Raw genomic sequence first — 72089 nt, 5'->3', positions numbered from 1 at the left:
ATTTACATTACTTAAATAGTTGTAAACACCACTATTATATTTGGAGTCCCAAATGTAGAGCATGTTATAATAACTACGAAGTTGGTGGCTCAAATAGCTGATAATTACGACATTAAAATAGTAAAATGGTAAGAAAATAATCAATCTTGCTCTTTTTCTTTTTACTCCGAATATTAATTAATGTTGTTGAGATAAGATCAAATGATGCTGAATTTAGCATTGGGACTTCCAAAATTTATTAAGATAATTTACTAGATCAGTGACTTATCCATTCCAATTTCTTATGTAAATTTCGCTATTTCTAGACAAGTACAATACAATTAGTACATTATTATATAATAGTTTCTTAGTCTCACTTTGTTAAAGAAAAATAAGTCAAATTTGTTTAAGATATCTTCAAATTTGTTTAAGATATCTTTTCCTTTTAGTTGTCAGAGAAGTAGTGTAATAATTCAAATTTTATTTCAATACAGTTATATATTGATACAAATATTGTATATTTAAATATTCTCTTGCAAAGAGAAGTCATCATCCACCCATTGGAATAAGGTCGGGCATAATCAATTAATTAACTCTCTTTCTTAGAATATCGAGTGAATGATTTTGCTAAACGTTTAGCAATGTTATGGAATGGTCACACAATTTTTGAATAAAATATTAGAGAGGGTGAGATTAGGGACCCGAGATATCTTAACTAAGTTGACGTATCTTTCGCACACTCATCATATCCCAAGTCCAAGTAGTACATTCAATCAAAAGGAGAACAAAAAGGAGAGCAAAGAAAAGATTAAAGAAAAGTCTTCTAGTCCGGAGCAATAGTAGATACATCATACTTACGAAAAAGAAATCGGATTAGTACTCCACGGCGCAACCAGAGATATTATGTTATCCCATAGATGGCTACCGGTTTTGTTGATTCCTTGAAACGTTATTCTATTTTTTTTCTAACCAAATGCACTATTGAATGGTCTCACAATATCTTTCTTTATTCAGTAAGACATATGGTTAGAGGATTCAAACCTCTAACCTTTCAGTTAAAATATATATATGCTTTAATCAATTAACTATATTCAAATTGACAACACAACTCTATTCGATCATGCCTAATTGTAAGAATTCATCAGACACAACTCATCATCTTATTATTTTTTTTTTTTGATCAAGATACTAAAAATAAGTGGAATCAAGAGGTGTACCAGGACATCTAAACTAGATTGGCACATCTGTAATACCTACATCATATTCCAGATCCAATAGCGATGCACATTCTTTTCATAAAAAATTCAAGCAACTAAACATTATCTACATAGCAAATTAGAGAAGAGCTCATAAAAAACAAATAAAAAAGGAGGCTTGATAAAAGCCTTCAAATTGAAAGCAATAAAAAATTGCATCGTAACTAGAAATAGAGCATTTTTTTGTACAACAGAAAGCAACAAGAGTGATGATCTCATCCCACATCAGTGAATAATTTTTCCATGGATTGAAAGACTGTAGTGTTTCGTTCCAGCCACAAGCACCACAGAACAACTCCGATCAGTTTGTACTAGAGAACCTTCCTTTTAGTGCTTTGTGAAAGATGCATCGTGTAATGCACAAGACCATCTAAAGAGTTAGGTTAGGTATAGTATAATTGGGAATACCTCTGAGATGAGACCAAACTGAGGAGGGGAATGAGCAGTACAAAAAGATACCGTTGAAATGCTTTGAATCTGTTTGTTGGTGCTTCGAACAACTAAGTACGGGGTCTCATTTGTATTCGGCATATTTATTTATTTGCAGTTATTTATGATTATGACCCTAGGGTTTAGAGTAGTGTGCTATATAAACTCTCTAACCCTAGAGGCGCCGTTTTGATGTAATTTCTGAAAACATTCTCTCTAATAATATTGTTCTCCATCTGCCCGTGGACGTAGCTAACACACTGTTAGTGAACCACGTATATCTGTGTGTCGATCTTCTCTATCCCTACGTTCCTTTTTGTGTTCTTTAATTGTCGATTTCGTAACAGATACCAATTTAGACTTATGTGCATCGAGGGATATAGAGATTTGACATTTATTCACCATGTTAAAACTCTTGTGCAACACAGTCCATACAAAGAACTTATATATTTTAGAATGAGATGTGGACCAAAGACCACCTACAACATTGTGAGGGAGGAAGTCTCACAATATTAGCTTTTAAGTTCCCCAACAATATAGCTAACCCAAGATTCTTAATCAATAAGTTAAAAGGTTTACATTTTTCCATCCACATGTTAATTAAAAAAAGTTGCAACAATTTTAAGAATAATCTGTCATAAGACAGAAACTTGTAAGGGAAAATTTCAAATTTCTTATCCAATATCTCAATATATTTTGCAATACTATACTTATGAAATATTAACCTCCCATTATCATTTTAGGTATTCTTAACATGCATGATAATGTGATATCGGGTGTACCTAATGTGATATCGGGTGTACCTATTGATTCCAAACACTTATTTCTTGTTAAAATTAAAAACATGTATGGTAATATGTGAAACTCTACAAAATACTATCACGTACATAATTTATGACTATGCACTTAGTTTTAAAGTTTTGGTAATTATATTAAGTAAACTTCTACGAAAGTGACAAGGACAACAGATCCTCAATATATCTCCACAAGAGTATATTTATGTTGTCTACTTTAGACATAAACTATCAAACTTTACTTTTGGACGAACCACCTAAAGTGACATCACTTATATATCATGGATCTCTTCCTTTATTAATTACCGTAGAATTTTATAATTTATCCCTTATAGGAAGAGAGATATGAATTTATAGGCCATTAGCACAGAGCTACCCCCTTTGTTGAGTAAGGTAAAGCCAAGCCAAAGTTGGCAAGGAGAAAAAGATTGCTTTTCAAGTGTGTACTCTAAGCAACTATACAAAAGGTTGAACTATGAGAGGAAGATATGTGTTACATTGACACACAAATGACAAATGATGCTCCAAATTGGAGTGATTTTTATGCTATTCTAATATCATTCCCTCAAATCTTATATAAAACACTTGTATTGATTTTAAATGCTTAAAAAATTATTTTAAAGTGATTTTTTTAAGTATTTAGAAAATCAATTCAAACATGTACTTACGCTTCATTTGAATACAATTTCATTTTTCAATCCTTAAAAAATAAGATTATTTTAAATCCTTTAATATTTGACTAAAATTAAAATTAGTAGGCAATATCAAGAACAATAAGCAAGGAGAACTTATCTATACAAAGTAATGAAGACCTTGGAATATTTGGAGTTACTTTTCTATTTCATCCCAAAAATTTTCAAAACTAATAATAATTCAAGTTTTGGATATTTAAAATTTATTTTCTATTTGATCTTTAAAACTTTAAAGTGTTGTCTGTTAGTCTCCCAAAGTTCGAAATTCATTTATAACTAGTTTTTTGAAATTTATGAAATTAATTTGTAATCCCTTAATAGAATTGGCAATAGTTTATTTTTTTAAGTATAAGATAATTAAAAGACCAAAAAAAAAAAGGAAGAAGAAAACTTAAATAGTTACAAGTGGACAGTAATTTCAATGAGATATCTTTCTACATCCACTAATCTCTCAACCATATATATATGTATATAATCAATTTCAAGTTTTAGAGACCAAAATGTCATGTTTTAAATTTGAAGTACCAAATAGAAAATTACTAAGGATCATAACCATTTGGTTTTTTTGTTTTTGAAAATGATGCTCGTTTGTTTTTACAACTTCTTTACTATGGTTTCATCTTTCCTGACTAAACACTAGAATTCTAGTCAAATTCTAAAAACAAATACAAGTTTTAAAAACTAATTGTTTTTTTTGAATGAGATACTAAGGTAGAGGGATTAGTAGGTGTACGGAGATATCTCAATTAGGTTAACACATCCTTAGCACCCTCATCACACCCCAACATCAAAAGCGCGTTTATTATCATAAAAAGGGAGTATAAAGGAGATCTAAAGGGAAGCTTATAATTGATAATACAAGAGATGATAGGTTAGAGAAAAGTCATCCAATCAAGAGAGTTTATAGGTACGTTGTAATTCTAGAAAAAGGAGATTTAGTACATCACAAAGTAGCTAAATATATAATATCTTCCCAAATGTTGTGGAATAGGCACCGGAGGACAGTACAAATTAAATTGGTCCAGAGAACATTTTTGGCCGAGCCTTGCGGAATGTTAATGAGATGTTCAAGAACATCATCCAATCTTTTGGGATTTAAGTTTTTAAAAAATCGAACTTTTTTAATTTTCTAACAATTTTTTAATCATGTTTTGATGATATTTTTCAAATAAATACTTGAATTCTCAGTTATATTTTAAAAATTAATACAAGTTATTAGGAATTCCTATTTTTAATTCTCGATTTCATTTAAAACATTCTCAAAATATAGATAAAAAATCAACAAATGGATATAATATTTGCAGATTTAGTTTTCAAAAATGAAAAAACTGAAAATTGATCAAATGGTTACGAACAGTTTTTTAATAGTTTATTAATCATTTTATTTTTAATTTTCTAAAACACAACTAAAAATTACATAACAAAAACAAAGAAATCAAAGTAATATTTATAAATTTAATTTTTAAAAACTAAAAGCTAAAAATAATATAATTTTCCAATAAACATAAATGAAAAAAATTTAGACTAATAAAACTAAAATCATACTCTATCCTAAAATCGAACTTGTATTTAGAGTTGGGAAAACTGTCTAAAAAAACAAAAGCACAATGGTTACTACTTGTCCTTATCTGATTTCTCAAAACTGATAAAGAAAAAAAAAATAAATAAAATTAAAAGGAAAAAAGAACAGAGAGCCAAAACAAAAAATGTAGACAGAGGATCTTTAGAGAGTCTCCAAATGGAGGATTTCAGAAATTAAAAAATACAATTTTGATTTTCCTCAAACAGTAAAACCAGATTGGAGGCCACAAAACTCAGTAACAAATAACAAATTAACATTTTTCCTTTTCCTTTTATTTTCCTTTAATACAAAAATAAATAAATAAAAGATCCTGAAGAGCACCGTTAATAAGCACCATTCAGATGTAAAGTCTTATGAAAAAGTCTGAAACGCACCGTTATTAGCCTCCATTCACATTCAAACGTATGGGATACTGAAATTTGCACAAAATCCGGAACCTTAAATAAATAAATAAATAAAAAGAAAGAAAGAAAGAAAACAACTGCCTTTTATTAAAAAATTATTTTTTTATAAAAAAAATTGAACTTATCTGTAGAAAAAAATTGAAACTTATAGTGGAACAAACCAGAACTTGCACATGGGGCTTAGGTTTTTCATTCAGCACCATGTGAGTATCTCTCTATTGTTCTTGTTCTTGTGGTTTTTTTTTTTTATTTATTTAATAAATTTTGTGTTTTAAGAAAAGAATCTTAAGATGGGTTGATTTGATTTTAATTTTTGCTTTTTTTAGTGGATTAGATTTTCCAGATGATTTTCTGTTGCTTTCTTTTTGCTTCCTTAATCACTTACAAAATCCTTTTTTTTTTAAAGGAAAAAAAATTAAAGTATCTTCTTTCTCTTTCCTTATCCGTACTGATCACTTCTCTGCCAAAAATAATAATAATAAAAACCATATCTTCATTAATATCTGAAACCAACAGAGGAAGTTTGTTTTTTAAAAACCAGCCCACAGAAATGGAAAACAGGGTTTTGTACTAAAAGTTTTTATTTTTTTTCCCTTTCCAATTTGGGTTTGCTTAGTTTTGATCATTTTGTGGTCAGTTGTAATTAGAAGAAAGTTTTGGTTTTTAGAGAAAAGAGAAAAAAAAAATGAATGATCTAGTGGAATTTCATTCTCAAGATTTGCATGCAGGGTTTGTAAATGAACAAGAAGAAGAAATTATGGATCATACACAGATCTGGCTTCATGATCAACAACAACAACAACATCAAAATCATCAAAATTTTCTGTCTGATAATGATGATGATACTTTGATGTTCTACTCTGATTTCCCTCCACTACCTGATTTTCCATGCATGTCGTCGTCTTCGTCCTCATCGTCAACTCCCGCCCCGGTTAAAGCTGCGGCTTCGTCCTCCTCGTCGTCCTCGTCATCCTCCGCTACTTCATGGGCAATTTTGAAATCAGATGGTGATGAAATTACCGAAGAAAACAACAAATTATCATCGCCTCCGGTAGCAGAGACCGGGTTCAACGGTGGCGATTGTACCGACGATATGATGATGGAGACGTTTGGTTACATGGATTTACTCGAAGACAGCAACGAGTTTTTCGATCCGTCGTGTATATTTCAGAATGAACCGCAAGAACAACAAGAAGAACAAAAACAAGTAGTAGTAAAAGAAGATCGAGAGGGTTTGGAGGATTTGCAATTGGAGAGATTTGAAGAAATGGAAATAGAGGATTTGATGATGATGCATGGCGGCGGTGAGAGTAAGGATAATAATTATGATAATGGAGAGAAATTACAAAACGACGTCGTTGAGGAAGAAGATATGGCGAAGGTGTTTTTGGAGTGGTTAAGGAGTAATAGAGAAACGGTTTCTGCTGATGATTTGAGAAATGTTAGAATTAAAAAAGCCACCATTGAGAGCGCCGCCCGGCGACTCGGCGGCGGCAAGGAGGGAATGAAACAGCTTTTGAAGCTTGTTCTTCAATGGGTTCAAACAAATCATCTTCACAAGAGGAAATTAAAAGATCTCACTATTGAAACTGATACCCATTTCTTAGGGTTTCAAAATAACCCTAATTCCACCTCCAACCTCCCTTGGATCCAAACCCCGCCTCCGTTACTGCCTCCGCCGTTGTATTCTCCACCTATGCTCGGGTATGTCCCGGCCACGAGTGGGGATGCGTATGGTGCTGGCCGGGGTTTTTCCGATCATTACGGCCAGTTACTCGACTCCTCATTGTCCTGGAGTAATAATAGTAATAATAATAATAATAATTTTTCAGGACAGTTTGGACTACCCCCATCGCATTTTAATTCATTTGTTGATAATTTTGCGGCGGGCCCTCCTTTGCCACCGCCGCAACCACCAGGTTTTGCGGCAGGGTATGGCGGAGGGCATCAGTTCCCATATGTGGGTCAATATTTTCAAGGGCAGGGTGGTGGTGGTGGGGGCGGCAGCGGCGGTGGTGATACTAGTTTGGTTAGGTTGGATTCATCGGCGACAAAGGAGGCTCGGAAGAAGAGAATGGCGAGGCAGAGGCGATTCTCGGCACACCATCGCCACCATCATGGCGGGCACCATGGCAACAGCCACCAAAATCAACATCCGACTCAGATGAATCCTAATGCTTCAGATCATTGCAACATGGCTACAACTGCTCAGCCCAATTCTGGAAACTGGGTCTACTGGCCCTCCCCCACTGCCGCGGGGGCCTCTTCCACCACATCGTCTGGATTTCCAGTGGACTCGCCGCCTGTGCATGCTGTCGATCGGTCGAATTCTTCCCAACAGAATCAGAACTATTCGCCGCGAATCCCATCGGACCGTCGACAGGTAATTGGATTTTCAGCCTGTTAAGTTAAATTAAACGTTTAGTTCTTGAACTTGTATCATTTATTTAGTTCTGTACTTATTAAACACAAAATCAAAATAGTCTGATTCATTAAATCTTCCATTCTTGAATTAATATATGGATGATTAGTTACATTTGATGTTGAATGTCATTCTTAGGGATGGAAACCAGAGAAAAATTTGAAATTTCTTTTACAGAAGGTTTTGAAGCAAAGTGATGTGGGCAATTTGGGGAGAATTGTATTACCAAAGGTATGAAAAAAAGAAAAAGAAAAAGAAAAACTGTCAAATTATTTCTCTGAAATTTGTCGTCAATCAAATCGAACTCAAATGTAGTATTTTATTTCAGAAAGAAGCAGAAACCCATCTCCCAGAATTGGAGGCAAGAGATGGGATTTCAATTGCCATGGAAGACATTGGAACTTCAAGAGTTTGGAATATGCGTTATAGGTAATGTAATTTTTATTTATTTTTTATATATATATAATATATTAAACCCTTTTCATATTTTTTAATTTTTTATATTATTGCTAATTATAGGTATTGGCCAAACAATAAAAGCAGAATGTATCTCCTTGAAAATACTGGTATTGTAAAATGTAACCTACATTTCAATGATGAGATCATATTTTTGAAAAATGAGAATAAATAATTTTCTTCCTTCATGAAGGGGCATTTATTTAGTTCTGTTTTTTATGCGAATTTCAGGGGACTTTGTAAGAGCCAATGGACTTCAAGAAGGAGACTTCATTGTCATTTACTCAGACATCAAGTGTGGGAAATATGTAAGTAATTTCCATGAAAATTATTTCAAATGGTAAAATTGCTGAAAATATTTACAAAATATAGCAAAATTTTAGAACTATCCATGATAGACTTTTGTTTATTAGCGTTGTGATAGTTTTTAAATTTTGTTATATCTTGTAATTATTTTGATTTATTTTTCTATATTTAAAAACAACCCTAATTTCATTTTTTTTAAATAATTAAAATTTTTCCTTTTGGTTTATGTAATTTCCACATTAATCTATGTACTTTCGAAAGAATCCCCAAGGAACAAACCTATTAGCTAAAGCTTACGGGTTTTCTTCGAGTGAGTTCAATATAGAAAAAAAAAATAGATTGCACCAATCTCAACATGGGTCCTCTTTTGTTGCATAGTAAAGAAAATAACAATTCAATTTTTTTTAAAAAAAAAAAAGTTTGCCATCTGCTAAATTTTAATTAGATAATTATCTAGACTGCATAAAGATGAGTGAAATAGTACTAAATATATGAACTCTTAATTGAAAGAACTCCATTTAAAGCGGGAAAAGTAGAATACCAAAATAAGATTTGAGACTTATATTTTCTTTTACATCCATAACGATGGAACAAATAATGTTCAACAGATGATTCGAGGAGTGAAAGTACGGCAACCGGGGTCGAAACCCGAGAGCAAAAGGTCAGGAAAATCGCAGCGAAGCCATACAACCGGGGCTGGTAATGGGTCGTCACCTTCGCAAACGACTGCCCCAACCCCGAAGAGACATTAAAGAAAGTAAGAGAGAGAAAACCCATTTCTCTCCTGTGTTTAAGGAAGTGAATTGCAACAAATGTAGGGATGGATTTGAAATGTTTCCATCAGCTTTTTCTGATTCTGTTAAAGATTTTTAAGACTTGAGAGCCATTGGCCACTGCATGAAGAACAGAGATAAAGGCAACCATACGTATATATATGAATATATAACTATATATATATGTGGGAAATGGTGAAAGAAGAGAGGATTTTGCGTTATTGAGAAGCTTTTTTACTCTCTTTTTATGGTCAACAAAATTACAGAGATAAATGTGATGTAATAATAATGAAATGGTGAGGGATAATTGGGATGTATTTTGATAGGTTTGTTGGTAATTAAGGTCCTTTCAGCTTTCAATTTGTACCATATACAATATTATTGTTAATTATTATGTGGCCTTGTAATGTATACTTTATGTGGCTTATAAGTATGAACAAAAAGAAAAAACACAATGCTATTACAACTGTCTGATAATTTTTGTTTGTGACAATATATATATTTATATGAAAATTTTACTAATTTATAGGATTATTTCTTAATTAATTGAAAATATCCCATTTCGTCAATTTCACTTTATATTGTAATGTATATCATGTCATATCAAAAGATTCATTCTGCATGAATGAAATAAGGAAAAGAACATGTAAAAATACAGAAGTTATAAGTAATTTGTTGGGCTTGTGTCATCTGGTGGGATGTAGAGTTGAGTTATGTGTGTAGAGTGGGGTCAGGTAAGAGGTACGTAGTAAGTTGTTTCGTGTCTTCTAGTGTGCTTTCATCTACTATATCTGGCAGGAGTATAATGGGTCAGTCAAGGACGTTCTCTGCTTTGTTTCATCTTATTGTCTATATGGTTTGTATTCGTGCTATTTCTTGGTGGCTTGACCTTCTTGGTCTTATTTAGTTTTCCTTGTGGGTTATGTTTTTCTTCATTTTATTTTTGTTGTTGGTCTTTGTTTTGTTGTTGGCTCCAGTTGTGGGGTTTTCTTTTTTTGCTCTTTGTTCTTTGTCTTATGCTTTGGTGGACTGTGATGTTTTGCATTTAGTTTGGTTTTGTTTATGTCTGAGTCCTGTCTTGGCTTTTGTTTGTTGCCTTAATCCTAGACCGTGGATCTTCCTTGTTGTTGTATAATTATATTACCTATTTAAAAAAATATATTTTTTTTCCTTTTTTTTTAGACGAAGCATTGTAATGGATTAATCTGCTTTTTGTGTTTGTACTACAATTTGCTAAAGCTAGTAAATGAATATATATACTTTTTAAAAAGAATAAAAATAAATTCAATACATAAAACAGCTTCAAGAAAGTGATGTGTAAAAATGAGGTGAGTGCTATTTTCTATCATTGTTACTAATTGAAGGAAGAAACAACCAAATTTTGATGGTTACATTGCATGTAGTCTAATAAATATACCCAAGATTAAATGCTTGATGGAATTATCCTTGCTATTCGGTAGGGTTTTATCCGCCCAAGCATTTTATTTGTTGAAGAGAAATTAATTCAATTTGGAGGTATTATGTGAAATGAGCGTAGTTTAGTTGACATAAAATCTATATTATCGATTTTAAGGTCAAAATTTGAATTCTTCCATGATCCCACGCCATATATTGGTAAAAAAAAACAAAAAACTGCAAACATCATGTATATGTTTGAAGAAAATATAAGAACGAGCAAAAGATTATAAAGTATTTAAATTATCAAATAACATTAAAATTTCTTATATTACTTCGCATTCTCTCGGCTGGGTTTCAAAAACATTATTTGGAAATATAACTTGCACAAATATTGAATGCGTAGTATAAAAACCTTATGGAAAAAAATATCTTTCTGTCCTTAAGTTTTGGGTTTAGCTTCCATTTAGTTTCTAATTTTCAAAAGGTTAGGTCATTCGATGATCATTTTGTTTTTACTTTTTGGTTTTTTAATTTTTGGTTTTAAACTTTTGAAAACCAAAATCATACATGTCTGATATTTTTTTCCAAAAAAATGAAAAACTTATTTTGGTAACTAGTATGGGACTTAGTGAACAATAGCTAACTGAAGTTCAGTTAGAACATAACACAGATCAAGATCTTTACAAACAACCCGCTCACGTACAAAGTACAAATCAATTTCGACATGTTTTATACAACCATGAAAAGCCGAATTTCTTGCTAATTGAATAGCAGAAACATTATCACAAAGTAATAAACGAGGTTTAGAGCTGTAGACATGAAGATCCTCTAAAAGTTGCCTTAACCAACTAAGTTCTACTGTCGCAGAAACTTATGCCTAATATTCATCTTCGGTAGAGTTCCTAGAAACAGTTGTTTGTTTTTTTGGCACCCCACGAAATGGGATTGGGACCAAGAAAATCACAAAGCCAGAAGTTGACTCTTTATCAATTGGATCTCTAGTCCAATCTGAATCAGAATAAGCACAAAGACCGAAGAAATCATCATGCCCTTTCTTAAAACATATACCAAAACCAACAGTTCCTTCGTAATGAACTTTCAACAAAAAGAGAAAAAATAGGGAGAGAGAGATTGGAGAGTGATTGTGAAATTTCCACATTCTTCTTCACAATCGAACAATAACAATAGCCTATTTATAGTAGTTGCACACAATTTACACAATGGCCCTCATATCAGAGAGTAAATAAAAGAAAGAGTAAAATAAAAAAACTACCCCTAATGTGCTCTCTTAACGCTCAAGCCAATGTATAATGAAGATAAAACATTGAGCTTGTGTCTTAAAAGAACTTAAAGAAGAAAATTTGGAAACAGAAAGAGGCTTAGTAAGAATATATGCAATTTGATCCTGAGCAGGCAAATGACAAATCCTGGCTTTTCTTTGCAATACTAAATCTCTAACAAAATATATATCGACTTCAACATGTTTTGTCCGAGAATGAAGCATTGGATTTGCACTTAAATGAACAACACTCAAGTTATCATACCAAAGAGTTGGAGATTGAGTTAATGTAATCTGCAAGTCATAAAACAAAGTACTCAACCAAATTAATTCATCTGAAACATGAGCCAAACTATGATATTCAGCCTCCGTACTTGATCTGGAAATAATAGTACTCTGTTTCTTGGATGCCCATTGAATCAAGTTGCCTCCAAAATAAACACAATTCAGAAGTCGACTTTCTGGATCAGATGCACAATCAGCATCAGCAAACCTGTGCAAAACAAGCTCTCTTGGTTTATGCAAATATAATCCATGATCAAGAGTGACAACTAAATATCGAAGAATTCGTTTGACAGCCTGCCAATGTATATGAGTTGGAGAATGCATGAATTGACATACTTTGTTTACACTATAAAAGATTTCTGGTCTATTAAGAGTAGCATATTGCAAAGCTCCAACAGTACTTCGGTATAATCGAACATCGGTAAACTTGTCTTCCTGAAAAGCAGAAACTATAGAACCACTGACCATGGGAGTTGATATACTTTTAGCTTCATGCATTTTAGTTTTCTTTAACAAATCAACAATATACTTTTGTTGAGATAAAAACAAGTCGCCATGAGAAGGATATGAAACCTCTGTAGGATCTAAAGCAACACTAGAGGGGGTGAATAGGGTTGACTATCAATTTTTTTAAAAAAAAATAATTTTATCTTCAAACAATGCTCAATAAAGTTAACCCACTAATTTGATTAAAGAAAATTTATGCAAGACAAAACTTAAATCATGCAAACTATGATAACTTCAAATTTAAAGAAAATTTAATCAAGGATAAATTTAAATAACACACTAAAAATTAAATCATGCAATTTGGAAAGATTAAAAAAATAACTAAGACAAGAAGCAAAAAATTTGAAAACACGAAATAAAAGAGAGAGAGGAAGAGAAAACATCGGGAATTATAGTAGTCAAGCAAATTGCCTACTCCACTCTCCAAGACTCCTTCTTGGGTATTTCACTAAGTGATCCTCTTGCAGATGAGGACCAAACTGACACACGATCCTCTTTTTTCTAGGCTAAAGAGAAACCCAAGATCCTTTTTACTAGTTTAAGATCAAACCAATTTCTTTTTCTCACAACCCAAGGTGTACTCACACCTTAATACAATTCCCAAAAATTAAAAGAAAACCTCACAATATTACCTCTTGAAGGCTAAATACACAAGTTGAGCACTCAGAAAAAAACTCACAAAAATAATTCTAGGCAAATTTAGGAGCAAAGAGAACAAGAACTTGAGACTAGAGAGAATTGAGAGCTTAAGACTTGATAGCTTTTGGTGTCCATGAAGAGTAAAATCAAGTCGAATTTATAGGTGAGAGGGATAAATTTTGGCCATTGGATATGATTGCAAATGAAGGGTGGAGATTGAATAAAAATAGAAAAGGAAAGGATTTGAAAAGGAATTTTGAAAGATTGGAATTATTGAGATTTGGAGAATAAAAAGGATTTGAAGGATGAAAATTTAGGAAGGAAATCAAATTTGAAAAGGCTGAAATTTGGAAAGAATTTGGAGAAAATTGGATAAGGAAATTAAAGGAAAATAAGAAAATTAAAATTAAAATAAAAAATAGCCGGATGATATGAGCACCACGCGCATAGGGGAGGAGATTGAGCATCACGCACCGCATTCTGTGAAGAAACCGCAGGCACGTGCGGCGCACGCGCGCATCCGCACATGAAGCTGGGTGACCGCCACTTGTCATTATCTCATTCGTCCATGGGTGCCACGTCAGCAAAAAGTGACCGGTTGGAATGTCACGTCAGCTGCCACGTCATCAATATTGACCGATTGTGTGCCACATCAGCAAGGTGCCACGTGTCATTGCCACATTGGATTTCCTCTCCAATCTTCTTTTGCTTATAACTTTCTCGTTTGAACTCCGATTTGAGCGATTCAAATTGCGTTGGAATCGTCTTTTCGAGCTCTACAAGATAGTGACTCTGAAACACTGAAAATGTTAGTACAAAAAAATCTGAGTTTGTTATCATCAAAATACTTGGTTTGATTGAAGCCCTAAAGCTAACAACCTCTACTCCCAAAAAATAACTCAAATCACCCAAATCCTTTAAGGAAAAACGTTGATGAAGAGATCGAATGAGCTGATCAATCACTTCAGAAGAACTTCCTATGATTACAATATCATCCACATACACCAAAACATAACAATGAATACCATTCTTATGACTAATCAATAAGGAAGAATCTACCTTTGAATGAACAAAACCAACAAAGCAGAGAAAAGAGCTCAACCGATCAAACCAAGCCCGAGGCACTTGTTTCAAACCATACAATGCTTTTGACAATTTGCAAACTAAACCAGAAGAAGAATTCTCACTCATTCCAAGTGGTTGCATCATATATACTTCTTCATTCAGTACACCATGTAAAAAGGCACTATTTATGTCAATTTGTCATAAAGACCATCCATGATATAAAGCAAGAGTAAACAAAACCAGAATGTTAGTAGGCTTGACAAGAGGATTAAAAGTCTCAGTATAATCAATATCAGCCTCTTGGTGAAATCCCTATGCCATATGTCTTGCTTTATACCTAGTAATCGACCCATTAAAATGCCTTTTTATTTAAACATCCATTTGCAACCTATAACCTTCTTGTTAGTTAGAGGAGAAACCAAAGGCCAAATTTTATTTGCTAACAAAGCTTGATATTCCTCATCCATGGCCTTAACCCAATGATTACACTTGAAAGTAGATTGAACATCAAGTGGTTCTTCTTCAACATATTTAGTCAATAAAAACTTGGGCTTAAAAATCCCACGTTTTCCTCTTGTTACCTTTAAATGATCATTTACTGTGACTGGAGAAATAGGAGCAGGAATAGGAGAAGAACTTGAACAATAAGAAGAAGATGATAATGATGAAGAAGGTGAAGAAGGTGAAGAAGAAGAAAAAGAAAAAGAAAAACCATAGTGTTACATAGTGTTAAAATAGAAACCTAACTAGTGAACGGAGATACACCCAGTGGTTACTATTTCGCGGTCTGATCTTGTGTAAACTCATTACTCAGGATACCCCCACTCGCGTGTCTCTTACACGAATGCGTTGGATCACTACGTTTATATCAAATACAAAATTGGCCATATCCATAGTGTTACCAGGTAAGACACCCAACCTTACCCCTATACTATAGACCCTTTAGGTTGTATCTTGAACATTGATCCCTATATGTCTCTATATACAGTTCAAGACTAATAAGACAACCTAGGATGTTATTTTATTGGATTTTAGGATTAATAAGATAAAATTAAATAAAACATCAATAACATTTATTGAGAAAAGTATTAGTAACTATTTATCAATGATGGTCATTTAATTACATTCACTATCTACAGTTTTAGGGCATAAAACCTAACAAACTCTCACTTAAACTGAAACTCTAGTTAGTGGAATGTACATTACATAGAACAACGGGGATGTTACAAATATAAAGCAAAATACAATAAACTAGGGCATCTCATACCCATTACACATCTCCCACTTGTCCTAGATTACACAATGTACATATCTCGTAGACCTAGATTCTCTATATGACTCTCGAACACTTTAGCTAAGAGAGCCTTCGTAAATGGATCAGCAATGTTGTGCTCCGAAGTGATCTTTGTGACGATCACATTTCCCCATTGCACAATCTCTCGTATCAGGTTATACTTGCTCTCAATGTGCTTTCCTCGTTTATGGTTATGAGGTACTTTCGAGTTGGCCACAGCTCTACTATTGTCATAGTATAAGGTGATCGGCAAGTTCATGTTTGGAATAATTTCCAAATCACTTAGGAACTTCCTTAGCCAAATTACCTCCTTTACTGCTTCACAAGCAGCTATATACTCAGCCTCCATGGTTGAGTCTGCAATGCATCCTTCTTGATGTTATGCCATACTACAGCTCTCCCATTTAGGGTGAACACAGATCCTAACATGTACTTCCTAGAATCCTTGTTAGTTTGGAAATAAAAGCCCGTGTATCCCGTAAGGATCAAATCCTTAGCTTCATACACTAGTATATAGTCCTTCGTTCTCCTAATTAGGATATTCTTAACCGCAGTCCAGTGGTCTAACCTTGGATTGGACTGGTACCTACTGACTATTCCCACTGCATAACAAATGTCAGACCTAGTGTAGAGCATAACATACATCAAGCTACCCGCAATTGAGGCATAAGGAATACGTCTCATGTCCTTAACTTCTTGAGGTATCTTAAGACACTGCTCTTTTGACAAATGAACTTCATTCCTAAAAGGAAATAAACCCTTCTTAGAGTTCTGCATCGAATATCGAATCAACATCTTGTCTATATAAGTTGCTTGAGACATAGCTAGCATTTTGTTCTTACGATCCCTAATTATTTGGATCCCAAGAACATACTCTGCCTCTTCCAAATCTTTCATTTGGAATTGGGTTGCTAGTCACTTTTTAACATCAGTAAGGTATCCTACATCATTCCCAATGAGTAGGATATAGTCCACATAAAATACTAAGAAAGCTACTTTATCGTTAATGATCTTCTTGTAAACATAAGGCTTATCAACACTTTGGTCAAAGCCAAAAGATTTGATCGCAGTATCAAACCTAATATTCCAAGATCCGGATGCCTGTTTCAACCTATAAATGAATCGATTCAGTTTGAAAACTTTTTGCTCCTAACCTTAGGCTATGAATCTCTCGGCCTGAGACGTAAAGATATTCTCTTCAAGATTACCATTCAAAAAGGTTGTCTTGACACCTATTTTCCATATTTCATAGACGTAATATGTGGCTATGGACAAGAGAATTTATATAGATTTAAGCATAGCAATAGAGGAAAAAGTTTCCTCATAATCAACCCCTACCTTTTGGGTGTAACCCTTTCCTATGGGTCTAGCTTTGAAGGTTTGTACCTTCCCAGCTACATCTCTCTTTCTCTTGTAGATCCATTTAAACGTTATGGGTTTAACCCCTTCGAGTGGATCTATAAGATCTCATACCTAATTGAAATACATTAACTCTATTTCAGGGTATATGGCTTTGACCAATTGGTCCCTGTCTACGTCATTCATTGTCTGCTCATAAGACAATGTATCCTCTGAAGGAACTCTTGAACAAGAGAGTCAGTGAGTGGAAACAAGATCATTCCAAAAACCATTGTGAAAAACACAATGCATTTATAAACAAACAAGAACAGTTATGCATCATCGAGTAAGTTACAACATGCTTTCTTCTTAAAACCAACTAGAATCGAGTGATATACCTTTGAAGAACTCTTCTTCGTGTATTCCCTTGATCAACATTAGTCCAGCGTCCAAGAAAACTCGATCACGAGCACGAACACAACGAAATACCAGTGCAACTCACGAATTGTCAGATCCTCGAACCCAATTGAGTAAGAATCAATTCGACCCTCGAACAGAAACATCGACACTAACACTCAGTTGCCTTGGTATTCTCGATGTGAGAATCTAGGAGGTGTGGGCTCTGTGTGGATTTGGTAGAGGGAAGGGGGAACTCAACGATCGAGTAAACGATCGAATAAGTGGGAGAATGTTTAAGTCTATCGTATATACTGGGTACTCGATCGTCTAGTAAACGAGAAGCTGTTGTCTAGTAAACTCGATGTTTTGTCGTTCACTCTGTCAAAGGCTATCATATAGCTTTTTCTTTCATTCAATCGTTATCTGATGCCATTATGAAAAAAAAAATGAAACCTTTTCACTTTTATTCGTCAATTATTAAAACTGATAGTAATTTCCCACTCAAACACGGTTAAAGGAGAAAATAATAACCAATCAAACAATTATCTTATAATTTTTTTATTATAAATAAATATAATAATTAATTTATCATATTATATTTATAACCTATAGTTTTAATATCACATCATATGTAATATTTAAACCATAGTTATTTTCTCCTTTATGACATTTAATATAAATCTTATTTATATTAATTCTTCCATTTAATGTATCTAATACATCAAATTAATTATATCATATATAATTGAATTAATTTAATTATATCATATATAATCAACTTCTCTCTTTTTAATTTGACCACTTTAAACTAACCAAAAAACTTATTCTCAACTTGGATCCATTGAGCTACCAAGGGGATCGTATGTACCTGTAGCTTGAAGCTCCAACGGTATGTGAATAGCTGACTAAACTCTTTAATCACGATATCCATCATCTGTTAACTATCGGGCATTCCACTAAAGACCGACAGCTACACTCTTCGCACTACAGATATATTCTTGTGTTTATTGGATATAACCAATCAACAGTACGATGACCCTTCACAAATCACTCGTAAGTACAGCTGAGCCAATTTACCGTTTTGTCCCTATAGTTACATCTAACTCCTTCAGTACTACTGAATCCTCTAATGAACAATACATCATAGTTCAACTATGAGTGAGCACTTCTCAAACTATGAGAAGGTGTGGCACCACATTGTTCAAGCCCCGGATTCAGCCCTTAAAGGAGCAATTTATCTACTTACTCCTGCTTCGAGGAAGGAGTGAATTCCATCTTGTGTAACTAAGTTCCCAACTCCCAATCAGACGAATCCCCAAAGTGGTAAGTTTGAGTAGGTAATTTGGCCACTTGTACCCATGCAAATCAAAGGACCGCTCCCATAGGTAGGAGTTCCCAACTCACTCAGGATTAAAGTCATGTTACCTATGATATGAAAGAAATCACAAACATAGATCTCCATGAGCAGTGGAAGTGGATCGTTCCAAATTTCATTCAGAATGAACACAACAATTACAGTCTTAAAAGCGAATAGATTATGCATAATCAGAAATTATAACATGATATAAGATGATACAAGGGATAGAGGATGCATACCTTTGAAGAACCATTCAAGTATCCCTTGATCAGTTTCCAATGCATCCAACGCATCGCTCGAACAACACGAACATCTTGATGCTCCTCGAACCCAATCGAGTCCCACTTGATTCACGAACAAATGTAGAACACCACCACAAGTGTTACCATGGTATTCTCGGTGTGAGAATCCAAGAGTTGTGGGCTTTGTATGATCTTGGATTGAGGAAGATAGAAGGTATGTGATCGAGTAACTGAGAGATATGAACATTGTCTATCGCATAGACGATGTACTCGATTGTTTGGTAAACTGAAGCCTATCACATAGACTTTGATACTCGATCGTGTAGTAACGATTGTATAGTCAACTATCGTATAGTCAACTCTAAACCATCGTTTATGCTCTCAATGGCTATCGCTTAGTAAAAACCCTTTTTTACTTGATAGCCTTCTCAGTGAGAATTTCCCGAATGGAACAACTCTAATTTAGGAAAAAAAATTGCTTTTATCTCACGATTATCATAAAAATTCCAATAACCTCCCACTCAAATGGTTATTAGAGAAAAAGAAATAATTATCATATAATTAATTTGTTATAAATAAATATGATAACCAACTTAGCATATTACATTTATAACCTATAATTTTAATATTTCATCATATGAAACATATAAACCATAGTTCTTTTTCTATTTTATGGTACTTAATATAAATCATATTTATATTAATTCCTCTAATTAATGTATCTCATAGGTCACACCAATTATATCACATATAATTGAATTTTCTCTTGTTAATTTAAACACTTCAAACTAACCCAAAATATGATTCTCAACTTGAACCCATTAATCTACCAAGGGGACCTTATGTACTTGTAGCTTGAAGCTCCAACGGTACGTGAATAACTGACTAAACTCTTTAGTCACATGATCCACCATCTGTTAACTGTTGGTCACTCCACTAAAGACCGACAATGGCACTATTCACACTACATATATATTTCTATGTCCATATGACCAATCAATAGTGCGATGAACTTTCACAAATCACTCGTAAGTACATCTGAGCCAATTTACCATTTTGTCTCTGTAGTTACATCTAACTTCTTAAGTACCACTGATTTCTCTAATGAACAATAAGTCATAGTCCTAGTATGACTGAGTCCTCTCTTCCAAAGAGAGGGTGTGGCCACTATGTTCAAGACCCAGAATTAGCCCTTAAGGGAGCAATTTATCTACTTACCCCTGCTTCGGGGAAAGAGTGAATTTCTTCTTGTGTAATTGAGTTCCCAGCTCACCAATCAAATGAATCTCCAAAAAGGTAGGCTTGTTGAGTTGGTAATATGGCCGCTCTCACCCATACTAATCAAAGAACCACCCTCATAGGTAGGAGTTCCCAAAACACCCAGGATTAAGGTCATGTCACCTATGGTCATTTTAGTGAAATGTAAGTCTCAATTATCAACGACGTTATACAAAGAGACTAATTATCTCGTGGTCTGGTCTATACAAACTCTTTGTATAGGACACCCCTGCTCGCATGTCTCCACATGAATGATCAGGATCAAACCATTTATAGCATTTTACAACACTTGTAACATCTACAAAATGGGTCATATCTGTAGTGTCACAAGGATAAGGTTTCCCTTCTTTATCCATATACTACAGACCATTTAGGTTATCACTTAAGGCATGATCCACTTGTATGTCTCCACATACATACTTAAGTTACAATGATAACCGGTGATCTTAGTTTATTGGTTTGTGGTTAATGCCACTAAAATATCTCATATTTCATAGACAATAGTGAAGAAAATATCTCATTTTATTACATCACAAATGTTTGTTCATACACGTGTTTACAAACTACAAAACCCTACGAGATTTAGGGTATTAACCCTAACAATCTTCCACTTGTCCTAAAGTTAATGGGGTGTATAAGATAAATACAAGTACAAAAAAAATAAACTAGAGCACAAAGGCCCAGTACAAAATATCTCACTTGCCCTAATCCAGCCACGGTCGGTCCCGTAGACCCATGCTTTGTAGGTGACCTTAAAAAACTATAGCTGTGAGAGCCTTTGTAAATGGATCATCAACGTTGTGCTCTGAAGCTATCTTTGTGACTATCACGTCCCCTCGATGCACAGTCTCGTGGATGAGATGATATTTTCGCTCTATATGCTTGTCACGCTCCTGACTCCTAGGCTCCCTGGAATTTGCTACACCACCACTATTATCACAATAAAGGGTGATGGGCCTAGACATGTCTAGAACAACTTCTAGATCAGTCAGGAACTTCCTGAGCCAAATGGCCTTCTTAGCAGCTTCACAAGCCGCTACATACTCGGCCTCCATGGTGGAGTCAGCGATGCACCCCTGCTTAATGCTTCGCCATACTATAGTTCCTCTATTAAGAGTGAACACTGATCCTGAAGTGAATTTCCGTGAATCCTTATCAGTCTAAAAATCAGAGTCCGTGTATCCCATGAGGATCAAATCCTTAGATCCATACACAAGCATGTAGTCTCTCGTTCTGTAAAGATACTTGAGGATGTTCTTGACGGCCATCCAGTGACTCTGTCCTGGATTATACTGATATCTATTGACTATCCCCATGGCGTAGTAGATGTCAGGTCTAGTACATAACATTGCATACATCAAACTACCGACGACAGATGCATAGGGGACCCGTCTCATTTTCTCAACCTCTTGAGGTGTCTTAGGACACTGTTCCTTAAACAATGTAACTTCATGCCGAAAAGACAGTAGACCCCTTTTGGAGTTCTGCATCGAATACTTGTTCAACATCTTGTCAATGTACGATGCTTGAGACAGCACTAGCACTTGGTTCTTTCGATCTCGAAAGATCTGAATCCCAAGAACAAACTGAGCCTCTCCCAAATATTTCATTTGGAATTGGGTCGCTAGCCAGTTCTTTACTGAAGTCAATAAACTTATGTCATTCCCAATGAGTAGGATATCGTCTACATATAACACTAGGAAAACTACTGAACTGTTGATGATTTTCTTGTAAACACAAAGCTCATCAACGTTTTGGTCAAAGCCATAAGATTTGATCGCAGTATCAAACCTTATGTTCCAAGATCGAGATGCCTATTTTAGTCCATAAATAGACCGATTCAGCTTGCAAACCTTTTACTCTTGACTTTGGGCTATGAATCCCTCAGGTTACACCATATAAATGGTCTCCTCAAGATTACCATTCAGAAAGGCAGTCTTGACATCCATTTACCATATCTCATAGTCCTAATATCAAACAATGAATAGGAGGATGCGGATATACTTCAGCATGGCAACAGACAAGAAAGTCTCCACATAGTCAACTCCCTCCACCTGGTATAACCCTTTGCCACAAGTCTAGCCTTGAAGGTTTACACCGTCCCATCAACATCCTGTTTCCTCTTGTAGATCCATTTACAACCTATAGTTTAACCCCATCAGGTTGATTTACAAGATCCCATTCTGAGTTGAAGTACATAGACTCCAACTTGAGATCATGACTTTAACCCATTCATCCATGTCAATATCCTCCATTGCCTTCTTGTAAGACAACAGATCCTCGACCTCACCATTAGCTACCATAACCAAGATTTTAGTGAAACCCATATAGCGAACAGGTGGGTTCTTAACCCTCCCACTGAAGGAAATCGATCACACGGATTTCCATGAGCAGCGGAAAGATCATTCCAAATTACAATCATATATGAACTTTACAATTACAGTCATAAACAAAAACATACGGTTATGTATTCACTACAGAAATTACAACATGATACAACAAATAATCAAGGAAAAATCTACACACATTTATAGACTCATCTCCATGCTCCTTGATCACAAACGCTCGAACACTCGTCCAACACAACCGCTACACTGCACAAACACCGCGCACTCAAACTCAACGATCGCCTCAGTCACGAACACCCCAACAGCACGAACGGCCTCCACAGAACCTCGACAGTTTCGAGTTGAGTATGACACTACCAAGAAGGCTACCTTGGTATTCTCGGTGTGAGAATTCAGAGGGTGGGCTCTGTGTGAACTTGGTTTGAGGTAGAAGATAGAGGAAACAACAATCGTGTAAACGATTGAGCAAGTGAGAAAAGACTGAACCTATTGTATAGGTCGATGCCCAATCGTTTAGCAAAAGCTAAACGATCGTCTAGCAAAAAGCAAGCGATTGTCTAGCAAAAGCTAAGCGATCGTTTAGCCCATCGCGTAGTTGTGTGTCTGTCGCCTACAAACACTACACGATCGTTTAGCTCGCTCTAAGTTGTCACTTAGTAAATCTTATTTACTTGACAACTTCCCTGAGATTATTTTCCGAGAAAGAATTCCCAAAATCTCAAAACTTCAACATTACTTCAACATTACTCCAAAATTACTCCAACATTACTAAAATCAGGAAAAAAAAATTCCTTTTATCTCACAGTTACCATGAAACCACTAATAACCTCCCACTCAATTGGTTATTAGAGAAAAAGAATTAATTATCCAATAATTAATATTATTATAAATATAAATGATAACCAACTTATCATACCATATTTATAACCTATAGTTTTAATATTTCATCTCATGAAACATATAAACCATAACTCTTTTTTTATTCCATGGTACTTAATGTAAATCTCATTTACATCAATCCTCCAATAGATATATCCCATACATCATACTGATCATATCATATATAATCGAATTACCTCTTGTCAATTTGAACATTTCAAATCAACACCAAGAACTGATCCTCAACTGAATCCATTGAGCTACCAAGGGGACCTTATGAACCTGTAGCTCGAAGCTCCAACAGTACGTGAATAACTGACTAAACTCTTTAGTCACGGGATCCACCATCTGTTAACTCCAGGCACTTCACTAAAGATCGACAGTTGAACTTTCCTTAACACAGATATATTATATGTCCATCTTAACCAATCAGCAGTGTGACAACCCTTCACAGATCGCTCATAAGTACAGCTCGGCCAATAACCTTTATGCCCTTGTATTTATATCTAACTCCTTAAGTACCACTAATCCCTCTAATGAACATAAGTCATAGTTCTACTATGACTGAGTCCTCTCTTCCAAAGAGAAGCTGTGATCACTATGTTGAAGCCCTGGAATCAGCCCTTAAGGAGCAATCTCTCTACTTATCCCTGCTTCAGGAATTGAGTGAATTCCACCTTGTGGATTGAGTTCCAATCTCCTAGAAAAGACAAGTCCTAAAAAAGGTAGGCATGTTGAGTTGGCAATCTGGCTACTCTCACCCATATTAATCAAAGGATCGCCCTCAAAGGCAGGAGTTTCCAAAACACTCAGGGTTGAGGTCGTGTCACCTATGGTCGTTTAGGTGAGATATAAGTCTCTAGTATCAACGACGTTATATACAGATTCTAGTCATCTCGTGGTTCGTTCTTATACAAACTCTTTGTAATAGGATACCCCCGCTCACACGTCTCCACATGAATGGTTAGGATCTACTATCTGTAGTAGTTTACAATACTTGCAAACCTCTACAAAGCGGGTCGTATACGTAGTGTTACTAGGATCAGGTATCCCACCTTAATCCTTATACTACAGACCTATTTAGGTTATCACTTAAGACATGATCCACTTGTATATCACATATACATGTTTCAGTTCACATAAGATAACCAGTGAGCTTTGTTTATTGGATATGATTAAATGCCAAAATGAAATAACAATTATTTTATTCATCAAACAATATGTATCATTACAAACAACGAGACTCCGGGAGAATTAGGATACCAATCCCAACACCCACTATGTCGAGGTTCCCTAAACTCTTGAGGTGGATTTGACATACTAGATGAACTTCCATCAACAACTCTTTTTGATGTAGCAGGCTCAACTCTTGTTGAAGTTTCAGTAGTTTTGTTGGAAAGCTCATGCAACACGATTTTACTTCTCGGACTGTGCTCCCGTATATGATCCTCCTTAAGGAAGGTAGCGTTTGTCGATACAAACATCTTGTTTTCCTTAGGATCATAAAAGTAACCTCCTCGTGTCCTTTTGAGGTAGCCTATAAATAAGCACAGTCTCGAACGTGGTTCCAGTTTCTTAGAATTAGACTCAAGCACATGTGTTGGGCAACCTCAGATGCAGAAGTGATGCAAACAAGCTTTATGCCCGTTCCACAACTCCAAAGGTGTTCTGGCAACACTCTTGGAGGGAACACAGTTGAGGATATAGGTTGTAGTATCTACTGCAAAACCCCAAAACGAGTCTGGTAAGGAAGCGTAACTCATTATCAATCGAACTATGTCCAATAGGGTTCTGTTTCTCCTCTCTGATACACCATTCTTTTGAGGTGTACCAGGTGCTGAGAGTTGGAAAACAATTCCATGTTCTATCAAATAGTTCTGGAACTCATAATCCAAAAACTCTCTACCTCGATTAGATCGAAGTGTCTTAATCCGTTTATCTAATGTGTTTTCAACTTCAGCTTTGAACTCTTTGAACTTTTCAAAGGATTCTGACTCATGTTGCATCAAATAAACATACCCATACCTCGAATAATCATCAGTAAAATTGATAAAATACTCGTAGTCTTCCCTAGCTCGCACATTTATTGGACCGCAAAGGTCGAATGCCCTAACTCTAGAGACTCTTTGGCGCAATAACCTTTTCCAGTAAAAGGTCATTTAGTCATCTTGCCTTCAAGGCATGACTCGCACACAGGTAAAGAATTTTCCTCTAACTCGCTTAAAAGTCCATTCTTTACCAACCTCTCGATCCTATTGAGATTGATGTGCTCTAATCGAAGATGCCAAAATTGGGTAGTTTCCACAAGAGAAACCTTAAGTCGTTTGTTTTGAGTTATGGTAGTTTTAAACATCTCTATGTTATGGATGGAATTTGTTGCTAACGGCCTTAGAAGATACAAATTGTTATACAGTTTAGCTGACATATCTCAACACCATCTTTCAGAATAAACACTTTATTCACCGAAAAGTTGATAGTATATTTCATTCAATCAAGAACTTTACAGAAATTAAGTTCCTCTTTAACTCGGGAACAACATATACATCATATAAAATGATAAATCTATTTTGTAAAGTCAATTGGAGGCCACTAACTTCCAAAGTTGAGACGACGTGCCCGGTGACTACTCGCATCGTCATCTCACCAGCCTCAAGCTGCCGCCAGAATCTAATCCCTTGAAAAGAAGAACAAACATGATTAGTGGCCCCAGAATCTATAATCAGGCAAAATCATCATTCTCTACTAAACAAGTTTCCAACACCAGTAAATCACATTTACCTTGTTTGGCCTTAGCCTTAGCCTTCTTCCTTTCCTTTAACCAGCGTGGACGGTTCTGCTTCCAGTGACCATCTTGGTTGCAATGGAAATATTTTCCTTTCTTAACCGGTGTTGGTCACCTACCCCGTTGTGCGGTAGGTTGTGGGTTAGCCGATGCCTTCCTCTTCCCCTTACTACCCTTCTTCTTCTTTCACTTGTTAGTGTTGGAAGTAGAAGATGCAGACTTAGTTCCTGATATCGAACCTCAATGGAACTTCTTAGATGATGAAGCAACATTTGCCTCACTAACCTTCTTCTCCTTGCTTTACAGCAAGGATTGGAATGTCTGCAACTCATTGAGGAGAGTTGTAAGGGTATACTAAACTTTATTTAGAACAACATTGCTGACAAAGTGTAGGAAGCTTTCTGGTAACGTGCGCAGAATAAAGTTAACCTGGTTGCCCTCATCGATGCGAGCCTCATTCCTCTCCGTCATATTAAAGTGGACCATCATGTTCAAAACATGTTCTCGAACAAATGTACCCTCTTCCATTTTGGAGTTGAAGAGGCACTTAAGAGCTTCGTACTTAAGCTGTCTGGACGGTTGTCCAAACATTCTGCTCAGGGACTCCATGATCTCACACGTAGAGACCATGGGCTTATGCTTCTTGGCCAAGACATCGTTCAGACTAGCTAAGATGTAAGCTCAGGCCTTCTTGTTCTCTCGTGTCCATTTCTCATATGCCTCTCAAACATTTCGAGCGACAGTTTGAGTTGGAATAGGAGGACACTCCTCTATAAGGACGAACCAGAGGTCATCGATGATCAGTATGGTATTAATCGTGTTTTTTCGACTAGCATAGTTTTCGCCAGTTAGTTTGTCAGTTGATAATAGAGCTAAAGTGGCGGTTGCCATTTTAAAAGTTGTTGAAAAACATAAACAAACTTAATAAGTCTATTTGCACTACCACTTTTAATACCAATTTTAGGTTTTAGAAAAATAGTTCTAATGTACCCTAAGTGAAATGACATCTATTTTGCAATGATACCCCAGTGAAGTAGGATAAAAGTCACCAGTAGGGTGATCAAGTGCCCTTTCACTGGGATGAGACATTATTTACTCGATCGCGTAGCATTAAACTCTTTACTCGATTGTATAGCATTAGTCATGCGATCGTTTAGCCTGGGCTACACGATCTAACCAACCCTTGGTCTTCTGCTTCGATGTGAATTGTTTCTCCATGCCTTGAAGCTTCATCACGAACGACTCTTACAGACTCAAACACTTTGAATACAAACTCGATAGCAAGTTAATAATGCCCAAAAGCATCGGGGCCCTTACAAATTAATTTTGAAATGTAAAAGAAAGCAATAAATAGGGGCAATCATACCAGAAACATCCATTAACTCATATCCACAAATACATCTAACACTTAAACATAATGTAGACATGCTTAAAACCCACCAAGAATGTAAATGCAATTCAATACATCAATGGAATTTGGAATATTAGAACAATCTATCTCTAATACCAATTGAAGGAACTCTTGAACAAGAGAGCCAATGAGTGAAAGCAAGATCGTTCCAAAAACCATTGTGAAAGAACAACGCATTTATAAACAAACAAGAACAGTTATGCATCATCGAGTAAATTACAGCATACTTTCTTCTTAAAACCAACTAGAATCGAGTGACATACCTTTGAAGGACTCTTCTTCGTGTATTCCCTCGATCAACACCAGTCCAACGTCCAAGAAAACTCGATCACGAGCACGAATGCAAGGAACAACCAGTGCAACTCACGAACTGTCAGATCCTCGAACTCAATCAAGTAAGAGTCGATCCTCGACCCTCGAACAGAAATACTCAACACTACCACTCGGTTGCCTTGGTATTCTCAATGTGAGAATCTAGGAGGTATGGGCTCTGTGTGGATTTGGTAGAGGGAAGGAGAAACTCAACGATCAAGTAAGTGGGAGAATGTTTAAGTCTATCGTGTAGACTGGGTACTCGATCCTCTAGTAAACTCGATGCCTTGTCATTCACTCTCTCAAAGGCTATTGTATAACTTTTTCTTTCACTCTATCGTTATCTGACACTATTATGAAAAAATGAAACCTTTTTACTTTTATTCATCAGTTATTAAAATGGATATTAACTTCCCACTCAAACACGGTTAAAGGAGAAAATAATAACCAACCAAACAATTATCTTATAATTGTTTTTATTATAAATAAATATGATAACTAATTTATCATATTATATTTATAACCTATAGTTTTAATATCACATCATATGTAATATTTAAACTATAGTTATTTTCTTCTTTATGACATTTAATATAAATCATATTTATATTAATTCCTCCTTTATCCATATACAACACTTGTAACATCTACAAAGCGGGTCGTATCCACTTGTATGTCTCCACATACATGCTTAAGTTACAACGATAACCAGGGATCTTAGTTTATTGGTTTTTGGTTAATGCAACTAAAATATCTCATATTTCATAGACAATAGTGAAGAAAATATCTCATTTTATTACATCTCAAAGGTTTGTTCATACACGTGTTTACAAACTACAGAACCTTATGAGATTTAGGGCATCAACCCCAACAATGTTCAACGCCATCATCTGGTATGACGACCTGAGTTTCAGTTACACCCAAGTAACAGTTAAGTTGTGTTACAACTCTCCCACTGCGTCGAGACACTCTACAATCCTTCCATTTGATCGATTATTATCATTGTTGGCCGGAGGAAAAAAATTTTTAGTAGAATTTGAATGAACTCTTAAATAAAGAAAACCAATGAGCAGAAGCAGATCGTTCCAAATCCCATTGTGAAATAACAACACATTTACAATCAAACAACACAGTTATGCATCATCAAATAAATTACAGCATGTTATTAAGTTAAATACAAAAGAAATTGAGTACATACCTTTTGAAGAACTATTCTTCGAGTATTCCCTCGATCCAACAGTCAAGCGTCCAAAAAAACTCAATCAAATGCACGAACGCAACGAACAACTAGCGAATAACACGAACTGTCAGATCCTCGAACACAATCGAGTAAGACTCGATCCTTGACCAACAGCAAACTCGACACCACCAAGAGGCTACTTTGGTATTCTCGGTGTGAGAATCAGAAGGTGTGGGCTCTGTATGGATTTGGTAGAGGGAATGAGGAACAATACGATCGAGTAAACGATCGAGTAAGTGGGAGAATGGGAAAGTCTATCGTATAGACTGGGTACTCGATCGTTGAGAAGCGAGGAGTTATTGTCTAGCAAACTCGACGCTTGATCAATCACTATCTCAAAGGCTATTATATAGCTATTTTCTTTTACCCGATCAAATGTGTTGCATCATCAAAAACAATGAAACGATTTTCCTTTTTATCCATCAGTTATTAAAACTTATTAAAACCTTCCACTCAATCGGTTAATAGAGAAAAATAACCAACTACAATTATCTTATAATTGTTTTTATTATAAATAAATATAATAACTAATTTATCATATTATATTTATAACCTATAGCTTTAATATCACATTATATGTAATTTTAAACCATAGTTCTTTTTTTTCTTTACGACATTTAATATAAATCATATTTATATTAATTCCTCCAATCAAATAATGTATCGAATATATCAAATCAATTATATCATATATAATTGAACTAATTTTAATTATATCATATATAATCAAATTCCCTCTTGTTAATTTGAACATTTTAAACTAACCTAAAAACTGATTCTCAACATGAATCCATTAAACTACCAAGGGGACTTTATGGACCTGTAGCTTGAAGCTTCAACCGTATGTGAATAACTGACTAAACTCTTTAATCACAATATCCACTATCCTTAACTGTCAGACACTCTAATAAAGACCGACAACTGCACTCTTTGCATTATTGATATATTTTTGTGTCCATTAAATATATCCAATCAATAGTATGATGACCCTTAACAAATCGCTCGTAAGTACAACTAGGCCAATTTACCATTTTTCCCATGTAATTATATCTAACTCCTTAAGTACCACTGATTCCTCTAATGAACAATACGACATCGTCCTACTATGAGTAAACACTTCTCGGGCCAAGAGAAGGTGTGATGCCACATTGTTTAAGCCCTGGAATTAGCCCTTAAGGGAGCAATTTATCTACCTACCCCTACTTCGAGGAAGGAATGAATTCTGTCTTGTGTAGCTGAGTTCCTATCTCCCCAATCAGACAAATCCTCAAAGTGGTAGGTTTGAGTCGATGATCTGACCACTCACACCCATGCAAATCAAAGAACTGCCCGCATAGGCAGGAGTTCCTAACTCACTCAGGATTAAGGTCATTTTACCTATGGTCATCCTAGTGAAATGAAAGTCTCTGTCATGAATGGCGTTATATAACGAGACTAAACATTTCGTGGTCCAGTCTTATACAAACTTCTTTATATAGAGTATTTCCACTCACATGTCTAATACACAAATGGTCGGGATCAGACCATTTGTAGCACTTTACAACACTTGTAACACCTACTACAAAGCGGGTCACACTCGTAGCGTCACCAGGATAAGGTTTCCCTCCTTTATCCATATACTACAGACCATTTAGGTTATCACTTAAAGCACGATCTACTTGTATGTTTCCACATACATGCTTAGGTTACAAAGATAACTAAAAATCTTAGTTTATTGGTTTGTGGTTAACGCAACTAAAAGAACTCATATTTCATAGACAGTAGTGAAAAAAAATATCTCATATTATTACATCATAAAGAGTTGGGAGATTTAGGGAATCAACCCCAACAGAGTTATTCTTTTAAGTAAAATTATTCTTCTATTGTGATTGGGTGAGATTCACTGATGGAGTAGAACCATCTAGATTTATAGAATTACGTCGATCAATTCTATTCTTCTGAGGCATCAATAACGAATATACCTTTTAAATTTAAGGATTTCCTTCTTTACCTGTAATTATAGAAACAACCAAATTATACTCTGGCCCCAAACCACGCAACATATAGAGTATATGATTTTTATTACTAAACCTGTCTACCAGCAGCAGCCAATGCATCAATACGATGCTTTATTTTCTGATATTCTTCTAATTTCATTCCTCCTTTCTTTTGATTCTCTAATTTGGTCTTCAAATCTAGCATTCTTGCCATATTTCTTATAGAAAAGCGAGCATCCAAAGTTAACAAAACCTCGTGAGAAGTCTTGCAATCAAGAGTCTCAAACATCAAGGAAGTTTTCATCGAAGTAAGAAGGCATGTCGTAATCAATGAGTCTTGATGAATCCAATACGCAGATTCAGTATTTGTAATTCATTCTATAGTTGAAGATTCTTTGGATATGATTGTCTTTGATGGTATTTCATCTGAATCAATGAAATTTTCAAACCCATAACCTTAAAAAGTCGTAGGGATCTAATGTTTCCAAAATAAGAAATTCTCTTCGTCAAGTTTCACAGTAGAGATTTTATTCCCTAGATTGATTACCTTCGACATTGCAATAGAAACAATCAAATCAGAGGAGGAAGAAGAAAATCGCTCCTCCTCAAAAGATGGTTGCATATCAAAAAAAAAAATCCTAGCCTTTGTCGTTAGACGCACGGCTCTGATACCATAAAAAAATTTCGACAAAAAGAGAAAAAATAGGGAGAGACAGATTGGATAAAAGAGTGATTGTGAAATTTCCACATTCTTCTTCACAATCGAAAAATAACAATAGCCTATTTATAGACTAACTGCACACAATTTACACAATAGCCCTCATATCAGAGAGTAAATAAAAGAAAGAGTAAAATACAAAACTACCCCTTATGGACCTGTAGATTGAAGCTCCAATGATACTTGAATAATTAATTAAATTATTCAACATCCATTAACTGCTAGTTACTCCACTAAAGACTGACAGTTACACTCTTCACACTGTAAATATATTATGTGTCCATTGGATATAACCAGTCAATAGTGTGATGACCCTTCACAAATTGCTCGTAAGTACATCTGGGCCAAATTACCGTTTTGCCCCTATAGTTACATCTAACTCCTTAAGTACCACTGATTCCTCTAATAAACAATAGATCATAGTCCCACTATGACTAAACCCTCTTGGGCCAGGAGAGAGTGTGGCGCCACATTGTTCAAGACCTGGAATCATCCCTTAAAGGAGCAATTTATCTACTTACCCCTGTTTCGGGGAAGGAGTGAATTACATCTTGTGTAGCTGAGTTCCCAACTCCCCAATCAGACGAATCCCCAAAATGGTAGGCTTGTTGAGTCGGCGATCTAGCCACTCTCACCCATACAAATCAAAGGACTATCCTCATAAGCAGGAGTTCACAACTCACTCAAAATTAAGGTTATGTTACCTATGGTCATCCTAGTGAAATGAATGATCAGGATCAAATCATTTACAGTACTTTACAACATTTGTAACACTTACAAAGCGAGTCATACTCATAGTGTCACCGGGATAAGGTATCCAGCCTTATCCATATACTACAGATCATTTAGGTTATCACTTAAACATGATCCACTTGTATGTTTCCACATACATGTTTAAGTTACAATGATAATCTTGGATGTTAGTTTATTGGTTTGTGGTTAATGCAACTAAAATATCATATATTTCATATACAAAGTAAATAAAATATCAAATATTATGAATCACAAAAAATTTTGTTCATACAAGGTTTACAAACTATAGGACCCTACGAGATTTAGGGCATCAACCCCAACAAGAAGTTGAAGAAATTCCTGAGAAAGACTCTGTCAAATCCTCGATGCTAGATACTCGATGCTCGATGCGAATTTCCTTCTATTCTTGACGAGTTTCTATTCAATCCTCGATGGAACTCGATTAATGCTGAACGATACTCGATCTTACTCGATGAGTCTTGATCTTTACTCGGTGCGACTCGAAGGCAGAAAATGACTAACTCGAAGCTACTCGATAGATGAAATTGGTGCACGATTCAACTCGATACTCTGGAATTCGATACGATTTGAAAGCAAGATTGTTTTGCGCGTGATTTGCAAAAAGATTACGGTCAATTCGAACAAAGAAGATAAAGACAAGAAGAAGAAACACACAGGTTTACGTGGCTCGGCCAAGATGCCTACGTCCATGGAAAGATTCAAGTTCTTTTTCACTTAGAAGATTGCGTACAACTTTGTTTGTTTACAGAAAAATAAAAAATGATTAACTTAACTCGGTTTTGTTTTCTGATTAGTAGTATTTGTAACATATACCAACTGACTATTCCAAGATAAAGTTAATTATAAATAAAAAATAGCTGAGGTATTTGAGTTACAATTTCTTCATAGTGGAATACTTGTATGGTTTTACTCAACAAAAATTCATTCACAAATATTTAATGCCTTCAAACATACTCTTGGACGATGAGCGAAAGCATGTTCGAATGCTTCAAAACATTGCATTGGAAGGGCTTAGGCTGAGCATACTGGAAGGACTGCAGTCGAAAGTATTCAACTTTGGTTGCGTGAAAAATGCGCTGAAAGGACAATATTTTATGTAAACACAATTGACTGGAACTTTCGGCTATCTAGCTCCTGAATAAGTTGGCAACTTATTTTTATTTTATTGTTATTTTTATTATGATTATTATTAGTTTTCCTTTAAATTTATTCAATTTCTTTCAAACAGCAACAAGAATAGTGAGGATGAATGTGGATATTTACGTCTTTGGGATCATTTTGATGAACCAAAAGGAAGGCCATAGACAACTCATGGGGAAAAGATAGACTTAGTCTCTTTACGTGGTTTCACCAAGTTAAGCAAAACAAAGAAGACTTTCTAAATGAAATTGATCATATTGCCGACTTGGATGATGAAACCATGAGGACCATTTCAAAGGTGCTCGATTTGGCCATGCATTGTACAGCTGCAGAGCGGCATCACAGGACAGACATAAGCTATGTGATTAGTGTGTTAAGCCCACTCGTTGAATAGTATTATCGAACTAGCCCATATCAAAATGATAATTGTCAAGCAATAATTGAAAGTCAAGTTGTATATGAGTCTACCTCAAATTTTAGAACGATGGAAAGAGGGAATGGAAAACTTACTTTTCTTATTGTCTCTCACTCAGTTTACCTCAAACTTTGTCTTTCCTTGAATAAAATTTGAAAAGATTGAATCACCAATTTACAATTCTCCATTCATTTATCTTTTTTCCTATTATAACCTTTCTTCTCCAACAACATTTCACAAAATTAAATAACAAATATAGCATACTTATGTTCAAATGCTAGAAGGCCAACATGAGTCACTTATGTATGGTCACGAGAGATTTCTGATGTATGAGTATGTCTCAAAGAACATTTTTGCAACACTTGTTTGAGTATAACTGAGATAGGTGTTCTCCTCTTACATGGAAGCAAAGAATTATAATTGCTTTGGACTTGTCCAGAGGATTGGAATACTTGCTTGGTTTTAATCAACAAATATTCATCACATACTCTTGGACAATGACATGAGAGCATGCTCGAAGGCTTCAAAAGTAAGAAATAAGCTGGAAGGACGGGTGTGTTGGAAGGATTTTAGCTAAAACTATTTGATTTTGGCTGAGTAAAAAATGCGCTAGAAGGACAATACTCTATGGAGACACAAGCGACCTGAACTTTCGGCTGTCTAGCTCTTCAATATGCTGGTAACTTATTTTGAATTTATTTTTATTTCTATTATGATTATACTTCTTTCCTTTTAAAATTATTAGTTATTTTTTCTAACAACAATCGGAAGAGTGAGCACAAATGTGGACATTTACGCCTTTGGGTTCATTTTGATAGAACTCATCACCGGAAGGAAGGCCATAGACAACTCCTGGAGAAGATCGATGTAGTCTCTTTACATGGTTTCACCGATTTAAGCAAAACGAAGAAGACTCTCTAAATAAAATTGGTCGTATTGTGGACTAGGATGACGAAACCATGAGGAGCATTTCAAAGTTGGCCGAGTTGGAAATGCGTTGTATAGCTTAGGGCGACACCACAAAACAAAATGAAGCTGTGGTTAGTGTGCTCAGCCTACTCGTTGAACAATGGAATCCAACTAGCTCATATGAGTATGATAATCATCAAGTAGGATTGACTTATGCTTGAATCTCCCTTAAATTTTGGAAGGATGTCAAGAAAAAGGAACGAGAACATCAACAATGTATTATGACTTGGAATAATTAACCTATCAATCTTAATGTTACCCTAAACATCTTCATCCCAAATTTTTAATGCAATTGTGAATAAATCTAAAACTCACTCCCAACCTTTTATGTTTTGGTTTTGACAAACCGCCCATGTGAAAAAAACTAGTATTTAGTCTTTTAACTTTTAGACTATATAAAGTTACCATTTTATTTCCTCTCATTCTCTCCTCCTATTTGAATGAATGTTGTGAATTTTTGTTATTGAATCAACTTGCATCTCTAAAAAAAAATCATCTAAGTAAATTATCTTGCAATTTCTAAATAGTTTTGTTAGGAAAAACAAGTAAAAAAGTTATAAACATTTATTTATATTGTATTTCATAAAATGAGAGCATCGATAAAATTTTTGCATCTAACTTTTTTTTAGACAGACAAAATGAGTCTAACTTAATTTGCATAGTACTTGTAATATCAACTTTAAAATCAGATCACATATATTGTCAAAATAATAATAATAACTTTTTCTAGGCTGACAGCATACCACTAAAAAAACTATTTTTTTTTCGAAAAGAAGTACTTTTTAGAAAACTTCATTTAAATGTTATTTAAAACATAAACATAAAGATTTGAGTAGTACTTTGTGCATCTCTCTATGCATCCTCTTTAACCGCAAATAATATATATTTATATATTTAAAAAAATCCACATGAAAATTTGTAAACATTTGGGTGAGCTATGCAAAAATGGGTGTAATGTTGGATGCATCGAATGGAATAACCACAATATCTTTCTTTTTAGTATGACCCGTATTCAAAAGCACAAAATCAAAAACATAAATATTAAAAATTAAATGGTAATTGTTTTAAATAGTAAGGTTGTTGAAAATATTTTCAAATATAGCAAAATGTCACTGTCTATCAGTGGTAGAAGTCATCACAGTCTAAAGCAGTTTATCAATTGGGTTTTATGTCCTAAAACTCGTGGTCTGTAAACAATAAACTTATTTTGTTATCATTAAAGATGTTATTGAGGTTTATTCAATAAATTTGTTATTGAATGTATGAATTGCTCATTTCATTTCAGAAAGAACCTAAACCGAATAAATTAAGATCCATGGTTATTACATTAGTACTTGGACTCTATGTGGAGGCATAAGAGTGGATCAAGTTCGAGTAGATAGCCAAAATGGTTATAGTATACGGATGAAGGTGGATACCTTATCCTTGAAATACTATTGGATGTGACCCACTTTATAATTGTTACAATTGTTGTAAAATACTACAAACGATGTGATCCTAAATCATTCATGTGGAGACATGCGAGTGAGGGTGTAGATAACTGGGGACATAGGGTGTAAGATGGAATTCACTCCTACTTGCTTTTAGGGATAGTAGAGAGGTTGTTCCCTTAAGTGCTAACTCCAAGTCTTGAATAAGGGGTCCCACCCTGTCATTGCCCTGAGAGGGACTCGGCTTGGTGATTGGATCACAAGCCAATTGTTCATTAGAGGATTAGTCGGACTTAAGGAGCAAGATGTACTCTCGAGGGTAAAAAAGCTTTTGACCCAACCATTATTACGAACAACTTGGGAAGAGTTGACTTACTGATTATAGTTATATCGAGTGGATAGAAATATATCTATAATGAGGGGAATACAACTACTGGGCTTTAGTGGAGTGACCCGTTAATTAACGAATATTGATTAATTGGGTTAAAGAATTTAGCCAGATAATCTCGGATAGTTGGAGCCCATGATCTGTAGATCTATGAGGTCTCCTACAAGCGCATATCGAACTAAACTTTAGAACAGTATGACGAATGAATTCGAAGTGCTCAAATTCGAACTAGGGAATAAGTGTTAAATATATGTGATATATTTAACGACGTATTATTCAATTGAGAATTAAATGATAAATAGAGAGTATGAGATATTTAAATAAGATTTATATATCAAGACTGTGAATAGGGATTCATATTGATAGGGATTAGCGTTGGATTTAATATTATATTAAATTAATTAAATTAATTAAATTATTTAATATTAATTTAATTTTAAATTAATTATTAGAATTAATTTTGAAATTAAATAGAATTAGTCAAAGTAGGTTAAAAGTCAAAATATTGACTTCACCAAGCTTTGAAAGTCAAAAGTTAAAGGTTGAATACACAAAGTGATAGGGGTATACATGGGCCAGGTTGGGTCGAGTTGGAGGCATTTTATGGACCAACCTGAAAATTTGGGTTGGTTTTAAATGAACCCTATCGGTTCATTTTCAAATGGTCAACCCAACACACCCAATATTTCTAGGTTGAGTCGGGTTGGGTCACTAGTTCTTTTTTTTCTCCTTACTTCATTTTCTATTGAAGAATTTGATTTTTGTAGGTCAATAAACTTTCATATTTACATAAGTGAACTAAATATATTACATCAATTATTAAAAATTTCAAAATCAAACAATATGCATTCTATGCAAAAGTTTTAACATTTACTTTAAAATACAACCACCATAAATTCAATATAAATTTCAAAAGAAACTAATTCAAATCATTCAAATGTTCAAGTTCAAAGTCCACACTCAAAACATTCAAACATTCAAAATAGAAACAAAAAGTCCAAGTTCAATAATAACTATTAACATATTATATAAAAGTCCAAGTTCAATAATAACTATTAGCATATTTTAAAATAAAAAAAAAAAAAAAAAAAAAGTCCAAGCAGCACCATGACGAATGAGTGAGTTTTCGTTTTTGGTATTTCACTTCTCAATGTCTGAAAAAATTATGAATACATTAAACCAAAAGGATTGTTTATAACATAAGTAATAATATATTATCTTATGGTAGTAAAACTTACAATTAAAATCATCAATAAAATCCAATTCATTATTTCAAAACAATAGAGGATGATGAACTCTCTACAAAAACAAATCATACAAAATTAAATGCATTAATTATTTGAGCATAATACATGTTAGATATGTAAAATAAAAAATTCAATTAATTACTTGACTCAATATTTTCACAAGCCACTAACTCTTCAAGTTGTGGAGGGAGATCTAGTAACACTCAGCCACTAATCCAATTTTGTGTACATATCAAGGTCTCCACTGTTTTAGGAGTTAAAGAACTTCAAAAGGCATAAAGAACCCTCCCTCCTATACTAAATGCAGATTCGGAAGCCACTTTAAATATTGGAACCGTCGAACAATTTTTAATAAAATGAAATATTTGTAGCCATTCATTTTCCACCAGTACAAAATATCAAAATCATTTTTATCTTCTATATCCTTGTCAGACAAATAAGAACTCAAATCATTCTCCACTTCTAATGAACTTTCTTCTTCTCTCAATCTCTTAAAAGTTATCTACAGATCATCTATCTCATCGTCTACACCATGATCATCTTCATTTTTAAAGACAGACTTTGATTATTGAGAATCACTAGTACTATGACTACCTCGAGTGGAGTTATTATGTGAATTGTAAAAGTCATATAGACGATACAAATATACCTCCACACTCTCAACCATATCCTTAACAACATTACTCTCATAAACATTGAAAAGACAATAATTCAAATACTTTAACTTGCACCAAGGATCAATCACCATAGCCACAAACATCAATATATTCATTTTTTTCAAGTGAATCTCAATACTTATCAAACTTTGTCTTCATATTCATAGGTATCATACTTAAAATAGAGTTGGTATTGTTGCTCCATTTGTTTAAAGCAAACTGAATTTTATTAATTTCCTTATAACCAACATTAGAAGTCACGTATGAAGATCCATTTATCTTTGTAGTGGTTTCATAAAACCTTTTCAAAAATTTAATAAACACACCTACAATCAACTAATCAAATATACTTGGGACCCCCAATATTTTATTTCCACGATCATCTTCCTCAATTAACTTAAAAACAATCCACGAATAAAGAGTAATCACACATAAGCAGCCCATTAATCACATAAACAACACATTAATTATACATAATAGATAGCCTTCTATAAAGAGTAATCACACCTAAATAACTCAGGTATAAAGATCAATCACACATAAACAATTCATGTATACAATAAGTAGGAAATTTGAATTAAAATTAGTAAGTGGAAAATTCTAGAAAAAAATTTGTATGAACTAAAATTGTTTCTAATCGAAATTTTACTAAAGTCAAATGTTGACTCCAAAAGTCAAAGATCAAAAGTTGACCCTACTTAGTGGAAAAATCCAATAATCTTATTGAGTGGGAAAATCACATTTTAAGTGGAAGTATAAGTAATTTCATTTACTAGGTGTTGATTCTACAACAAGCCACTAATTGCACTAAAATTGCATTTTGAAGTGTTTGTGGTTAACTCAATTTTACATGAATTACATGTAATTGCTCTATAAATTGAGTGATTATATGAAATTTAAACTTCTTGGGCATTTTTGGTATTTTTCAAGTTATTTTCAAGTTAGTTGAAAAACAGTTTCTTCTTGGCAACTTAGAGATTCTAAAAAACTTTAAGAATTTAAAACTTCGATTCTCTCTCAATTTCTATTATAAATTCATCCTTAATTTAGTCACTCATCGAATCCCACCATCCCCTTCTAAGTCTGAAGAATATTCAGGAAGACTCTCTTGATAGTTCACAGCTAGTTCGTAAGGAGATTGGAGAGGAATTGGCAGTCAATTTGGAGTTACAAAGGCTGTACACTTAAACCCTTTAATTTATGTTAAAATACATGATTATTCTTATGAAATTAACCTAAGTAAAGTACTAAAGATCCTTAATTGTTTCCGCTGTGCATGTATACGTTCCATCAATTAGTATCGGAGCATGATCTAATACTCAATTATTGTTAATTCTGGTTTGGTGGGTAATTATTCATGTGATGAATGAATGTGTGCTAAAATGGTTAAGTTCGGCTTTGATATCTGTATTCTCTTTCAGGGTGTAATAATTATTGTAATTATCTAGTGTTTTATGGACTTTAACGTGTTGCAAAGGGTTATACTTTTATTAGAGTCATTAGAGTTGATTCTAGAGTTAATTCTAGGTTGTATGAGGACAGCTGGTTTTTTTTTGGGTGAAAAAAGGCTTCCTGACTCGCTTGAAGGTTCCAGATCCAACCCATGCCTGCAACCCGACTCGGATTTATATCCAGACCCGACCCGAGTCCACGGCTCAAGCCCACCCTCCAGTTGCCGCTCTGTATCCAGACCCAGCGCGCACGGCCCAAGCCATTTAGATCCAGCCCACTTCGCCAGCTCCAGTCGACCCGTATCTCCAACTCCAACCGACCCGCACCCGCACCCAGCTCCTTGTTCTGTGCCTGACTCGCCCGGTTCAGAGGTTGGCTGGACCAGTGGTTTCAGCCGGTTCAACCTGGTTTTGCTATTTTAAAGGCTAGTTCGGGTGGTTTGAGCTGGTCCAAAGTGTTCAGAGGCGATTCGAAGCTGTTTGCTACTTTATTATTGTAATAATTTTAGTATTTAGCTTGCTTAGGATGTCAAAACTGATCCATTTTAGTGTGTTTTATTTGATTATGCATTGTGAATGTATGGATTAAATAATTTATCTGTTGTGTGCATATTATATGTCATATAGATTTAAAATCCCACTATATGATAAGCATGTAGCATGCATTGAAAGTATATTATAATTATTATAATGTATAGTATGCATGCTTAGGATTCCATGAGTTTGGTAAAGTTGTTATATTATTGCAAGGAATGGATGTTTATATAATTGTTATATAAAGCATTTGAGATGAATGTTATAGGTTCATTTTCTATGTTGTAAGTGTTATAAAAGAAGATAGACTTTAAATCTATAACAAAGATAAAGGCATGCTCACTTAGGGTTAACAGAATCCAAGCAATCATGTTTTAATAGATAAAATAGGTCAATATCTTGTAAAACTAATGGTTACAAGAATAACTCATCTGGTGAGATCCTATCTAAGGTTGGAGATATTTAAATTGACGCTTTACGGAACACTTGCTACATAGGGATCGAGCCGACATATGAGTTAGGTTAACCCAATTTTATGAGCATGCATGAGTGATGTGAGGTTTTAATAGATTTATCACCTAGACATCATAGGTTTAAATCCAGTATAAACATTATACTTGAAAAAATCATCTAGACTTAGGGTATGTTTAATTAGTCGAAATATATGGCTAAGTAAAAGTATACTCAACCGTATACAACACTTAAATGGGAGATTAATAATATATACGATATATTATTTTTAGCTCTCACGTCTCTAAGAGTTCACACCGTGAGATTCATGTTTGGTTTCATGTCGCCCTAGGAGCGGGCTCCCTTTGGAGGGTATTTGCATGGGGTCAATAACAAGGTGAATAGGGGAAGTTGTTCATAGTAAGTAGGAGAAGGAAGTGTGTAAACCATCCTGCGGTCTCCTCCATTAGGTTGGAACGTGAGATTCCCATGTTGCACCTGTTGTTGTTTTTAGGCAACTTTAGCTAGTCATTTTTCCGGCGATTATCCCTTCAAAGATTTATAACATGAGATTCGGAACAACTCAAACTCTAGAAATGGATAGGGTCTCTTAGGTTGATTCCCAACTTTGACTCTCCAATTCAGTAGCATTGTTGGGGCCAACCTCTGGGGTTTGAAAATGGTGGGTCACACTTACGAGAATTACTAAGTGTTAGCCGAGATTGTCTCAATTCAAAGGAGTAGCAGACTGCCACTCAGTGAATGTTGCTCTAGACCCCTCAGCTGAGATTGTCTCAATTCAAAGTAGTCAAAAGTCAAAGATTGACTACACTAAGTGGGAAATTTCAACATCTTTTTTGTTTTAATTATGAATTAAAATTGTATCTAATTGAAATTTGACTAAAGTCAAATGTTGACTCTAAAAGTCAAAGGTCAAAAGTTGATCTCACCTAGTGGAAAAATCCTATTTTTTAAGTGTTATTAGGAGTAATTCTATTTACTAGGTATTATTCTACAACAAGCCATTAATCCCACTAAAATTGAGTGCATTTTGAAGTGTCAAAATGTGGTTACTCAATTTTGCATGAATTGCATGTAGTTGCTCCATAAATTGAGTGATTATGTGAAATTTAAACTTCTTCGCCACTTTTGGTATTTTTCAAGTTATTTTCAAGTTAATTGAAAAACAACTTCTTGGCAATTTAGAGATTCTAAAAGAGTTTTAGAATTTAAGTCCTCAATTATCTCTCAATTTCTATTCTAAATTCATCCTTAATTTAATAAATCACCGGATCCCACAATCTCGCAGGAGAATAGTTGGGAAGGAAAATTGGCAGTCAATTTAGAGCTATAAAGGTTGTACACTTAAACCCTTTAATTTATGTTTAAATACATGCTTATTCTTAGGAAATTAACCTAATTAGAGTACTAAAGATTCTTAATTGCTTTCGCGGTACATATGTACGTTTCATCACTATCAGCCATAGACAATGGCATTTTGTTATATTTGTAAATAAGTTAGCTTACTTCTCCTTATTAAAAGCCACCCAAATTAATTAAGTCTTAATTTTTTTCATTCCATATACTTTTAGATAATTTTCGAAGAATTATGAAATACCAGTAAAATGGAAAAAATGGAAAATTGACAAAAATAGCCTATTTGAAGTTTGATTTTATATTTTTGAACTATTTTTTAAAAACAATTTTTTTTACCCCCTTGATGATGAAAATGATGTAAGCATGAAAAATATTGGTTATACAATTACTCTCATGTCCCTTATTAAATTCTCACTTTCAATTTCAACCACCAACCTACCAAATTAATTCACAAAAAATTATCCACCTCAAAAATTTATTCACAAAAAATTATTTTATCCAAAATTAATTGACAAAAAAATTTTCACATTCTAACACTAAAAATTCTCCACCAAATTTAATTTGTTTACAACCCTACAAAAAGTTCTCTTCACCAAATTATTTCCAGAATGATATTTATATAAAAAAATGAAAAAATAGTTAGACGATCATATAGCAATGTGAAGAAAAATTAGACGAATATTGAGGTTCAGTTGCTAAACGATCGTTTAGTTCCAAACGTTACACAATGTGAAGAAAAGTTAGATGATCGTTTAGTTTTTTTTGTAGGAACTAAATGCCCGTGTACCTGCGGGAGCGTTGGCATATGAGTAGGTGGCACCCGGTCCCAGCCCGGCCCAACCTTTTTAGTGTTCGAAGGTCCAGCAACATCCCCATCATTTGTGGGTTCTTGTTGTACAGGTGGTGCAATTGGTGAGTGGAGGGATGAGTGACTCCATAACACGATTCATAAACTGAATCTCTTCCTCAGAAGGAACGAGTTCCAATGTAATTCTGACCTACAAAAAATTGTAATCATGAATAAATAAACTAAGAAGCTATAATCATCAAAATCATTCTAACCCAAAAAAAATTAAGAAGAAACATATTGCATCTTACTCAAAGACTTCGTCTCTAATCACTCCATATGGAGGAGAATGTGAGCACGACCATCTCAAAATGTGTGGTATCGCATTTGTCATTCAATCTGTTTGCAATGCGTCCGGATAATGATGAAATCGTTTCATATGTTCATACCTATATGAAATGTAAGTGTATATCAATGGTGTACTTTTATGAATATTCATTAAATCAAACTAATTAAGTTACCTGAAAAGCATGGGGAAACCCGTAAAGACTTTACATCTGTTGTTTTCCATCTGCATTGCCTTTATAAACCTGTGCTTTATCTTTCAATTGTTTAATTGTATTGGCAAAAAATTTCTTGCTCCAATCCTCATTACAAAATCTATTCCAATAGTCTATGATTGCTAAATTTTCAAAATCCATTTGCTTTTTCCTCTCTCTACACATCATAGCAAACTCAATAAAATAAAACAATGCAATTTCCATTGCATCAAAATCGTTTTCAAACTCAAGACTTGGAAAAATAGAGTCCAACTCGTATGCCTTCATGCCCTCATTATCGTTTAGATACTTGCTCTAAGTCTAATAAAAGAATTTTTCCCTCTCACATTTCTAGTTTGATGTTTTAGGTTAAACTCTACTTGGTTGAAGGATACTTTATTCCCCATAAAATTAAAGCTAATAACATCTCTCCTAGGTTCCTCTACCTCCCGAAGAAAAATATAATGAATTAGTGGTCCATTGAAGATAGTTTTTTTATTAATTTTAGGGAAAGCCTTTCCTATGTGGGAACAACATGAAAGGGCCGCAGGAAAATGGTCATTAGAATGAACCTTCATATCTAGTTCCATTATAACCTACAGTTTTCATGAAATAGATAAATTAGAAGACAACACATCATGATCATCAATGCATACTTAAAAAAAATTTAAAAAAAATTATATATAAATATAAATAAAATGGCCCGGCTCATACCCGACCGGGTACAGGGCCAGGTCAAATTCCAGAAGCATCCCCTACACGGCCCCTCTCTACCCGGTTCCCCTCCTCCTACACGACTATCGTCTAGTGTTTGTTGTAGCTAAACGATCACGTAGTGCCATCATTTAGAAAATCTAACGTATCGTTTAGTTCCCACGCCACGATCGCTTAGCTCTACATGTAAATGATGCTCAGCTCTATCGCATAGTACTTCATCGCATCACTTAGAGCGTGTCGTAGCTAAACGATCGTGTAGTGCTATCGTTTAGAAAATCCAACATATCGTTTAATTCCCACACCACGATCACTTAGCTCTACATCTAAACAATCGCCCAGCGCTATCGTGTATCAATTCATCGCATTGTTTACCATGCGTCGTAGCTAAAAGATCGTATAGTTCCATCGTTTAGAAAATCCAACATATCATTTAGTTCCCACGCCACGATCGCTTAGCTCTACATCTAAACGATCGCTCAGCGCTATCGCATAGCACTTTATCGCATCACTTAGCGCGCGTCGTAGCTAAACGATCGTGTAGTGCCATCGTTTAAAAAATTCAACATATCGTTTAGTACTAAGCAATCATAGCTAAACGATCGTTTAGTACTAGGCAATGGTACTAAGCGATCGTTTACTCCCAATACTTCCACGCGCGCCCCTACTCTACCCGGTGCCCTCCCCCTACTCGGTCCAATACCCGGCCAGGCCGGGACCGGGCGCCATCTACTCCTACTCGATTTTGCCCCCTTCCCCCTCGTCCTTTCCGGTCTTTCTAGCCCATACCCGGTCTTACCTGCCCATACCCGGTCGAAATACACATACAACCCGACCGGTCTACCATCGGGCACAATCTTCCCCTCTTCCCCAAATCTATCCCCAAGCAACCTCAAACTTGCCTGTCCGGTCACATACACGGTCACAATGGTATGAAGCCCGACTAGGTAAGACCGATTTTCGGAAACGCATTTTAGGCTCAAACTTATTCAGAAAATGCCAAACATGATGTTTTTAGGAAAAATAAATAACATTCAACATAGATCTAACATAGATTTCAAATATTCACACAAGAACACCTAACATAAACTAACACATTGAGTGAAACAAAATGAAAATCCATAATTTAGTTGAAAAATCCTAAATGATCTTTAATGAAAAGGAGAATGACAAGTAAATGTAGAATGAGAAGAGTGAAATGGAGTGAGATTGAGGACTTTTGAAATGGAGAAGAGTGAAAATGGAAAAGAGGGTTTGGAGGGTTTGAGTGAGTTTGAGTGAGTTTTGAAATGTGAAGGGTATTAGGGTAATTTTCATTCATTTTTAAAATTGTATGGATAAAAAAAAAGGAAAATTAAAAGGATATTGTCCTTTTAGAAATTATTTAGGAAAATATTGTTGTTTTCAAACTATTTGTAAAAATATTGTTGTTTTTTCTTAAAAATAATTTGAGGGTTGAAAATTCGACCTCAAAGACCTTCCTTTCACTTGTATGTCGAACTTTGAACCCTCGACCTTGCCCTTCCTAACATTATTATTGAGTCTGTTTAATTATCATTCCGGAGACCTCCCTCTATCAAAAGATCATATTTCTAAATTTTCATAAAGTCCCCCTAGAATTCCTTCCAAAGCTTGTTGAATAATTTTTACAAATTCTGTCATCTCAGCAAGTCTGACTAAATAACGAGCTAATGAATCTCCTTCTTTTTGCCACTGAACTTCCCAATCAAATTCGAGAGCGAGATTATGAGAGAGAGCGAGATTTTGAGAGCGAGATAGCAAGATTTTGATAAAGAGCGAGAATGGCGTACAAATTTCCCTTTTTTTTCCTTTTTAATTATTACACATTCCACCTTTTTTTTTTCTAATCTTTTTTTTTTAGTTTTCCATTTTATAAAAACAATTTCTAAAAATATTTTATTATTTTATTTAAACTCTAAAAAGAATAAATTAAAAAAAATAATAACTCATAAAAATAAAAAAAATGTAAATTAAATATCTCATTTATATAAAAGTTATTACAAAAATCAATGTGTCCCACAAGGCGGATGTCGTCGATTTCGAGCTGGTTGTCGTCAACTTCGAACTTGAGGTTGCTTAGGTTCTTCTTGATGTTGCTCTGGTACCTCTGCAGGCGCTTCATAATATAAATATTCATTATGCTCTCCACGATCTCGACCATGTCCATGCACATATGAAGACGAAGGACCAGCCTCTGAGTCATAATGTCTTGAACCAAATGCTGGGATCATCATCATCGGACTAACATAATTAGTTTAACTATGCGTCTGCATCATAGGGGGCAACTCTTCCACATTATGTGCAACCTCATCAAACTCATCCTCTTCCCGAACAGGTCCTCTACGTCTAGGAGCTGGTGGAGGAACAATAGGTATATCGTACATATAATGAATTCCTCCATATAGCTTTGGTTGTCACTATATATAGCAAGAACCTGGTTCGGATCATTCGCAACCTCACAGAGTCTACTGTTGTTCGATCTATGTGAATTATAAAACAATTAGACAATATTTAAAAATAAATTTAAATTAAAAAAAATAGATAATATTCATTCATTTACCAGATGACCCACAGTTGCTCTCGGACGAGTGACGTAGCGCCTTGTGATATTATTATACCAATGAATATATTCTGGAGTGGCATCTGTGTCAAACTGTTCAAAAGAAACTCCAACTGCAATAAACCTTGCACGATAGTGCCATCGCACTACCAAATGTGCAACTTTTTTTGACCAATCTCCAGTCCTTAGGTCAATATCATGCAGTACGGGTTCAGTATTATAAGGCAATGGAAAATCCTACTGAAAACCGAATTGTCTTATTACCCTGTCAGGAAGATGCCACTCACCAATGTGAAAACATATGAGAGGACTCATCGTCCGCCATATGTTTTGACCATTCGTACAAAAATTAAGCAAAGTATGCACAATAATTTTGTACGGCTCCCAAATAACCTGAAACACAAAATATTATATTAGAGAATATTAAAGACAAATACAATAAAAATGTGAATAAAATAATCAATTAGGTTTAGTGTAATGTACCTGTTCAGGTTGAAGCAGATCAAACATGTATCTATACTGGTTGACTACATGTGTGGCTATCCTAGTCACACAAATTTTGTCTCTCCACCTAAATTTTTAAATTGATAATTTAGAATTTAAATTAACTAGATCAGTGATATAAAAATTAAATTGAATTAAAACAACATACCGAGAACCGTAGGCTCGTCCAACTAACTGAGCGTCATTAACATGATGTAGCTGTGGAGCCATTGTTGGAAATCGCTCCCAAGCCCATAGTTGCAAAAGTATGAGAGGCCCAGCTATCTCTCGAACCTCAGGTCTTGTTACTTTGCATAGTTGTCTATACAACCATGCCAAGCATGCTCCACCCCACGAATACCGCCCCGCATCATGGAGGTTAGCTAACAGTGGCAGGAACATCAAGTGAACAAAATGACTTGATTTATCTGAAAACAGACTTCCACCCATCATTTGTAGTATATATGCTCGCGCATATCTTATGACGGTTTCCTCGTCTGCATCATCTGTGAGCTCACGAAATTGTGTTCCTAACCATATTAAACTTAACCTCGATCCTTTAATCTTGTCGGCAGGTGGGGTCGCACCGAGGTACAGTTGACAAACTTCTAACCAGTCATCGTACATCACTCCGGTGACCGGCTCACCGTCAACAGGTAACCCCAACAACACTTCTATGTCTTGTAGAGTGATAGTGCACTCTCCAACAGACATATGGAATGTATGCGTCTCGGGCCTCCATCTCTCGACCAAGGCTGTGATCAGATGCCAGTCCAACTGAATAAATCCTGCCTCTCGACGTCTGCAAGATATTTCTCCAATAGTACGATCTCGCCATACAACATATGATCGATGAATGGACTGGTCATACAAAACATCGGGATCAACAGGTCCTGGATTTATCTTGACGCTCCAATGCATCCCTTATTTCTACTCTTCTTTTCTCGAAATAGTTCACGCATTTGAAGAATGTTATCTGAGCAAGAGCATTTATAGGCAACATTCGAGCTCCTTTGAGGACTCCATGTTGAGAAGATCAAGAGCATTTATATGCCCGTCTTACATCCTGATCCATCGTTGTTGAGAAGATCTGGTAGACCAAAAAGTTCACGTTATCACAACGAGATGGATTGGACAGAACCAGCCACTCGACAACGATGTGGATTTTGTAACCAGTTAGGACATAATCGAAGGAAGTGTCCTTCGTTACTAAGACGGGCTCCAGATAGTTAGGGATTGAATAATAAATAATTTTTTTATTATATATTCATTTTATTGTATATTCAATTTTTTTATTATAATTTATTGTATATTCAATTTTTTATAATAATCTATTGTATATTCAATTTTTTTTTTTGTAATCAATAAAGTTTTACATTATAATAATCTAATATATTCAATTTATAGTATAATAATCTAATATATTCAATTTATTCAATTTATTGTCAAATGATTATTCAATTATAGTATAATAATCTAATATATTCAATTATAGTCTAATGATTATTCAATTATAGTATGATTATTAGCTCTTTTCTCTCTTTTTATATATATATTTCTATGGAAAGTTCAAATAAAGTGAAGATTTTCTCCGTATCGCTCTCTCCTAAGATCTCGCTCTCTCTCAATATCTCGTTTTTCTCATTGGTCATGTATATATTGAAAGTAATGATTACAATCTCGCTCTATCTATGGAAAGTAAATAAATTTATCGTATATTCAATTTTTTTATTATAAAATTGTACATTTTTCTTTTAATTAACTTGTGGGATACATTGATTTTTGTTATTATTTTTATATAAATGAGATATTTAATTTAATTTTTTTTATTTTTATGAGATATTATTTTTTTAATTTATTCTTTTTATATATTATGAATAGTAATTATTTTGATATAGAAGCTTTTAAATGTCATTGACACAAATAGTAACATCAGATAATCTAAATCTAAAAAGTGAGATAAAAAAAACTTTAATATTCAAATTTACATATTTTAGATAATAATTTGGGTACATAATAAATCAAATCAATACATTAAACCTTCACATGCAAGTCTATAAATAAGATTGTATTATTGATATAAAGAACAGAAATTTTAATCACAGTAATGAGGTCAAGATTTTAATGGAGTTCTTTTTTTAAAAAAAAAAATTATAAATAATAATAAAATCTTTATGATGTCAAGCAACAATCAAAAAGCATAAGAATATGATGAACCAAAAAGATGAAATGACCCCATCTACGAGCAATAGCAGTTAAATTCTAAAAGATTTATCCAAATGTGTGTGTTTCCAAATGGGTTAGAAAGAATAACATATAATTCCCAAGTTAAAAAGAAAAAAAATGGAAGAGAGCGAGAGCGGAGAGAGCAAGAAATTGAGAAAGAGCGAGAGCGGAGAGAGCAAGAAATTGAGAAAGAGCGAGAGCGGAGAGAGCAAGAATTTGAGAGAGAGTGAGATTTTCTAGTTTTTTTTTTTTTTTTTTCTTTTTAACTTGGGAGTTTGATTATTCAATTGTAGTATGATTATTAGCTCTTTTTTCTTTCCAATTTGCTATAATATATTCAATTATAGTCTAATGATTATTCAATTATAGTATGATTATTAGCTCTTTTTTCTCTTTTTTTATATATATTTCTATGTAAAGTTCAAATAAAGTGAAGACTCTCGCTCTCTCCTAAGATCTCGTTCTCTCAGTATCGCTCTCTCCTAAGATCTCGCTCTCTCACTCTCGCTCTCTCCTAAGATCTCGCTCTCGCTCAATATCTCACTCTCTGTTATTGTTGTTATTTTTCCATTAATGATTACTAGCTTTCATTTCTTCTGGAATAATCACAAATACTTTTTTGATTATGGATCTACTACCAGAAACTCAATGCTTAATCTTAGCCTTCAATGTGTATTCCTGAATAATCTCATTTTTCAATTATTCAACCATTTCATTTTACCAAGTTCAATGTTAGTCAGATTAGTCAATATAAACTAAATCTCGTTCTCTCCAACATTCTCGCTTTGAATCTCGCTCTCTCCTAAAATCTCGCTTTGAATCTCGCTCTCTTTTAAAATCTCGTTCAACATCTCGCTCTCTCCTACTATCTCGCTTTGAATCTCGCTCTCTCCTTAATCTGCTTCAGCCCACTTATCTCTTTAATCGCTTTGAAGTTTCGACATGTGTGTAACCTTCGATACCTAATATACAAAATTTTATTCGTAGGCAAATCTAATTCGGAATTGTCTTTCATTCCAAGGCATAACTTGTATCCATGCGCTTCATATTCGCCTGGAGTTCGCTCCCAGAAATATAGCCATCCCCACCCCCTCATGTCAATCTCACAAGCCTCCGTCTAATTCGAAATGATAACAAAATGCATAAGTTGTTAGAAGCAGCTCGAGTACACGGATACATATAGTATACCATCTCAATACTTTATTTCCTCTATGAGGGAAAAAGAAAAGTAATAAACCTGCAATCTCGAGGGTGGATGTGTGTCGAAACTTCAACCTTCGACAATCTAAGCGAGATTCGCGAGATTTCCTTTGTCGAGGGTTGAAGTTTTGGCCTATGTATTATTTCCAATTTTTTCTTTGTTCAACGAGTTCTCAACGTTCGACCTCCACATTAGTCGAGTTCTCAACGTTCGACTTTAACAATATTTCTCTAATAAGTTTTGAAAACAACAATATTAATATTAAAGGTAAAAAAAACATATATTAAAAAAGGGTCCAAAAATCAAAATCAAAACTTGAAAAATATTATTTTTATCAATTACCCTTGAAAAATCAGAAACAAAATTGTGGAGAAACTCCACATTCCACAAGCAAGCCAAGCCACTTAATCCTCCCTGGCTGATCTTCTTTCTTCTTCTGTTCATTGCTCAACCCAAAACCCAAAGCTAACTTTCACAGCTTCCGATGAATTCCACATTTTACAACCCAAACGGGACCCTCAATTTCTCAGCTCAACTGCCATCAATCCTCCCAAAAGCATTAACATCATGCAAAACACCCAGAGACTTGAAGCAACTCCACGCAATTTTCATCAAAACTGGTCAAATTCAAGACCCTCTCACCGCCGCTGAAGTGATCAAATTCTGTGCATTTTCATCGCAACGCGATATCGAATATGCCCGCGCCGTATTCCGCCAGATGCCGGAGCCCAATTGCTTCTGTTGGAACACCATTTTGAGGGTTCTTGCTGAGACCAACGACGAACATCACCAATCGGAGGCATTGATGCTCTTTCGCGCAATGTTGTGCGATGGGCGTGTGAAGCCCAATCGGTTCACATTCCCCTCCGTGTTGAAGGCCTGCGCTAGAGCTTCGAGGCTTCGAGAGGGGAAACAGGTACATGGGTTGATCGTGAAGTTTGGGTTTTATGGGGATGAGTTTGTAGTTAGTAATCTTGTTCGGATGTATGTAATGTGTGCGGTCATGGAAGATGCATATTCTCTGTTTTGTAAGAATCTCGTTGATTTTGATGGGTCTTGTCAAGTGGAGTTAGATAAGAGGAAACGAGATGGGAATGTTGTTCTGTGGAATATAATGATTGATGGGCTGGTTAGACTTGGGGATTTAAAGAGTGCTAAGAACCTGTTCGACTCAATGCCTCAAAGAAGTGTGGTGTCGTGGAATGTGATGATATCGGGGTATGCACAAAATGGGCATTTCATAGAGGCCATAAACTTGTTTCAAGAAATGCAAAGTTCCAATATTGATCCAAACTATGTGACTTTAGTGAGTGTTTTGCCTGCTATTGCACGAATTGGTGCACTAGAATTGGGGAAATGGATCCATTTATATGCGGGAAAGAATGAAATTGAGATTGATGATGTGCTTGGTTCTGCTCTGGTGGACATGTATTCCAAATGTGGGAGCATTGAGAAGGCACTTCAGGTCTTTGAGATGCTGCCTAAGAGAAATGCCATTACTTGGAGTGCCATAATCGGTGCATTTGCGATGCATGGTCGTGCAGAGGATGCAATCATTTACTTCCATTTGATGGGAAAAGCTGGCGTGATGCCCAATGATGTTGCTTATATTGGAATTTTGACTGCCTGCAGCCATGTAGGGCTTGTGGAAGAGGGTAGATCATTCTTCAGCCACATGGTTAAGGTGGTTGGGCTACAACCAAGAATTGAACACTATGGATGCATGGTTGATTTACTAGGTCGTGCTGGGCGTCTGGAAGAGGCTGAGGAACTTATCAAAAACATGCCAATCGAACCAGATGATGTAATATGGAAAGCTTTGCTTGGTGCTTGTAAAATGCACAAGAACATAGAAATGGGTGAGCGTGTGGCTGAGACCTTAATGGACTTGGCTCCTCATGACAGTGGATCCTATGTTGCTCTGTCAAATATGTATGCTTCTTTGGGAAATTGGGAGGCGGTTGCAGGGGTGAGGTTGAAGATGAAAGGGATGGACATTAGAAAAGACCCTGGATGTAGTTGGATTGAGATCCATGGCATAATCCATGAGTTTCTTGTAGAAGATGATTCCCATCCTAAAGCTAAAGAAATTCAGGCCATGTTGGAAGAAATGTCCATGAAATTAAGGTTGAATGGCTACAGGCCAAACACCTTAGAAGTGTTTCTCAATACTGATGAAGAAGACAAGGCAAGGGCCTTGCAGTATCATAGTGAGAAGATTGCAATTGCCTTTGGACTAATCAGTACAGCTCCACAATATCCGCTTAAGATCGTTAAGAACCTACGTATATGTGAAGACTGTCACGCTTCAGTAAAGCTTATTTCCTTGATTTACAAGCGTCAAATCATTGTGCGAGACCGAAAACGATTCCATCATTTTGAACATGGCTCATGTTCATGTATGGATTATTGGTAACTTCTAGGGCAAATGACCGTCGTCTTTTGCACAGAAATATAGAAGATTGAATTGTCATTGTGAAGATCATAAGGAAAAGTCAGCCCTTTTCTGATCAGTCATTTGTCTCATGGAATGATTTATTTATTTACTCGAGGCATTTAGGAGATCGCTCTACAAATGAAGATTTGTTGATCAAAATTATTCACCAAATTGCGTTAGTGATTACTTACATTATATTATAACCGGGGCGTGAGGCAGCATCATACTAATGGCTCGCCCCAACTAATCATCAAAGAGAAACTCTCGTGCTTACATGATACTGCACGCAAGAGATTGAGCGGCTGAAGTGTTATTTTGAGGCTGAAATGAAGGCAAAAAATCTATCCATGGGGTTAGGGAGAAACGAGATTTTTCTCTGAGCCTATTGGCTAATTTTAGTTCTAGGGAATTGTTGCTTAATGAGGACTGAATCAGCCCCCACCCCGAAGTCCGCTCCAAGAGACAATGAGGAGCTTTACAAATATTCTAAGCCCTTACCAGTACAGTACCCAAGGGGTTCGGTGATCTTACTTTTAAATTCAGATATGCTCAGAATCTAGATGGGCAATTTCTTGCCAACTGTTGCATCTGATGTTTACTAGAAAAATATACTTATAAAAGTCTACCTCATTGAAAAATTATTTGTTTCTGCTTTATGTTGTCGATCATTGCTGAATTAGTTCCTGTGCATGTTATTCCTTGACACTTTTCTCTGAGTACTGATAATTCTGTATCAATTCCATCTCATCAAATAGGTAATGAGGATGCTTCCACCATGCTGAACAAAATCTATCAAAAGAAATATTGTGTAGCTGATTTCTGAAATGAAGGGAAGCACAAAACCTGTGGGAAACACTTTTTTAGCGAAGGGAAAGCAACAAGCATGAAGTTTTGACATCATTATTCAGGTCAGAAAACTTGTTTCTGAATTGAGACATGTTAATTATTGCTTTGTCTTCTTTATGATTCAGAACAGATTTTGATTGGCTGGAAAGTTTTTGCTTGGTTTGAATTTTAAGCTGGGACACAGAAACCCTTTTGTTAGTACTTTTCTGTGCCAGTCAAATTATGGATTGCCTAGACGAAAAAGGGGTGCCCTCTCACTTTGAATTCAAAAGCCTCTGTTTCAACAGCCATCTTTTTCTTTTCTTTATTTAAAATATTGTATATTTAGATAATTTTGTTAAAAGAACGAGTACCTTTTGTTTTTCTATAATATTTGGAAGAATGCTTTTTTTTTTTGACGTGGGTTGATGAAGCTGACTCGTCTTTTAACGGAGTTACCCAGTCAAGGGATGATTTTGAATTTTTTTTTTTTTAAAAAAGAAGAAGAAGAAGAAGAAGAAGAAGAACACACGCACAACACACCCACAAAACGTCGTGAGTTGAAAAATGAATTTTCAGATTAAAATAATAGAAATGAAAGTTGTTCTGAAATTATGTGTTTGACTGTTTGACTAAAAAAATTAAATAAGTTGGTAATAAATCATTAAACTACCTATAATGGGGGAGTTTTTTAGACCCACGTCATGACCTATATTTCAATCATTTTGATTTAGATTTAAACCGCATTTAAAATTTTAAATTTTTGGCACTTGTTTTGTTTTTATTTTTAATATTGCGAAAGATTATTTTATTTTGGTTCATAATATTAAAGTATTATGGCTAAATTTTGTTGTAAAAAAAAAAAAAAAAAACTTACACATTATCGTACAAATTAATTTCTCTAGCCAGAAAGCTATATAATTGATTTGGGATTTTCTTTTTACAATTCAATTTAGCCCCATAACTTCTTAACACCTTAGATTGTCTTTATCTTCTTGTGATCAACCTTTAAATTGCAACTCTAACTTCTTAACGGCTGATATTAGAACCCTAACATTTAGTATTGCCTCATCATCTTTTGTCTAAAAAGCACACCACATTTCCAAACTTTATTATAAAGCAAGTCTGTTAAGTGGTGAAAGATAATAATGAAAATAAGATTGCTTTCAAAAGATCATACACAGTGCTTCTCCTTTATCGTCCCATAATAAAATACATAATTATTTGTTTATATAGGAAAGTAATTATTGCTTGCTAAACATTGGCGTGAGTTTGAATAGGAAAAAGGCAGGAGGAAGATTTTGGTTGGGAGCTTAGAAGAGATTGTGTTTGGTAACACATCAACCAAAAGCCATCAAGGTAATAAACTTCTATTATGTTATCTTATCTTACAATTTGAATAAGGAAAGTTGTAGAACAATTCTTTTTTCTTTTGAATAGTTGCTAGAATAGTAGGGTTTTTTTTTTTTTTTTTTTTTTTAATTTATTTATATTTTAGAATTCATTATTAATCCGTCCCGATGTTAATTCATTAGTAGTTTGGTGAATTAGTGCTTCAAGATAACCATTCCAATAATTATTAGTTTATTAAAGTAAGTTCTATTGAGGTTCAAAGAATCAAAGTAGAACTGTTTGGAAAGTACAAGCACTAAAATGGAAAAGTTGTACAAGTTCAAGAACCAAAATAAAATATTGTCATTGTTTGATTTGATGATTCATGTCTTATGAGTGACCATAGGTCCATAGGGTTATTGTCTTTCTTACCTAAGAGTTGTTGAATCTCATGCTCTATAGAACAGTCATTCTCTAGTGGAGCTTTTCTATGTTCTGTAGGATGAATGAAGTCAATATAGTTAGGATCTGACAAGGCCCAAGTAAATGCTACTATCATTGTAACAAGTTTGAATTGCTTGTTTCTATCTGCTTCAATAAATTGATATCAACTCGCCTCGACACTCATGGATTCACAGAGAGAGGGGAAGTTTTGGTTTGACAAGTATTACATGTTCAAATTTATGGATACGTGGGTGTGATATTTGTCAACAGCAATTCCAACATCAAATAAGATGCTGGGTGGAGCTTTTGTACCAGGTGAATAATGTATACCTTACATGATTTCAAAGTTTCTAATATAAGAAAGATAGTTGAATATTAGTTAATCTCAATATAAGTTTGATTCCAAAATTTAGAGATAATCTAATGGAGGAATCATGATAACGGTTAACCTTTTATGGGAGTTTGAGAAAAGTTTATCTTGAAACGAACTCTATAACTAACTAGGCGAGCAAACTATGCCTAACTCTCTGAAACTTTGTTTCCGATTAAGAAGGTTGTTTGTGATGCTAACCTCAACCAAACTGAAACAGTTAAGGATATATCTTCGATTTAAAGGATAGAAGTTAAATTTTCACTCTCACATGCTTGTACTCAACAAGATAATTCGTGATTTGCAAGATTATTGTGATATTCTCGACTAAACTAGGTGAGCAAAGATGTGCTTTCTAATATTTTACATATAAAAATTGTGTCAAGCAAATATGCCAAATGTCAATTTTTTCTTGATTACAATAAGAGCGTGGATTTGATTCACAGATTTCATGAACGCTAATACACATCATGTGTCAGATGAGTTATGCACGCTTTGGCTATATCAAATGTCTAGTGATATTGTTTGACATATTATGTGTATAAGCTATGGTGTGAAGAAAATGGATAAGTCTTACGTGTAATAAGTCAAATCATAATTAAATCCATTTTTATAAATAGTCAAGCATAGCTCAACAGTTAAAACATCTCTTTTATGCCATGAAAATATTTTTTTTCTTGTATCGTTAGAGCAGTCATATAAAAAGAATTAACCTTAAATAAAGGTGCAAAATGGTCTTCTTGTATAATGAATTAAAGAAGCATAACATATAATAATCTTTTTAAATATACTTCTCAAATAACCACTAAATTGGTCAGTAATATTTCAAACAAGATTGTTATAAATTCGTATAATTGCAACAACGATACTTGTCTTAAAATCCTCAAACTTAACCCAACAATTTCCATCAGTACTTGTTTGGGACAAGCATGGTGGCCCACAGTCGAATGGAGAATCACAACTCTGCATGTGAGCTCCACCAATCGAACCCTGCTCTCTCACACACTCACCGTTGATCTTCCATCACAAATACCAGTAGAAAAAGATCATGGAACACGTGTCGAGTGATGAGAGCTGCTTGAGACCAATCCACACAGAGCTCCTCTGCAAGTATCCGTTAAAAAGGACGAAACTTGGTGGGCTGTTTCATGGAAAATCTTTCTTTCCTCTTTCTCCACACCAAATTTGAAAAACCCAAAAAGAAAAATACAAGAAAATGAACTGAAAATATGCACATTTCAAGGGCAAGCGTGCAGAACGAAATATGGAAAATACAGAAAAACACAGTAAAATAATTTTAATAATACCTATCAGGTTCCCTATTTCAAGATGTTCTTAATCTGTCTGATGTTTGTCTTTGTACAGATCGAACGGTGGAGAATATTGGAGGAAGAGTAATTGGACTATCAGTTCACTCATAGTCAACAGTCTGTCAGCTTTTCCAGTAAAAAAGAAAAGAAAGAAGCTCTCTTTGGTGATTCTATAAAACCACACTTTACTAACTTTCCCATTTCTCTCCTCTTTCTCCACAGTCATGGCGATTCTGAAGCTTTTTTCTCTTTGCATTTCCTTCTTCTTATTGATCAGAGCCCCTGTACGATGTGATTCCTTACATTTCCCTTCTTCTTCTTCTTCTTCTTCTTTTTCTTCCTCTTCCTCTTCCTCTTCTTTTTCTTCTGATGTTCAACTTCTTTTGGGAAAGATCAGAGCTTCACTTGAAGGAGACACTCAAAACTTGCTTTTGTCTTCATGGAATTACTCTCTCCCTATTTGTCAATGGAGGGGACTCAAATGGGTTTTCTCTACTGGAACTCCACTGGTTTGCAGTGATTCTTCTTCTCCACAGTGGTCTAATCTCACTCTGTTCAAAGACCCTTCTCTTCATGTTCTCTCTCTGCAACTTCCATCTGCGAATCTCACTGGTTCGTTGCCCAAGGAGCTTGGTGAGTTTACTATGCTTCAAAGCCTCTATCTAAGTATAAACTCTTTGACTGGAACCATTCCACTCGAACTTGGTTACAGCTCCTCTCTTTCTGACATTGATTTGAGTAGTAATCTTTTGACTGGAGCTCTTCCACCTTCGATCTGGAATCTGTGTGATAAACTTGTTTCTGTCAGACTTCATGGCAATTCATTATCTGGGTCTCTGCCAGAACCTGCTTTACCAAACTCCACCTGCAAGAATTTGGAGGCTTTGGATTTGGGCAACAATCAGATTTCAGGTACTTTCCCAGAATTCATTACCAGATTTCAAGGTCTGAAAGAGCTTGATCTTGCGAAAAATTTGTTGTCTGGACAAATCCCTCAGAGCTTAGGCCAGTTAGAGCTGGAGAAGTTGAACCTTTCAAACAACAATTTCAGTGGAATATTGCCTGTTTTTAGTAACTCAAAGTTTGGTGTTGAGGCTTTTGAAGGGAATAGTCCTGGGCTTTGTGGGGAGCCTTTGAAAAGCTGTGCAGTACCTTCTCATTTGAGTTCAGGTGCCATTGCTGGCCTTGTTATCGGCTTGATGACTGGGACGGTCGTTTTAGCTTCGTTGCTTATTGGTTATATGCAAAACAAGAAGAAGAAGAGTAGGAGCGATAGTGAAGATGAGATTGATGAAGGAGAAGATGAAGAAAATGGTGGCAGTATCGGCACTGGCGGTGAAGGAAAGCTTATTTTGTTTCAGGGTGGTGAGCATTTGACATTGGATGATGTCTTGAATGCTACAGGGCAAGTTATGGAAAAAACAAGCTATGGCACTATATATAAGGCAAAGCTTGCTGATGGAGGCACCATTGCTCTGAGACTGCTGAGGGAAGGTAGTTGCAAAGACAGAAATTCTTGTTTGTCTGTGATTAAACAGTTGGGAAAGATTCGCCACGAGAACTTGATTCCTCTGAGAGCTTTTTATCAGGGAAAGAGAGGAGAGAAGCTCCTTATTTATGACTATCTGCCTATCAGAACTTTACATGATTTTCTACATGGTATGCACACTCTCATACATTTCGTTTTCAGGGTTGAATATTTCAGAATAGTTTCTTATTTTTTTTGCTTTCTTCTCGATTTTATTTTTCCCTTTCTCCCTTTCAAATCAGCAATTTGCAATAACCATTTTGAGTTGGTTTAATGAACATCTTACTGATGCATATTGTTGGAAGTGGCTACTTCAATGAAGATCTTATAATCAAAGTTTTAACAAAGTTCTGAACCATCTTTTGAATTCCCTACCTCTTAAAGATTACAGCATAGATTTTCTCATTACAAATTGGACCCATCTTTCAAATTCCCTATGATAGGGATCTTTTGTATATCCTCTAAGATTCTTACATCAATGAAATTGTTTCTTATAAAAAAAAAAAAAAAAAATCTAAACCATAGCTTTAGTAAACTTGAAAAATGTGGCCATTGCAGCCAATTGAGCAGAACAACTGCACAGTTGTATTGAGCAGCTCCACATACACTTCCAAGACAAGTCAAAATTTCAAACAAAATCTTCTTTAATTAATTGTGTCATATAAGCCTTCAAGATGATTTTGACTTCCTCGTACAAGATATGCAGACGTCTTTAGTTGTTAGACAAGAAAACTATTTGTCGGAAAAATTTAAATGACAAATGTTCTAGAACTGAGGGTGTTTGTGTTTGTATACTACTATTTAACATAGAATGTTTGCTTTATGATTGATTGCAGAATCTAAAGCAGGAAAACCAGTGTTGAACTGGGCTAGGAGGCACAAGATTGCATTAGGCATCGCCCGGGGACTAGCCCATCTTCACACAGGTCTTGAAGTGCCCATTACACATGGCAACGTTAGATCAAAAAATGTGCTTGTGGATGACTTCTTTGCAGCAAGACTGACGGAATTCGGGCTTGACAAGCTAATGATCCCATCGGTAGCTGACGAAATTGTCTCGCTTGCAAAATCAGATGGGTACAAGGCACCGGAGGTGCAACGGATGAAAAAATGCAATTCAAGAACAGATGTGTATGCATTTGGAATCTTGCTATTGGAAATTCTGATTGGGAAGAAACCAGGAAAAAGTGGAAGAAATGGAGAGTTTGTGGATCTGCCATCAATGGTGAAAGTGGCAGTTTTAGAGGAAACAACAATGGAAGTTTTCGATGTGGAGGTTTTGAAAGGGATTAGAAGTCCAATGGAAGATGGAATTGTTCAGGCATTGAAGCTTGCAATGGGATGCTGTGCTCCAGTGGCTTCAGTAAGACCTTCCATGGATGAAGTTGTGAAGCAGTTGGAAGAGAACAGACCAAGAAACAGATCTGCTCTGTACAGCCCAACAGAAACAAGAAGTGAAATTGGTACCCCATTTTGATCCTTTTTTTGTGCCACTTTAAATTATCATGAGCATCATTGATATCATTATATGCCCTCCCACCCTCTCTTTTTTCTCTCTTATTTTATTACATTTTATTTTAACATGAACTTAATTGTAATACATGCCGATAGTGTTCATTCATGCTAGTAATTAAGAAGTATTTACAAATATTCTTATGGCCTCTGTTTCTCCTTTTTGCTGGTTGAAGTGGTTAAACTACTACTTAGATGAGAAGTGTTTTCCATCATCTGTAAATGTGATTGAAGTCTCGTTGTGGAGGAACCTTAATTGAATTGTTATGGCAAAGAAACAAAATTTTAACTTGTTTGCTCCTCACACTTTGTATCTATGCAATCTAGAAAATCGTTAATATATATATATATATATATATATATATATTTTTAGGACAATAAAAATAGAAGAATTCAAATCACAGACTTCTTAGTCGTTAACACATCTATAAGCCAGTTAAGTTATACTCGCTTTTGCATTACTAATATGTATACGAACTTAAAAAAGTTGTCTCTAATAAGTTTATGGTGTGGAATTTATCACTAGCTAAATAAATCTTTTTTATAACATATGTCTAAATTGGGTTTTCTTAACAATCATTTCCAAAGAAATTTAAGGAGTAAATGCAATAACGATAATTGTTTTAGAATTATTGTTAAAACAAATTATTTGGTTGAATTATTCTTCAAGAAATCAAATCAAATGGTACCAATGAACTAATGCTCTCATTAAATGCTATTTGCACGTTAGAAAATTTTCGATTATAACTTGATTGGTTAGAGTGTATTAGAGGTTCGGATCTTCATCCCACCTCTTGAATTTTAAAACAAAAGTCATATTTTTGCATCGTGATTAAGAGTTTAAATGTGAAATATGGCATGTCAGCTCTACGTACTCAACTCATCAACAAGGTAGGTGTGAAATTGAAGATAAGAAGCAGCTTTCGGTTGGAAACTGACTAGCAATAGTTAACATGAAATTGTAGAGAACTAAAGGGACCAAAGAAATCATGGTAAAGGCAACAAATGTCTTATGTTTTCTTGCCTTTTTACTCGGTGGATGTGGGCTCAATACCATTATATCGCCTTTACTTTATACAGAAATTATTACTTTTGCTTTGATGGAATATAATTATGTTGTCAATACTTTGAAATAAATAACGGCTACTATTATAACTGTTTTTAAATTCAACAAGTTGGAGATTTGAGTCTATTTAAATTGAATTTTTAAAGTTCAATGAGTTTGATATCAAAATATCAATCTTTAAAATGATAATTGCTTTATTTATTAGGGTTGGTTACATAAATAACAATCATGTCCAAAATAATAGTACATTTAGCACAAGGATAACAAAAATTGCAAATATAACTAAAAAATAGGCCTGTATATTAAAAAAGACTAAAATGTCCCATCCATATTCTCACTCAACCCTCCATACCAAAATCCAAAAAATCCTTCCTCCCCTGTCTTCTTCTTTTATTCTCAATTTGAAATATGACTATCGCTGATAACTTCTATAATTGATGGCCACTGATAGCTTCCATCAATGGCTATCAGTGGCCATCAATGATATTCTATCAATAGCTTCCAATAGCTATTATTGATAGACTTTCATCAGTTAGAACCGACTTTGATAGATTAACAAAGTTATCAATGGTTATCATTGACACTTTCATCAATGGTAATCAACTTTGAAAAATTAACACTTTAAGCTATTAGTGGTAGAAAGATACAGTGACTTTCAATAATAAACTTCTATAAGTGGTTATCAATTTTGAAAGATTGAGCTATCAATGATTGACTATTAGTAGCTATCCTTTTAAAAAGTAGTGCTTTATTTGTCTTTTATTTAGAGTTATTTTTTACTTTATTTTATTAGATTTTATATTGTTTGCTAGCGATTTTCATGATTTGAGCAAGAAAACAAGATTTGGAGTTAAAAGAGTGAAAATGGGCCAATTTTGTTCAATAAAATCGAAGAAACAGAGTAAATCTCAAAAGTACGGAAGGAAACAAGGTCAAATTGCCTAAAAAGGGGCTGACTTTCTCTTTAGAAAAAAATGTATTTTTGGAAAGTTTTCTTTGAAGAAATTGGAGAAATATTGTAACTTTTAAAAATAATTAATGAAATATTGTGGTTAGAAAAAAAAAAAAAAGCAAAGAAAAATATGGTAGTTTTGAAGATTTGACTTGTACAATTTTTTTTTAATTGATGTATGTCGAGTGTTCAAAACTCAACGAAGTATAGTTTTTTTACTTTGTCAAGTGTTTAATACTCGACCAGCACTCAACACTCGACCCCATTTTTTTTTCTTTTTCAATACTATTTCTTTACCTTCCCTAAACAAGGTATTCTATGCAAATTTACCTTTCTATTTCTTAATAATAAGAAAATTTTACCTGTGTAATTCTTAATAATAAGTAAAATTTACATCCTTAACTATCAACTCTAAAAGGCATCATAGAAAAGAACAAATTCTCAATCTTTTTTTCTTCCATATTACAACTATTGTTCATAATTAAAAAATATTAAAATGTAAATTTAAATGTTCATATCAGTACAACAATTTAATGTTTCTCATTCATTTAAAAATAATAATAAAAAAATCAATGTGTCCCACGTGGTGGACGTCGTCGACTTCAAGTTGGTTGTTGTTGTCAACTTTGAACTCTAGATTGCTCTAGTTTCTCTTGATGTTGCTCTGGTGACTCTATGCGCTTCATAGTATAAATAATTGTTATGCTCTCCACGGCCGCACCCATGTCCATGCATGTATGAAGACGATGGACCGATCTCTGAATCATAATATCCTAAACCAAATGCTAACATCATTGTCATCAAACAAGCATAACCAGTCTGGCTCTGCATCTACACCATAGAAGACAATTCTTCTACATTATGGTCGACCTCGTCAAACTCATCTTCTTCTACTTGAGCACATCCCCTACGCCTAGGAACTGATGGAGGAACAATAGATATATCATACTATTTAATGTATCTCCTCCATATAGCTCTCATTATTGTTGCATATAGTAGGGACCTGGTTTAGATCATTTGCAATATCACGAAGGTTACTGTTACTCGATCTCTATGAATTATAAAACAATTAGACAATATTTGAAGTAAATTTAAATTAAAAATAATTAGACAATATTTAATTATGTATCAAATGATCCACAACTGCTCTTGGACGAGTAACGTAACGCCTTGTAATGTTATTGTACCAATTGATATAATTTTAAGTTGCATGCTTATCAAATTGCCCAATTGGAACCCCCATTGCAATAAACCTTGCACAATAGTGCTATTGCACTAACAAATGTGTGACATTTTCAGATCAAGCTTCAGTTCTTAGGTCAATGTCATGCAATAGGGGTTCGGTATTACATTTTGATGAGACATCCTATTGGAAACCAAATTTGTTGAACCACCTTGTCAAGAAAATATCACTCACCAATGTGAAAACATATGAGAGGACTTATTGTCCGCCATATGTCTCAACCCTTTGTACATAAATTCGACAAAGTTTCCATGACAGCTTTGTAAAGCTCCCAAATAATTTAAAACATAAAATATTATATTAAAAATATTAAAGACAGGTATATTATAAAATATGTATAATCTAAAGCAGATCAAACATGTATCTATACTGACTAACTACATGTGTAACTGACCTAGTTCCATAAAATTTATCTCTCCACCTATATTATTAAATTAATATTTTAGATTTTAAATTAACTATATAAGTCATATAAGAATATTTGTTAAATTAAATTAAACTAAAATAACATACTGAGAACTGTAGGCTCGTCCAACTAATTGATCACCACTGACATGTCGGAACTATGGAGCCATCATTGGAAATCATTCCCAAGCCCATAATTGTAAAAGTATCAAAGGCCCAACGATTTCACGAATGTCAAATTTTGTTGTTTTGCATAGTTGTCTATACAATCATGTCAAACATGCTCCACGCCAAGAATATTGTCCTGCTTCATAGAGGTTGACTAACAATGGTAGGAACATCAAGTGCATGAAATGACTTGATTTGTTAGAAAAAAAATTTCCACCCATTATCTGTAGTTGCATGTTCTCGTATATCTCATGACAGCTTCCTCATCTACATCATCAACAAGCTCATGAAATCGTGTCACTAACCATGTTAAACTTAACCTCGATCCTCTAATTTTATTGGCAAGTGGGGTCACACTAAGTAACATTTGACAAATATCCAGTCAATCATCATGCATTACTCCGATGACAGGTTCGTCGTCAATAGGTAACCCAAACAAGACTTCTATGTCTTGTAAGATGATAGTGCACTATTCAATAGGCACATGAAATATATGTGTCTTAGGCCTCCATCTCTCAATAAGTGTAGTGATGAGATGTCAGTCTAATTGAATGAATCCCAATCTAGCCACTCCATAAAATATGGATGTATGAAGTAAGGGTAGTATTTCTAGGGTGGAGTGGGATAGTGCGATGAACAGCCGCCTATCGACATCTATAGTATATCTCGTTTGTGGTACAATCTTCCCATACAACTAATGATCGATGGAAGATCATATAAAACATCAAGATCAATCGATCCTAAGTTTAAAGTCATGATCTAGACGAAAAAAATTATTTGTTTCTCAAGTAAAACATAAAAATAATGTACAATTTAATAAATTATAATAAAAAAATTATTTACACGATAAACATATTAATTATACAATAAATATATTAATTACAAGATAAAAATACTAACAATAAAAATTTCTAACTGTCTGGAGCTTATCTTTATAACGAAAGACACTTCCTTCAATTGTGACTTAACTGATTACCAAATCCTCATTTTGCTTGAGTACTTGATTCTGTCAAATCCATCTCATTATGGTATCATGAATTCTTTGGTTCACCAAGTTTTCTCAACAACGATGGGCCAACATGTAAGAAAGACATATTAGGATGCATGATCTAGTAATCTGAAGGAAATCAGACATGAGGATTTCCATGAGCAGCAGAATGATCGTTCCAAATTTCATTCATACTTGAACATACACAATTACAATCAAGAAACGGAAACATACAGGTTATGCACAATACGAAATTACAGTATGCTTTACATAAAGATAAAGGGATAGAACATCTTTGAAGACTCATCTCTCCCTCGATCTTGAACGCTTGTTCAATCTCCAAGACTGCAACACATGAACGCTCAAACTCAGCGACCGCAACATAACATGATCAATCAGCAACCACCACACAAACACCGCGAACACAACGAACGGCCTCCAAAAACCTCGACCTCAGTCGAATTAAGTACGACACCACCACAATGGCTACCTTGGTATTCTCAGTGTGAGAATCCAGAAGTGTGGACTCCATGTGGACTTGGTTAGAGGAAGAGATCAGAGGAATAATAATTGTGTAAACGATTGAGCAAGTGGGAGATGACAAAGGTCTATCGTATAGACAATGCCTAATCGTTTAACAAATGTTTTGCGATCGTTTAGCAAAAGCTCCGCGATCGTTTAACTAATGACCAACTGAGTGAATAATCATGTAATGTCACTCCATGATCGTTTAGTCTCTCTTCAACTATCATTTAGTTAATCTAATCCACTTAACAGCCTTTCCATGAAAACTTGCCAAAAATAGAAACTCTTACAACAACTACTAAAATTAGGAAAACATTTTTTCTTTTATCTCATGGTTACCATGAAACCACCAATAACCTTCCACTCAATTGGTTATTAGAGAAAACGATATAATTATCCAATAATTAATATTATTATAAATATATATGATAACCAACTTACCATATTATATTTATAACCTATAGTTTTAATATTTCATCTCATGGAACATATAAACCATAGTTTTTTTTTTCTATTTCATGGTACTTAATGTAAATCTCATTTATATTAATCCTCCACTTGATGTATCTCATACATCATACCGATCATATCATATATAATTGAATTTTCTCTTGTCAATTTAACATTTCAAATCAACACCAAGAACTGATTCTCAACTTGAATCTATTGAGCTACTAAGGAGACCTTATGGATCTGTAGCTTGAAGCTCCAACGGTACATGAATAATTGACTAAACTCTTTAGTCACAGGATCCACCATCCGTTAACTGCCAGACACTCCACTAAAGATCGACAACTGCACTCTCTTTACTACAGATATATTATGTATCCATATCAACCAATCAACAGTGCGATAACCCTTCACAGGTCACTCGTAAGTACAGTTGGGCCAATAATCGTTATGCCCCTGTAGTTACATCTAACTCCTTAAGTACCATTGATCCCTCTAATGAACATAAGTCATAGTTCTACTATTACTGAGTTCCCTTTTCCAAAGAGAAACTGTGGCCACTATGTTCAAGACCCGAAATCAGCCCTTAAGGGAGCAATCTATCTACTTACCCCTGCTTCGGGGAAGGAGTGAATTTCATCTTGTGTAACTGAGTTCCCAGCTCCTAAATTAGACAAATTCCCAAAAAGGTAGACATGTTGGATTGGCAATTTGGCCACATTCACCCATACTAATCAAAGGACAACCCTCAAAGACAGGAGTTCCTAAAACACTCAAGATTGAGGTCATGTCACCTATAGTCATTTAAGTGAGATGTAAGTCTCAAGTATGAACGGTGTTATATACAGAGATTAGTCATCTCGTGGTCCGGTCTTATACAAACTCTTTGTATAGGATACTCTCGCTTGCATGTCTTTACATGAATGGTCAGGATCTACCATCTGTAGTAGTTCACAACACTTGCAAACCTTTACAAAGCGGGTCGTATCCGTAGTGTCACCAGGATCAGGTATCCCTCCTTAATCCTTATACTACAAATCTTTTTAGGTTATCACTTAAGGCAGATCCACTTGTATATCTCATATACATGCTTAAATTTACATACAATAACCATGAAGCTTTGTTTATTGGATATGAGTAAATGTCGAATAAAATAAATAATAATGTGTACAATTTACAAACTACGAGACTCCGGGAGAATTAGGACACCAATCCCAACATAATCTTCATGCAGTACATGTTTAATTGAGGAGATTAGCATGCAACATATGTTAATAGTTTATAGTAGTTCTCAATGAAATCTTTGTAGTTTATGTTAAATCGTGAGCAAACCGCCATAAAAATGCAAGCATAGAATGTCAAATGCTTACCACTTGTTACATGAACAATATCGCTCGGACCTATTTAGCCTCAGTATTTGAACATTTCCTCCTTTAGCATTGAGGTTATGACGTACGATTTTCACATGAAACACACCTCCATATCAATCATATGACTGTATTTCATGTTTATTAGATCTTGCAGCCAATTTCAAATAATTTTTGTGTGCCTACCTGAATATTAATTGACTTAGTATTACAAATATATTAAAAAAGAATTGTTGATTACTAAAAAAAAGATTATTATTGGATGTATTTATCTCGACGCTCCAAAGCAACTCTTATTTCTTCTCTTCTTCTTTCAAAATAGTATACATACTTGAAAAATGTTATTTGGGCAAGAGCATTTATAGGCAACATTCGAGCTCATTTGAGGACTCCATTGACACACTCTTATAGATTTGTTGTCATCCACCGTTCTTGAAGCCTCCATTGTGTGCTTGAGTCCATTGCTCAATACTAATGTTGTAAAAAAAAACTCATACAACTCCGATTTATTTCTTTGATGTCCTCAGTGACTTTATTAAACTTCTAAATTTGGAATTGACATCCGACATGATAAATATAATTCTTTAATGTACTAAATTTGTATTTTTTTTCTTGAAGTTGCTGACAATATGCCGTAAGAATAATCGATGGTGACATTTTGATCCCGTCCAACTATTTTCTAGATTGTTCACTACTAAGATATTGCAAGCATGTTGATTCGAAATTAAACACACCTCTTCATGTGTAACAATTTCTCTCAAATGTTTCAAAAACCACCCCCATGAGTCCACAAACTTCTCATCTACAACGAAAGATTCAAGATGAAGAAGATGTCCATTTAAATCAACTGATGTAGCAATCAATAACTTTCCTCGATATTTGCCATACAAGTGGGTACCATCTATTTGAATAACCACCTGACATCTATTAAAAGTTTCTATATAAGGTCCAAATACTCAAAATATAGAATTAAGGATGACATGTCCTTCAGTTGCCGTTTCATTTACTTTCCACTCGACACACGTTCTAGGATTGGTTTGCTTAACCATATACAGCTACCTGGATAACAATTTTTATAACTCGTCTTAGTCACCGAACACTTTAGCCAATGCCTTTCGTTTGCCCTCCCACACTCTATGGTAAGGAATATAATATCTATATTTTTTTTTATATTGGACTTGTAGTTGTGCCACACTGATGGATGGTTTTTCTCTTACGACATCACAAAATTCTAGTGTAATCATCGAATAATCTAAATGCACATGACTTTGACTAAATTCTGAGTAAAAGCATATATGTTGCTCTTGCAACCTTCTTCCCGCTTCTTACATCGAATTGTCCAAATCGTCAGAGTCGATTCAACGACCTCATATGGTGTGTGACACTTAATAGCAAAACACTTGCCTACATGTTGTAGCATTTCTTTGTCTTCACAAATCACCCCCTTATACAATTAGGGATAGTCAACATCCGCAAGGGCTACAATTGGGTCGTTGTTCTCGAATGCTATCTATTACATTCATATCCAAATCATTGAACGTATTTAAAGATAACTCATGTTCATGACCATCAAAATCCGGCTTCTCAAATTTATCGTCTATTTGATTTTGTTCTAAAATCCCTATATTGATATTTTTAGTCACCATATCTTCATAATTACAGACTGGTGCAACTGATTCAGGATCAGGGTCAATAAATTAAGTGAGATATTCAAACTGAATAAAGGGTTGTACATTCAAGTTTATATCCAACCCTATCCTACTCACATTAACATATAAATGCACTAAATTCCAGAGTAGCATCGTGATTGAGAACATCGGGTTCATTGCTTGTTCATTAGGAATAGGGAATGACAAACGATATCTACCTAAATTATTAGATTAGGATGTCTAGATACTATTTCTAACTGGTTTGCTCTCATATCTAATGTGACTAATACTTACCTTAATTATATCTTTGATATCATCAATACAAATATCACTAATATCTACCTAAGTCATGTCGTCACTATCACAAATATCATTGATATCACTAATATACAGATATCATTGATATCTACCTAAGTTCTATCATTGATATCATCGATATCTACCTAAGTTATATCGCTAGTATCATTGATATATGGATGTCATTGATATCTGCCTAAGTTCCATTACTAATACATAAATATCATTGATATCACCAATATCGATGATGTCATGATACACAGAAGATATCACTTATAGAAAGTTATCACTCATAAAATTGTATTACTTATAAACTTTAATCACTAAACATATATAAGTGATAGACTACTATCATTGACTATCATTAATAGAATTGTATTTCTCTTTAATATTATTAATTGAGATATTGATATACTTATATTATACTGGAACTTTACTATACGATTGATATAGAGCCGAGCAATAAATTAAAGTAGACTTTTTCTGTAATGAATTTTACTACTGCTTATATAACTTCGTGGTTTACATTTTAAGGGAATTTTGATGTACCAAAAAAATATGAAGTTGAGCAATAAAGTAAACCATGAAATTACACAGAAAGGTATTACTCTCAAATTACAAAGCACTAAATTAAATTAATAAATCACTATGATAATACAAATTAAAACAACAAAAGCTTGATAATCTTTACAGGTTCATGGGCATGAATCATGATTCAAGATTAGAGATGAACTTGGCCAACTAGAAACGCCTTGATTCTATATGGTATCATCACCACTGCCACCGTCTCTATTGCAGACGACACCCTTCATGTGCGAATACATCTTCAGCTCAACTCGCCAGAGCAACAAACTTAGATTTAGGGTGAGTTTGGATTAACTTTTCAAGTGATAATTTTGAAAGTAAGTCATTTTGAAAAAAATTGAAGTGATTGAAGACCACTTAAAATAGCTTTTGAAACACTTTCAAAATTCATTTTAATCGTTTCTTATCAAAAGAGTTTAAAATAAAATGTATTTTTTTTTAGAGAAAAATACACAACGACTGTATCATAAGAAAAATGTACAAAATCATTAATTAAGTTTCGAGTAAATTGGTACATTAATTATATTTATTATGGTGTTCGCTCTACAGAGAATGTAAGGTTATGGTTGGTAATTTTCTGGATCAAGCCTAAAACTTCAACTCAAAACAAAGAGCACGAAAGAAGAAATAGATCAGAAGAAAACATGCGCAATTTAATTAAAAATGTGCTAAGAATGGACAAGTCTAGGGTACTCATTGTTCTTATTTTATATTTGGTACCATTCTTATTTGAAGTTTTCTCATTTACCTATTAAAACTATTTGTGTTGAAGAATATACCTTTCTAAAACTAGAAACCTAGCATGCTCCGATAGAAGGAGAATAGACGAACATATGACTTACAAGAGGATAAAAGTCAATCACGAAAAGTACTACAATAAATTTTTAAGAATAAGTGTAATTGGTCCCTATGAATTCAATTTAACCAATTTAGTTCCTTAATTTTGAAAAATAAGTTTAAAAGCTTCCTACTACAATAAATAATTAATTATTTTTTATATTATTAAAACCTTTTTAAATTAGAAAAAAATGAAAAAGAAAAGAAAAATATTTCTCTCACTTCTCTCTCTCCTCGATCCCCTCCCTCAGCCTCCAACATCTATGAAGCACAAATACTTCATGTGAGACAAAGAATCAGTATCAAACACGTATCGGATACTAATACTTCCAAATACTTCATATCTGACACACAATTTGATGTATCTATACTTTCAGATACTTTCCAGATACGTATCTGACAAGCGATTTGACGTATCCATTTCTATGCGTACCTTTTTATTTTAAGAAAAAAGACAAGTAACTCATCTAATCTTTCCCAATCTAAAATTAGGAAACTTTTTTTTGAAAAGCTCACTACTCGAGTCCAAAACTAAAAGAAAAATAAATAAATAGCGAACCAAACCATAGACTATAATCATCTAATCTCAATCTTCAC

General features: G+C 34.6%; 3 protein-coding genes across 6 annotated transcripts; all 3 read left to right on the top strand.

Moving 5' to 3' along the window:
- The first annotated feature begins 5725 nt into the window (after positions 1-5725).
- Positions 5726-9484, top strand: ABI3 (AP2/B3-like transcriptional factor family protein). Its single transcript, XM_039040834.2, has 6 exons — positions 5726-7519; positions 7697-7789; positions 7887-7987; positions 8078-8124; positions 8246-8322; positions 8929-9484. The coding sequence occupies exons 1-6, from the start codon at positions 5822-5824 to the stop codon at positions 9070-9072; spliced, it is 2160 nt and encodes a 719-aa protein (XP_038896762.2). The 5' UTR covers positions 5726-5821; the 3' UTR covers positions 9073-9484.
- Positions 9485-51559: 42075 nt separating this feature from the next.
- LPA66 (Pentatricopeptide repeat (PPR) superfamily protein) lies at positions 51560-54548 on the top strand. The gene is made up of 2 exons (XM_090318251.1): positions 51560-53601; positions 54395-54548. Exons 1-2 carry the CDS (start codon positions 51687-51689, stop codon positions 54460-54462), a joined length of 1983 nt encoding a protein of 660 aa, XP_090174377.1. The 5' UTR covers positions 51560-51686; the 3' UTR covers positions 54463-54548.
- On the top strand, positions 53618-61098 carry TMKL1 (transmembrane kinase-like 1). 4 transcript variants are annotated; one of them, XM_090318250.1, is made up of 5 exons: positions 53618-54547; positions 55701-55823; positions 56259-56555; positions 57976-59579; positions 60285-61098. In XM_090318250.1, exons 4-5 carry the CDS (start codon positions 58145-58147, stop codon positions 60923-60925), a joined length of 2076 nt encoding a protein of 691 aa, XP_090174376.1. In that variant the 5' UTR covers positions 53618-54547; positions 55701-55823; positions 56259-56555; positions 57976-58144; the 3' UTR covers positions 60926-61098. The 4 variants fall into 4 exon arrangements, with proteins under 4 accessions (XP_090174376.1, XP_038900225.1, XP_038900219.1 ...); XM_039044297.2 differs by having other exon boundaries at positions 54485-54547; positions 55745-55823; positions 56435-56555; XM_039044291.2 differs by having other exon boundaries at positions 54486-54547; positions 55745-55823.
- Positions 61099-72089: the final 10991 nt, after the last annotated feature.

The sequence above is a fragment of the Benincasa hispida genome, chromosome 9 (assembly GCF_027475165.1).
Source record: "Benincasa hispida cultivar pf3 chromosome 9, pf3_genome.v1.1, whole genome shotgun sequence".
In the NCBI taxonomy this organism is placed as follows: Eukaryota; Viridiplantae; Streptophyta; class Magnoliopsida; order Cucurbitales; family Cucurbitaceae; genus Benincasa; species Benincasa hispida.
This window is presented reverse-complemented; position numbering and strand designations above follow the sequence as displayed.

Coding starts and splice junctions, on each gene's coding strand:
- TMKL1 (XM_090318250.1), top strand. CDS start 58,145: ATGGCGATTCTGAAGCTTTTTTCTCTTTGCATTTCCTTCTTCTTATTG. Junction 59,580..60,284: donor TTTACATGATTTTCTACATG/GTATGCACACTC, acceptor GATTGATTGCAG/AATCTAAAGCAGGAAAACCA.
- LPA66 (XM_090318251.1), top strand. CDS start 51,687: ATGAATTCCACATTTTACAACCCAAACGGGACCCTCAATTTCTCAGCT. Junction 53,602..54,394: donor TGAACATGGCTCATGTTCAT/GTATGGATTATT, acceptor CTCATCAAATAG/GTAATGAGGATGCTTCCACC.
- ABI3 (XM_039040834.2), top strand. CDS start 5,822: ATGAATGATCTAGTGGAATTTCATTCTCAAGATTTGCATGCAGGGTTT. Junction 7,790..7,886: donor GGAGAATTGTATTACCAAAG/GTATGAAAAAAA, acceptor ATTTTATTTCAG/AAAGAAGCAGAAACCCATCT. Junction 8,323..8,928: donor ACATCAAGTGTGGGAAATAT/GTAAGTAATTTC, acceptor AATGTTCAACAG/ATGATTCGAGGAGTGAAAGT.